Source organism: Telopea speciosissima, chromosome 1 (assembly GCF_018873765.1).
Source record: "Telopea speciosissima isolate NSW1024214 ecotype Mountain lineage chromosome 1, Tspe_v1, whole genome shotgun sequence".
Taxonomy (NCBI): domain Eukaryota; kingdom Viridiplantae; phylum Streptophyta; class Magnoliopsida; order Proteales; family Proteaceae; genus Telopea; species Telopea speciosissima.
The window spans coordinates 1,876,707-1,947,931 of NC_057916.1; the positions used below are offsets into that span (position 1 = coordinate 1,876,707).

Consider the following 71,225-nt stretch of genomic DNA (forward strand, 5'->3'; position numbering starts at 1 on the left):
GAACAGCTTCCATCAATGTGAGTTCCTATAATTTACAATTTAGAATGGATGTTCTGAGTTCCTGACACTCGCTACTTTTGAATATTGAGCTCAAATGACAGTTTCTCCTCTTCTGTTTTATTTTATTTTATTTTTTTTCGGGAGAGGGGGGGGGGGGCGGGGTGTCTTCATCACATCTAAATGATGTTTGGTCATGTCAAAGAAATATTCCTGCGATTAGATACTGATGAGTATAAAACATAAAGAGAAAGAGGGGGGAGGGAGGCCTTGGTTATGAGAGTGGTTATTGACCTACATTTTAATTAAAGTGAGAGTCATTCCAGCATCATGCATTATCATGCTGGTTTAATGGGAGGGAATGTACCTACTATACTCTCTTTTTCTTCTTCTTCTTCTTTTAATGATATTCTCTCTCTTCCCCCCCCCCCCCCTAAAAAGCAAACCATACGAGATTTATTATGCTAGAAGATTTTCACATTTTGTTGTGGTTTGAGGTCGAGGTATTTGTCAATCTTTACGGGCTAATGCTAGAATATACACATATATGGATTTTTCTTGTGAATATTTGGTGTTAGATTCGACTGATGAGCCATACTATGAAATTATGGGAGAGAGTAACTGAAACCCACTTGAGACAAGAAACTAAAATTTTGGATAACTAATTTGGTTTATGCCAAGAAGGCAGGAAGATCAACCACAATAGCTATTTATTTGCTTGGGAGACTATTGGAAAGATTTAAAGGATGTAAGGACTTTTATTGACTTAGAAAAAGCTTATGATAGAGTCTAGAGTAAATTTGGCAAATTTAGAGAAGAAAAATATTTCGAGTAAATATGTGGACATAGTTAAAAAATGAATAATGGTGTATTGACAGTGTAAGAACTGTGGGAGGGAGGGAGAGCAGTAAATTCCCAATTACAGTTGGATTACATCAAGGATCAGCTTTAAGCCCAATTTGTTTGTGCTAATTATAGAGGAGTTAATTAGAGACATTCAAGATCAGATCCCTTGGTGTATGCTTCTTTGTTGATGATATTATTTTGATGGATGAAACAAAAGCAGGGATAAATGCAAAGTTGGAATTATGGAAATCAACCATGGAATCAAAAGGATTTAAGATAAGTAGAACAAAAGCAGAATAAATGGTGTGTAGCTTTAGTAACAATAGGACTGGAAGTGAGGTGGTGAAAATTGATGATAGGAGAAACCATAAAGTGAAAATTTTAGGTACCTAAGTTCAATCATAAATCAAGAAGGAAAAATAGAGAATGCTGTTGTACAAAGAATTAGAATAGGGTGGATGAAGTGGAGGGAGAGTGTTCGGAGTGTTGTGTGATCGACATATTCCTTTAAAACTTGAAGGAAAACTTTATAAGATAGTTATACTACCAGCAAATGAAGTATGAAGCTGAATGTTGGGCAGTGAAGAAACAACATATAGATAAACTTAGGGTATGGCTGAAATGAGGATGTTGAGATTGTTGAGTGGTAAAACTAGAAAAGATAAAATAAGGAAAGAACAAATAGAATTAATTTAGGAGTCGTAGCTCCGATACATGAAAAGTTGCGAGAAAGTCATTTGAGGTGGCATGGACATGTGCAACTGAGGCCTTTGAATGCTTTAGTATGGATGGGTGATTTGATTCAAATTGAAGGAGCTAAAAGATCCAAGGGTAGGCCTAAATGGACCCTAGAAGAAGTGATGAGGGAAGACATGCATAGCTTATGATTAGTAACAAATATGGCTTTGAATATAGCTGATTGGAGAAAAAGGATCCATGTAGCTGTAGGTACAATGACCTAATGCGCGTGTGCGCTCATTGCATGTGGTGTGGTGTGGTGTGGGTCCCCATTGATTGTCAATTGCTTACTAACTAATAGTCAATACAATTCTCCTTCCTCGAATGATGAGGGGAAAAGGGGAGTCGCAACCTAGGGTAACAACCTGGGACCTATAAAAGAGGGATCATTCCCGGTTGACTCCAAATTCAAGGGTCTGGTCAGAGATGGTAAGGATCAGGTTATAGAGGTGGGAAGGTGTAAGGCACCCACTTCGCCCAGTAAAACCAGTCTTTGTGCTAGACACTGAAATATAGAGCATTCTCTCAAGATGTATGTCCTAAGCCACATGCATCACTATTTTAACCCTGCCAATGTACACTAAAAGAATCAAGGAGTATTTCATATTAATCCTACACACATATTACATCTAATTAAACATATGCTGATTAAATGGTACTTTAACCTAATCAAGATTTAACTAATTTAAACTACTCTAATTAAAACTATTTAATTGATTAATTAAAGTAGTCATGCAAACTAATTAACTCATTTAATTACACTACTTTAATCTAATTACACCGCACTACTTTATGCTATACTATAGACACTACACCACTCTACACTATATTACTCTATACTGCACCACTCTACACAACATTACTCTACACTACAATACTCTATACTACACCACTCTACACCACACAACACTGCACAACACTACACCACACTACTCTATACTATACTACACTACACTACACTACCCTACAGAAATTAAGGAAAAAGAAATTACCTTACTTGGAACCTTGATTAGGGTCGAAAGGGTAGGGACCCTTCGCTCCAAAACACAAACCCACAGATTGTCGAAACCTCCGGCTCAGGGGGAGGTGCTACTCTCTCTCTTAGGAAAATACCAACTTATGAGAGAAAAACTCCCTGTTCCTCTTTTTCCAGTTTAGAGCCTCCTAATGGATTCCCGAAGAGGAATTTTTGGAACTACTCTAAAATGGCAAGGAAGGGGGCTGTTTAGGGATTTCCATAAGGGGAATGGGCAAATTCTGCCCAATGTGGGACTATTCCTCTCCACACACTGCAGATCCGCAGCACGGCCAGCCAAACGGCTGATGGGAGTGTGGGATTGGGAATCAGGGATTAGTGGAGGTGTCAAGGTGGGAAGCAGTTTTTCTCTAGTACGTTGGTATTTCCCTTGAAAGGGGGATTGGGAGTGCAGCCTCCCAAGGTCATCATCGTGGGGGGTGACAAATGGGGTGTCTACAGTGGCCGACCCCATTTAGTTGGAATAAGGCTGAGTTAAGTATATTTGACTCGTGTGTGCTTTGTGACTATTCTTTTATCTTTTGGTCTTTTAATTGACTTGCATTTGCTTTTTATTCTTGTCATAATGATCAGAGAAGTAGAACAAACTAATAAACAATCAACTTTTTAATCCTAGAAATTTTTCCCAGCTTCATGTAATTCTGTTGTGACAAAGGATTGTCTCATAGATGCCATTCTGCTCCTGTTGTGGTGTGTTGAATAGGTTGAGCAAGACAGGAGTACTTCGATTTGAAATCTCAACCTATTTGAAAGATGTGCGGGAGAGGGGGAGACTAATCCACACTTGGGAGGAGTTCCAAATGGCAGAGCTTTAAGGGTGAGTTACGTCTGGCAGGTTGATGTATGATCATATAAATTCAATTTCTTCCCTTTGTTCTCTTTATAGCTATGGCTCTGTCATTTGTAGAATGCTTTCCCTTTTTTTCTTTCCGTGCTTCTACTCATATTGATGGAAATACACTTTTTTGCCCATCTGAAAAGAAGAAAAAACACACATGATCAATGACATATTGGGCTTGCCATTACCAGGAATATCAGGGTGTTCAATAGATCTAATTTTCCTGAGATCGGAGATGCACTGGGTATTTGAAAGATCCTAATGATACAAGGATGGTTTTGAGCATGAGAGGTATGGACTCTGCCTGTTTCTCCAGCTCACATAAAAATTAGCATCTTCTCTAATTAATGTAGCCTGCTGCTTTTGCTAGTTCAGGTGGCTTATCAGAAAGTGAAGAGGTTTAGATTAGGTGAGACACCATGGTGGGTTGGTTTACCTTTTGTGCCATGTAGGAATATATTCATGGAGAAGAATGTTGCTTCATATAGAGAACAATCTGTAGGTGGGCCCCTGACTAGTTGATTTGTTTTTGTTGCGTCTCCTTGCTGGTGGTCCAGATCCAACAATTGATCTAGATCATTTTATCATGTAAGAGCTGCCAATAGTGGAGCTCTGTCTCTTCTATGAGTCATATCCCCCAAAATTCCACCGCTTTCTATATCCTCCGAAATTGAGATATTGGTTTAAGATAAATCTCCAATACATAGAAAAGAAGAAATCCTATTAAAAGAATAGATCATAAAGTTGAGGATTTTCCCCTCTCTAGACCCTGCAGTGGCGGGAGCCTTGTGCACTAGGTACACCATTTTTTATTAAAGTTGGGGATGTTCAATATCCTGGACCTTTTGGGGTTTGGACAGTAGCACCCAACGCAATCCTATGATGCATCATTTTGCTATAAAGGATTCTTATTACCCTCCCCTTTCCTTTGTGGAGGTAAGTGATAAATGTACAAGGAAAACGGTTTCCTCCACTCTTCTTTACAAAGGTTTTTTCTAAACCAGTGGTCATTTCCATTATGTGAAGGGTTAATTTGATCATTTAATGTTGCTTTTATCGTTCTAATCATTGGATATGTCAGGTATAGGTGGCTACTTGTCAAATTTAGAGGCCAATCATACCTATCCATACTACGTCTTAAAGAAATAGGATGAGTATGAGGCTATACTGTCTTTAATGTTATTTAAGATTTATCTCCCTTTTGCCATGACATGCAAACAATCTCCAAGCATCTGTTTCTAATATTGCCTTTGCTTAGATTCAGTTGCCAGGTAAGATAAAGCCCATCCGGCAATTCTCGATCCTCTGCTTCTTGAGATCTTATGGATAGAATTCATATCCTTATTGCTGCAATGCAGATACCAGAAGATGATCATTCTGTGAAACAAAAACTCCCATTTGGAATGCTTATTATAGACTGCATCAGCGTTAATCTTGTACTATCCCAGATGATCTGGGGCAGTCATTTAGCATGATTAATAACAAAACATCATTTGGTTGGATAGGTTTGCTTTCATTTTTAATTTTCACCCTACAAGTATTATTTGGGGTTTGTTATTTTACATTTTCATCACATTTTGTTCCAAACAAAGGGAATCAAGTTCTATTGTGACTGAAGTACTGAACCAGATCTAATCTAACAAGGTAGCAATGGTTTGGCATGAATCAGGATTATGATCTATTAACAACATCAAGTTTTGCAGCCACCATTTCCACTTAGAATAGATCATATCTGATTTGTATTGCAAATAGGAGACCTCTGGAAACTGCGCATTCAAAAATGGGAAAAAGAACTCTGTCCGGGCAGAGCGCCTGCGCCCAGACATAGGGTGGGGCAAAATGACTTATGAAATTAAATCTCACCCCTATTGATGCTTCAGCACGTATTCCCATTGACCCCCATGCTGGCTTAGGGGCCACACTCCCGGACAGAAAATTCTTCCCCTTTGATAATCAAAATATAGTGATCCACAGTTTTAGCTTGAGATTATAGAACATTCTTAATTCTCTGTATGAATGATGGAATCAATTTGAATCCTATGGGAAGGTTATCATGGGTCTGTTTTTGTAGGAGATATTTCTTGGTGATAATGAAAGGTTCTAGGAAGTGAACCAGTGCGGTTAATGGTTTAAAAATTGATGTGGTTGATGCTGAAGGATTTGGTGATAAGATTAAGCAAAAGGGGAATAAAACCGGGATGGGGACAAAAGCCCCATCCAAAAACCAAACCACCTCTTTTTTATGAATTGTCGATGAGAGAGAATCTCTCATGCATGAATCCATTCCCAATAAGATTATATCCATGAAGTTAGTATCGGAGAAAGAGGTTGTCAATATTATTAGTGTTTACACACCCACGTAGGATTGGATGAAAGTTATAAGATACAATTTTGGGAATACATGGATGCATTAGTGTAAGGTTTTATTGTTTTAGTTAGAGAGAAAATTATTATAGAGGGAGATCTAAACTGACATGTTGGGAGGAAACGAAAAGGTTGTGACGGAGTACATGGAGGATATGGTTTTGGAAAGAAGAGTAAGGAAGGGACTTCAGTTTTAGATCTTATTGTGGCTTATGATTTATTCATAGTAAACACATACTTTGTAAGATGATCATTTAATTACCTTAAAAAATTGGTATCATAGTGGCCAAATAGATTTCTTTCTAACTAGAAAGATCGATAGGTTCTTATTTAAGGATTGTAAGGTTATACCAACGGAGAACCTGACATACAATATAAATAGGAGAGCATTTGGCCCCTTTTTTTTTTCTTTTTCATAAGCATGTTACAAACTCGACGTATGGTTAGTTCTCTAAATAGGAGTGTAGCTCTCTAAATAAGGGTGCATCTTGTATGCATAATTTCTAATTTTGGATTATTTTTAATCAAATCTAACATTTCATGCATAAAAATAAGGAAAAAAGTTGTGTACAATGCTAGTTCAAAAATGAAATTGTAAACCCGCGCACATATCAATGCTCATGTTAAGAGGGTGATATGCCATAAAGCCCCGCCCCTTTTGTTGGATTTCAAAGAGGGTTCATTTATTCACCCAAAATTGCACTCAGAAAGTGTAGGGAACCCCTCTACCTAAAAATAATAATGCTCTTAAAATTCTTAAAAATCTACCTCATGAGATGCTTTTAACAGGTGATGGCTTGGGAGCATTACTCACTTATTTCTATCACACGTCTGTTCATCTAAAACTCAAATTTGATAACATTAGGCATTTTTCATCATTCACTATTTGCTAGTAAAATTTCAGTCAAATCCAAATTTTGCACATGGAGCAAAAGAGGATCAAAGTTTAACTCAAAACCCATTTCCCTCTTTAAGCATATTTTAAAGAGGTTCTAGGTGGTTTTCTATTTTTTGGTATATTTATTTTTAATATAATTTACTTATCAAAAAAAAAAAAAAAGTTTAACTCAAAAAGTCAAAGTTATGGACAAAAATTGGGCCATTGCTACTACAAAAATCGTTTTTGTTTTCTCTTCCTTTGACTACTAAGGTCTGATTTGGTATGATTTTTATTGCAATTTCATGGGATAATTTTTGTGTAGGAAGTTTTTTGATTTGATTTTTGCATCTTATTTCAGTGAAATAAAAATTTGTTGACTATTTTTAAGGATTGAACAGCCACTAGCTCAGTTGGTTGGTGGCTTGCCAGTTGAGTGTTTGCCTCCTAGAAAATCAACAGATCGACTCTCCTAGATTGCATATTGTGCCAGAAAGGCATTAGCCAAGTAGGCATGGAGCTAGTGAAAATATCAATACCTATTTTTCTTTTCCTATTTTGTCATTCTGGAAGATGCAATAATTTTTTCATCCACGGTTATTTGAAACTATGATTTTAAGAATAATTAGTTTCATCATTAAATCTCACCTTTAGCTCCATTTGGATGCAAGGAAAATTAAAAAGAAGGGAAGTGAAATTTTCAATCCAAATAAAGAAAAATTATAATCATTACCCCCACATGGTTATGTAACTAACGCCAAATCATTTCATATTTAGTAATTAAATTTTCATTTTACTTTGCATCTAATCGCATAAGTTTTTCTATCCAAAACAAAAAAAATCGCATAGATTTGCAAGGTAAAATAAACGTTACATCTAAAAAGTTTATTACTAAATATGATAAATAATTTAAATAGTTTATATAATCATGTTGCGCAATGATTTCAAAAGTTTCATTTTTATATTTGAAAATTTTCACTTCCCTTTTCTTTAATTTTCCTTACAATCAAACAAAGCCTATCGACAAAGGTCCAAAATACTTTTCCTCGTAACTTACTGGTGGATGACACTCGTTTTCCACTTCGAAAGAAAGAGACAAAACCTGGATGATCCATTTCCTTATTTGAAGAGCGAAAAATAAATTCCTTTCGTTGTAATTCTGAAACATTGTATACAACAATAATCTGTTTGTTGGACCGAATGGAAAAAAAAAAAAAAAAGAAAGAAAAGGGATTGGGTTTATCAGAGAAGTTGGGGATTATCCTCTGCTCTTTCCAATATGAACATATTGCCTTTATCATCTCTCCCAATCCTCATGGATTCGTCCACATATCTAAGAACCTTGAATTAAAGAACACAGATAACCCCCTTCAATACTAAATTAACAGATTGAAACCAAATTAAGGATACGAGATCTCCAGCCAACCCTCTGGATTGAAGATACTGAGCAGAAGGTCATAGTTCTTGCGGAAAATGCTCATCAACTGTTTTGGGTATGCACACAACAACTTCGGTCAGCAACAGGTTTAAAGTTATAGAGTGATTTCCTATACCAGCAACAGATGGTAATGTAGTGTAATAACATTTTGACTCAAGTCTCTGTTTGGTATGCATTCTAGAAATGGATTCTGGAAGCGAGAAAATAGAGAAGAACTGAGTTTCAAGATGTGTTTTAGACCCAAAAACTATTCCAAGAATGCATACCAAAGACAACCTAAATAAATCCTCAACCTACCTGATCTGGAGTGATGATCGAATTCTCGTACTTAATATCAACTTTCTGTGTGAAATCAATTACAAAACAATAGACAGATTATACAGAAATGAAAAGAGTTGATTGAAAGAGTTACGCATTAGTTGTTAAATCTTTGAGAAAGAAGCTAGGAGGGGAGTCCAAACTGTTTTTGATGTAACTTTGAAGGAAGCTTCAATAGCTAATTGTCCCTTAAGCACATTTAATCCCCGAAGGCTGAATTCAACAATGTTAACTGCTTTGCCCTGCATTTTGGAAAAGTAAAGGGTGAGTTTGTAACAGTGGCTGTGATGGAAGCCGTTTGCATTGTCGTGCTATGCCAATTAGCTTATTTATTTATGGGTAAGCCCAAAATTTGGTTTTTGGTGGCAGTTATTCATGATCAGAAAGTGAAAAACTCAAGGAACGGAAAGAGTGAGCAGTAGCAAAACTGTTGTGTTGCTAGGTTTGGCAGCACAGACCACTTATATCTGTCATGTGGCTGCTCATCTAAAGCTCAAATTTGTACATAGGTAGGTTTCACCATTGTCTACTTACTAATCTATATTTTACACATGTTGAAAAAGAGGGTTAAAGTTTAGCTAAAAAATTCAAAGATAAGAACAAAATAGTGATGCAGGAATGATGGCTAGGAGTTGCTAGTTTTACTTTTCTTTTAATTCTGGTCCGATTTGTGGTTTGATTCAGTAATTGGGTCTGTTTAAGTGGTCCTGTGACAACTTAAGTGGTCATGTAGCTATTTAATTGGTTATGTTAGATTTCCAATGTCGGATAGAGTTTGCTGCTATTTTTTCGGTTTAATTGTCCCATGTTAGAGATAAACTTCCATGCGTGGGAAGAGTTAGATTCTGTTTTAGAATCCTGGTTTCATGTAATGACTTGTTTATGTTCTCTGTGTCTGCTACTGGATGAAGCTTTGGCTATCCAACTAGTTCTCCCTCTTCCTCCCTCTCTCTTCGAATCAGGTCTGAACACTCTTCTTCTTTCTTCTATTCTCCTCTCTAGTTCTCTTCTTAAAGTATTGATCCTTACTGTCACTGGAATTTCTGCCATCAAAGTTTGGGTCAATCTTCAGTTTAATCATTGCTAGTTACTGATCGGAATCGAGTTCTGATTTCAGCATCTATGAATCGATTTTGTTTTCTTAAGATTCTGTTCTCAATCTGAAATCTGGCTGTTCATAGTAATCCTACTCCTACTAGGATTGCCTGATTTACATAGCTTTGTGATGTTGATTTCAATTATGTTCACAGATTCATTCAATTGGAATTTTTCTCTTTCATAATCAGTGATCAATTTCAGGTTTTGAAATTTAATCAATAGACTCCTATTTCAATTAGGAGTTATTTATGAGTTTAATTGTTGAACTCGATACCTCGTCTTTACTGGTCTGATTTGCTTAACATTGATATCATAATAACAGTTCTGTTTGGGTATTATAATTCTGCTGTTTGATTGGTATGCTGAGTTGTGAATTGACTGACATACCCCTATCCTCGTCTAACTAGGATTCAACTATTTGATCTTGCTGAAACTTCCAGAAAGGTTCTCATTCAATATCGGGAGAACTCGATTTGAATATCAAGTCCATCCATTGGTCTGATTTTGTCCTATGATATTCTGTTCAAAACCTGCTTGCTTATCTCTCTGTTTCGGTCCAATAGGTTGGTTGTTAAAAATACCCAAGGAACAATTCAATACAATTGGGCCATATGATGGAGTTCGACCACCAAATTAGGCTGACTTCTATTTTGCTCACTGCTACTACGGAAATCGTTTTTGAAATTTTTTTTTTTTCATTTGATACTAAGATGTTTCGGTTTCCAAGTTGTCTTTTGTTTATCCATGGATTCAGCAACAGTTCGAAAGGTTGACCCATTTAGGAATCTCCAAATCTATGCTAATTTTCAAGTCCCTCAAAACATTTCGTCACATGAATAATCCAAAGTGGACTAGTACATTTATACGGTTGGAACTTTCTGAATCATGTGCCACATATGGCACAAATAATGTGGACCATGATGCATGGTCTTCCTACTACCACCTTTTTCACTATAGGGTTGCAACTACTTATAAAAAGGATCAAAAGGATAAAGAGTCAGGGTCACATGAAGTGGTAATTACAATTTGCAAGAAGGCATTCTGGTCACTTGGAGAGAGAATGTGGGTGTACAGGCTCATGTGAGGAAGATAAGCTTCAATCAGGAAAAAAAGTTCAAATTAACCAAGTAGTTATGGAGCTATTGAAGATATAATTCCATTTTTTTCTGTTTTTCTGGATGAAAAGGGAATCTCTTCATCCACGATGATTTGACGCTATGATTGGATTCTTAGAATAGTGAGCCTCAACATTAAATTTCAGCTCGTTGATGAAGGTCCGAAATACTTTTCATAGGTCGAATCAGAGGGTCAGATCTCGTGGCTGAATAGATTCTCTTTTCATCATTGGTGAAGGAAAACTTGGTCCTTGTAACTAAAGACATAATCAAGGGACAAGAACTCACTCGGACCCACCTCAGCAGGATAAATGGTCTGGAAGAAATCCCCCAAACTGATGAAGTCCCTCAAGCCTAGCTTGGTTCTCTTGGAACCCAGGATAGAAATTGTACTGTAGACAAGCTTCCAGCATCCACCCACCTTCCAACAACTCAAAAAGAACAATTACCACACAACTCCACTTACCCATTACAGCACCAGAAACACTGTTTACCTTGTCCAGATCTTGAGTAGGATTACGAGTTGGATTCTGAGACTCAAGCAGCTCCACCAGAGCTGAAATCTCAGATTTCTTTGCAGACGGGACTCCAAAGATGCCTCTGTTGATGCCTTCAGACATGTTTATTCAATCCATTTCAACTCAAGCCCCACTCACTGTTCATAAAAATTGAGTATGATTTGAAATTTTCAGATTGGAAAAGTAAAGGTACATACCCTGTATTGCTTGCTTCAGATCGGCTTTGATCTGGGAAACCGTCTTGTAAGCTCCTGATGTTTCTCGTGTCCCCTGGTCTTCACTAACTAAACCAGAACCTTGTTCTGCAGATTTAATGGTGTGGGAGGGTCTGAACCCAGAAGGGAACTCTCCAAATCCGGAGCTCTTGGTCCTTAAATGAGTGGCTGGGACTGCTCTGTTAGTTTGGATCATCTTAATGCTAGTGGGTATTGCAGGCAGAACGTGGCAACCCGGTGTTGGTGGTTGCACTACCTTCGCAGCCATGAATCCCTTAACAGACATGGTAGTGCTGGTGATCAGGAAGAGGTAGGGTGTGAATTGGTCCGGTTCTGGCCAATCGGTCCGGTTCCTTAATGGTTCCAGTCCGAATGGGTCAGGACCAGAACCGGGGTAATAAGCTAATCAGTTCCAAACTTGAGATCCAGGACCATTAACAAAAGGGTGGGCTGGTTCAGCTTCCTAATTGGTTCCAGGCACTATTTTATTGTTTAGAATTTAAAAAGAAAACCCTCATGCAACAGTGCAACACTACAACAGAAAGAAGAACATGAAAATATAGGACATTTTCCTTCATATATAACACACATCATGCAACATTGTAACAGAAAACATAATATAGCAATGAGTGTTGTCTGCGTAAGCAGCGCTAAACAGAGGAAAATAGATTTCCTGAAATACCTCTCCACAGCTGAAACTTGAAAGCTGAAGGCAAGCCTTGGTCCAACGGTAATGTTGCTCCATTGTGATCAAGTGGCCACAAGTTCGAGTTTGGAAACAGCCTCTCTGCAAAAGCAGGGGCAAGGCTGTGTACATTACGACCCTCCCCAGACCCCGCAGTGGCAGGAGCCTCGTGCACGGGGTACACCCTTTTTAGCTGAAACTTGAAAGCAGCTGTGATTTCTACAGCAGGTCCTGCAAAGCATGAAAAACGTATATCACACACATACATTCAGTCATTCGCAACCCATTAATCAGGGAGTTCCAATGCTTCTAAAACCAAAACCCAGAATTAGTCACCTTGTCATACTTGCTGAGAAAACTGTATTTAGCAGATGGAGAAGAACAGATTATCATACAAAAAGAAGCAATGGAACATCCTATTCCCATGATGGAACAGATTTTACAATGGTCACACACATTCTACAATTGCAGTAAACATTCCAATCACGCAAATGCAGTAAGAAAAACCTTAAACAATCTTAACCATCTATCTACATAAACTCCTAATTAAAAGCAACATTAATAAAATCCTACACCTACTTTACTATGAACCTGATAAAACAACTCATGACAAAGATCCAACCATTAGGTAAATCCTGCTCAAACAAGAGAGAGGGATTTCAACATTGGATGGTATGTTTTCTTGGTATTCCAATGAAAAATCTCTTCTTTCCTGTATTATTAGTCTATGATCCAACAAAAACTTAATTAAATTAGAAAAAGATAGGGTAACTGCTATGATGCCAAGTTTCATCTAGGCCACAAGAAATTGTAAAATTATCTTTCAGAAAACCATTCCAAACCCACCCATATTATTAAACAGAATTCATGGCATATGGGCATCACTTCATTTAATTCATCAAATGGAACCTTGTGTCAATCCAACTCTACATCACCCCCTTGAATTATCAATACCAAGATGGAAATTAAACTAAATGATTCAAACTCATTCCAGAAGAGAAGGAATCCAAATTACCTCCATTCTTTCCTGTCATGGAGCATTTTGACAAGAAAACAAGTGAAACTGCTATTGGTTGGATACTTGAAAATCCTAATAATCTGAAACTCTCAGAAGGATGTAGCTACGTCAGCCATGGAGCTATCAATATTGTTGAATCTCATCCCACCCCTAATATATACCCTTATGAGTCATGTAATTTATCCAGAAGAAGTGCGCCATTCCCTTGTATGATCAGAAATAGTTTAATTTATAAATTGCTATTTTCATAAAATGAAATCAGACTAACCCAACATGATTCCTAGTAGGGACAGGGCTTGGACACCTTTAGCCTCTAGGGTTATCAAGAAGAAAGCATTACAAGGAAAGAACAATGAGGGCAAGGGTTAATGTTTGAAGGACAACAACAGAATCAAATTGACATTACATCAAGTACTTTAAATACCTTCCGTGCACTTGGACCAGTAGGATTACAAATTGCAATGTAGGGGTAAAATAATTGTGTTACTGAAACCATTTTATGTTTAATAACATGAATAGAATGTTAAGGAAAAAAAAAACCTCTGAATCACTCTGATGCATGCTGTATACTGGAAACCCAAGAAGCAAGCTCAACTTGCCAGACAAAAACATCGTCTTTCAAAAAAGTGAACTCTGTTCAGCACATGATCTAGCTCAGATTCTAGTACATAGGTTTTACTATTGAAGGTGCTGTTATCATTGCTTATATATATATATATATATATATATATATAGATCTCTGAGGTGGTCACTTTGATAACAGATAATTTCAAGTGGCTGGATGGGTTGACTTGCATCAATCCAGCACTATAATGATCTGGATAACCTCAGAGATCAATCTATAAAGGGGATTTTACCATCTGATATGGGACCAAAATGCTATTCTTGAAACACTACTACGCTCTCTTGAGATGAGTTAGCATTTCTCCACCTCAAGATCCCGGCATTGTATACTTGACCAACATGGAGGAAAAAGTTCCATTGTAGATAATACAAATATCTAAACATTTATCTATGTTTTCTTGATCAATTAAAGTTCAGATATCCCAATAGGATCTTAGTGTAGAAACAAAAATATAGAATAACATGGTATTCTTAATCTAGAACCTGGACTCTTTATTTTAATGGCATTGAAGAAACTCAGAAAAGCCTAACAGCCCACATACGAATGCAAGGACTATATCATATAATATAACTTAATTTATTGAATCAAACAAAAGATATCATGTAAGATAAGAGAAATAAAAAAGAAGGGGAAACTTTCTGCATTAACCCATTTCTGCCTTCTCCTTAACTTCTCTTTCTATTCTTACAACACTGACAAATCCTCCCATCATTAAAATTTGAAATCTGAAATCCCAAACAACCCTTTATCACTCTATATCATGATCCAATCTCTCTGCACAAAAAGGAATTCAATTGAATCCTCCTATCAGTTCATATTTATCTGGTGGGCACCCCCAGAGTTTATATATTAACTATTTCAGATCATACAAGGGAATGGTGCCCTTCTTCTGGATAAATTACATGACTCCATCTCAAAATAAACTCTTGTTTATGTTTTTATGGTGGGCACCCCCAGAGTTTATACTTGCAATTCTCATCTCAAAATAAACTGTCCAAAGTCCCCCACATGGAGACCCCTCGCTTTATAACACAAGCACCCAATAGACCAACACAGCTAGCTAGCAGTCTAATGTGACTCAATAGATTTCGATATCTCAAGAGGATATTATTGTAGAAAAGAAAAAATCTATACATAGAATACCATGCCAAAAGAAACTCAGAAAAGCCTAACAGCCCAACAAAGCCATCAACCCTGCCAAAAGAATCTCCTGCTGTCAATGATAGAGTACTTGCATGTATCAAAGGTAAGAGCAAGAACATGTGGTGCTTACATCCAGTATCAACTCCTCCTAGGTTAATTTGGATGAGGAACCAAAAAACAAAAGAAGCCAATTTGGGGATTATAGGGTTTGGGGTTGGAAATTCTCAGACAAGAGATCAATTTGCCGGTACCGAAGAAGAAAGAGATCCATTTGCCTACACAGTTAGCGATAGAACAGAGAGAGACAGAATGAGTTACCTGGTTTCTTGCGTCGAGCATAAACAGTCCAGCGAGAGCGAGAGAGGTTCGTTGGGGGGGGGGGTGTTTGGGAAAATTTTCCAGTAGTTGCACACAAACTGGATGATTAGAATTTGAGCTTCACGGTACTCAGGACTCTGGTAGGACCACAGGAGACTCTGGTTGGAGACCTTTTTGTTTTTTTTTTCTCAAGAGTTCTCAAAAATAATCCGCTCCCAAATTGATTCTAAAGAGCAAAAATCAACAAACTTACTCCAGCGAAGTGCAACCTAAGGCCTCAGGTTCTATTTGATTACCATCCTACTCCTACCCCGTTGGTTCTTTGGTAACGATTCTGAAACAGAATACAAAAAATAAAAATCAACGTTTGTTATGAACCTGACAGAGTCAATTTTGTTTCTACATCTTAAATTACAAAAATATCTTGTACAAATTTAAATACTATTCTTCAATCTTACACTTTCTCTAATTGCCATTAATTAATTCTACCCAAAAAAACAATAATTTGCCATTAATTAATTTGATTTTATTTATGAAAATGTTATTATCAACTTCTTAAACTATTCTGTCCACATGGGATTTAAGTCGAATTTTCGAAGTACGTCGCAAAATTAATGCTAAGCCAACTATGTCAGTCACGTGGTACAATAAATAGACAATGCCATCTTTAACCAATAATCTATTTTCTCCTACATATTAAGTATTAATTACTCCTTCAATGCAATGTAAATAACACTGCCAGACAAGTTGAGAAGCCATATGCGAAGCAAGAGACTTTATTCATCTGTATTCAACTATGCCAGTCACGTATTGTTTTGGTTTGGGTTCTCCCCTGGATTGGGGTTCTCTATTATTTTTTAAAAACAATTTGGGTCCTCTATAGCGTGACAATGTGTAGCGCACCATCCGACGTTCCTATGTGCTCAGGCATGCAGCCCAACACACAAGCAGGGTGTTGGTGTTACGATTGGAAGAACTCACCCTCATAAACCGGTCTACAAGGGGAGGGAACCCAATATCATATATGCCCACATCCAATCCCTTATGGGACCGGTTACGATTGAAAGAACTCACCCTCATAAACCGGTCTACAAGGGGAGGGAACCCAATATCATATATGCCCACATCCAATCCCTTATGGGACCGATGTGGGACTATTGCACATAACAGTTGGGCTACGTGCCTGAGCACACAGGGCCTTTGGATATGCGCTACACATTGTGTCGCTCAACAGAGGAGCCCAACGCGTTCTCCCCCCCACCCCTCTCTTCCTCCAAGAAAAAAAAATCAATTTGTTTTAGGATCAAGTTGAGAAGCCATAAGCAAAGCAAGAGACTTTATTCATCTCCTCCAAGAAAAAAAAACATTTTGTTTAAGGATCGAGTTTCCCTTCATCTAGAGTGAAAGAGAACCTCTTCATTCTTATTCCAATAGCTTCAGTATGGGATTTCAAAGGTTTGGGAAAGGATGGGATATGATGATTATTTAGCCCTTTCGGGCTTCAAGCTAACCATACACCACCTATGGAAACTATTTGGCGTATTTGAAGGTGGGTAGAAAAAGAGAAAGGCTATTCAGCCCACTCAACTTGTACGACCAGATATGGGATTCTTGGACTATGAAACTCAACTACTCCTCATGACGGGAGTGACTATTTCAGATAACTTTACCTTCCGATTGGACTAAGAAAAGGCACCCAAAAAGAAGAAGGGAGAAACATTAACACCCTTGGATGGCATTCTCTTCATCCAAGGTGATTTGATGCTATGAATTGACTCCTATAATAATGTGATCATTAACTCATGTCCCTTATTTACGAAGTTCTAATTGGAGTAAGATCTCATGGATTAAGAAGTTCTCTTTTCACCATGGATGAAGGGCAACTCAACATAAAGAAACAGGTTTGTTTTAATTGAAGTTTCAAAAAAAAAAAAAAAAAAAATTTATGAGACGGGGGCGAGAAACAAGCCATTATGTCTCTTGAATGACACTCTCTTCATCCAAGGTGCACCTTGATGTGGAGCGGGGATTTAAACAAAATATTGTACAGTCGTTATCTTTTATTTATTTTTCCATTAAAAAAAAAAAAAAAAAAGGTGCACCTTGATGTTATGGTTAGACTTATAGAATAATGAATGCCACTGATACAATAGTTGGACTCATAGAATGCCATTATTAACTCATGTCCGTTATCTATGAAGCCCAATGGGAGGGTCAAATCCTATAGATTAAAGAACATTTTTTTTAAAAATAATTGTGGGTGATGGGAAATTCGGTCTCATTTTATTGTTTTCTTGAAAGAGAGAGCCATCCAAATATTTAATTAAGAGAAAACCCGTTTTAGTTGATAAAAGATTCGGGGAGTTGAAAAATGGGAGTCGTCAAGATTGTGAAGATGGGGTCTTGTTTTGTCATGGAGGATGGACATACAATTGATGCTATAAATGACTGATCGACCATAAACTCTGGCTAGAAACAGAGGAGGGGTGAAACAGATTCACAATTCAATTTAGTTTGGATAGTTTTCAATGTATCACGATATCCAGGGTTCTCACATCAATTGTATTGGATCAACATGGCCGACTTCTCTCCCAACCAGGGTTCGACGTATTGGCATTAGTATTGTCGGATTCCGATACTGAAGATACAGATTGTTTGTATCGGCCAAAAAATAGATTTTTAAGTTGAAAAATAGTTTTTTTTTATCTAGAATTAGTACGACACAGCCAGTCCATACCGATATCAATAGTGACTGATACAACACCTTCCTTCCTAATAGTTGCTAAGATTTTCGATGAAATTCATCAAAGTCAAAATTAAATTTACTCTTAAAAGGAAGCTTACACTCCAGATAATCATTTACTTCCTAAACCAAGAAACACCATAAATTAGTATAGGAATTACCCCCAAAAATAAATAAATTAGTATAGGAATTTATAATCTTTTTATTAGAACTCTGGTGTATATCATTGTGAGCCATTCATAGAAGTTGGAGATTCCCAGGGTGGATAAGTTGGGATTTGGCTGGAAAGCCTGAAACCTCCTCCAACTTCCAAAATTTGATCAATATAGCATAGAATTGGTTCTTCTTCTAAAAATAAAGATTGAAATATCAATTATTATAAGCAAGTTTAACCAACACTTCTACAGGACGATGCATGGTTCTTCCTTTGTTTGTTATTGCATCAGAATTCAGAAGAGGCATTTAATTAGCTTATTTATTTATTTATTAATTATGGGATAAGCCCAAAATTTAGCTTTTCTTTTTCACCACTACGCATGATCAGAAGTGAAAAACTGAGGAACGGAACGAGTGAGCGATAGCAAAAGTGCGGTGTTGCTAGGTTTGGCAGCGCAAATTGGTACATGTGTAGGTTTCACCTATCTCTATTTACCAATAAAATTTCAGTGCAATCCAAATTTTACACACGGAGAAAAAAAGAGGTTTTAGGAGGGGTTTGTGAACCCTAGGATGGTGGGTGAAACCTCTTCTACGAGTGGAGGGAAACTTTGATACACCTATCTATTAGTTATGTTTAATCTCAACCATAGGCTTATAGGGGAGTTGGGATTGGGTTAAGCGATTTTCTTCTTGTAATGGCTATGATAAAGAGCCCATGTTGAGAATGAATAAAACAGTTTTGGAGTTGAATAAAAAAAAGAGAGATTTATCTCCCACATCAAAACCTTGAAGAATTCTATACCCCGTAACCCTGGAAAGTTACGTTGCATCTTTGAAGAATTGCAATCTTCCCGTGTCCTTGAAGAGGCACGTTAAACTCGTTACAATGTCTTTCTTCTTGTGTTCGTATGTTTGACTCTCCCGATCCGTATCTTCCAGTGATGTTGCATTAAACTTAGTCCTTTTCTTTTATAAAAAAAAAAAAAAATAGTTAAAGTTTAGCTAAAAAAATTCAAAGATATGAACAAAATAGGCTGGTTGTTAAAAACTAATCTTACTATTCCGTGTAAAGACCCTAGAACATAGCTTGGGGGAGCATTAGCCATTGCATTTTCCACTCCCTCTCAATCTAAATTGAGGAAATGGCAAAAAAATATTTGCTCTCTCCTTACCAATTGGCAACTCCCAAAGTCCAATACCTAATAGGGAAACATAAAGACTTCAATGACATGAAGAGAAAAAGAAAAAGGAATGGATATAGAAGACTCATTGGAAAGGAATTGCCACTTTCTTATCCATAGTATGTAAAATTACAAAGAAAACAACGAAAACTTAAATCTACTTAGCACATAACTTCATCTTGAAAAAATGCTAAGATTATTAGACCAAAAAAGAAGAAGAAAGAAATGTAATTGGGATTATACCTGATATATAATCTTTTGGGTGAATGAAAAATATACTAAAGCAAAAGAGCAAAGTACAACGTCAAAGCCATTACATGCAAGCCTAAGGGGGACCTGCTACAAAAGATCAAAACAAGAAACCAAAGATGATACAGAAAAAACCAGGGTGGGGAAAAACAACCATAAAATGATGATACACCAAAAACAGGGGAGGGAAAAAACATCAATAAAGTGTGAATCACATATTGGATTTCTCTAACAAGGTACATCAAGAAGTTGGGGTGGAGGGAGAGATAAGGAGGTCCTAACTTGTGGCCATATGCCTATTTCTCAAAGCATTAATTAATCACATATTAGATTTCTCTACCAAGATAGACGAGCTTGCATCTACCTGAGTATTCTTCCTCCATGCAAGAATTCTCATAATGTGAATATGTGAAATGACTCAATAGAAAATGGCTTGTGAGATGATAGCTCCTCAGACACATGTTTCATGGTTGGCCGAGATTGGGGATTAACATTCAAGCATGTAAATGCCATTTTTACAATAGAAACCTCTGCTCCATAAACTTCAGCTGTAGGAGGAGAGAGTCGTTGGTCTAAAACATTTTTCAAGATCAAGATAATGCCATGCTGTCCAAGATCCCTTCGCATGACGAAATCAAAACAGCTATTTTTGATTTGGACCCATCTAGCGCACCAAGACCAGATGGTTACCCAGGTACCTTCTTTAGGGCGTGTTGGAATATCATTAGCAGAGACGTCTGTCGTGGCATTCAGAGCTTCTTCAGGGAAGGCATTGCCACTAAAGGGGTGAATTGTAATTTTCTCTGCCTGATTCCAAAGGTTGAGAACGCCAAAAAGGTGGGGCAGTTTCACCCTCTTTGCCTGGGGAATTTCCTTTTTAAAATCATCCCTAAAATAATGGCGATCAGATTGTCTTCCATTCTACACAAGCTAATTTCTTCAGAGCAAGGGGCTTTCCAGAAAGGCAGAGTTATTTTTGAAAATATTGGAGTGGCCTCAGAACTTACAAATCTGCTGGATGTTAAATGTAGAGGAGGTGGCATGAGTATGAAACTAGACATTCAAAAGGCGTTTGACACGCTAGAGTGGAGCTTCCTGTTTGATGTTCTTAGTGCCTTTGGTTTTTCTCAACTGTGGATTAATTGGGTGCATCAAATTCTAAAATCTACTCGGATATCAATTTTGATTAATGGAGGGCCTGCCGGTTTTTTTGGGATGGAAAGAGGGTTGAGACAAGGCGATCGACTATCCCCACTCCTCTTTATTCTATCTGAAGAGGTGCTATGCAGAGGGTTATCTGATCTGCGAAATAGAGGATGGATTAATGCCCTTGCAGGACCACGCCAGGTGAGAACACCCTCCCATCTATTGTATGCTGATGACCTTTTTATTTTTATGAAGGCAAAGCTGGCTAATATTAGGCGTGTCAAGCGATTCCTGGAGGCCTATGGAGAGTACTCGGGTCAGGTGATCAACCTTGCTAAAAGCAAAGTCTTCTTTGGTCGTATCCCAGCAAATAGAAGGCAGAGAATTTTATCAGTTCTTTAAATCCCAGTGTGTACCTTCCCAACAAAGTACCTAGGAGTGTTTTTAAAGAAGGGCAGGGTGAAACAAGGCATGATTCAGCCACTTGTTGATCAATTCAAGAGTCGACTGGCGTCTTGGAAGGGGCGCCTTCTCTCAATGGCAGGGCGGGTTGAACTAGTTCGAACTGTGATGGGAAGTATCCCAGTGCACAATTTTTCAGTATATCTTTGGCCGGTGGACACTATCGAGGTTATGGAGAGATGGATTCGCAACTTTATTTGGACCGGTGATGCTGACTGCTCTAAGGCTATCACAGTTCGATGGGATAGTCTATGCAAACCCAAAAAGGAAGGTGGTCTCGGTGTTCGACGGTTACAAGATCTCAATTTGGCTCTTATTGCTAAGCTTGCCTGGACTATATATACAGATCAGTCTACATTTGCAACTTTTTTGAGAGGTCATCTAGTGAAAGCAGATGGGCCCTCAAAACGGCTGTTGGTACCTCCACGCTCCTCCTAGGACTGAGAAGAGTTTGGGATTTTATACGGGCAGCGGAGAGATGGGTGGTGGGTATCGACAATTCAGTTAATTTCTGGTATGATAAGTGGATACATAACCAAAGCATTGAGGACCTAGTCTTACCCCTCCACATTCCACGCAATCTATCAGCAAAGGTGGCGGATTTTTGGGAAGATGGAAGCTGGGTTTTGCCGGCAGTCCAAGAACCAGAAATTCAAAATGTTTTCACAGTGATCCAAGGCAGTGGAATAGCTTGTCACAGTAGACCTGATATGCGCTTTTGGGCTCACTCATCCACAGGCCGATTCACAGTTAAGACTGCTTGGGAGGCTTTGCGCATAAAGGCGGCTACACCTGAGTGGGTTTCAGATATTTGGAACCGAGAAATTCCATGCACTGCAGTATTTGGCTGGAGGCTAGCGCATGGCGTTCTTCCCACTAATCACATGGTATGTCGCAAAGCAGTTCCTCTAGCATCAAGATGTGACCTTTGTTACATGGACTGTGAAACGATCCAACATTTGTTTCTTGAATGCACGTTTTCGCGACAAGTTTGGATGGAGGTGCTATTTGCTTTCAATCAGAGCTGGAGTGGCTTCCCAACCATTGAGCTACTATTTTCTTGGTGGCGCAGGAAGACCAAGGTAGTAGCCCTCCCTAAGGCATGGGGCGAATTACTGATTATAAGCTGCAAAAATTTATGGTGGGAGCGCAACAGACGTCGCCATGAAAACTGCAAGAGAACTCCAGCCGAAGTGGCAAAGCTATGCTTTAAGGAAGTTGGGGATTGCACATGGGCGCAAGGGGTACAAGTAAAAATGGTGCAAGACCTTGCCTTGGCTCGTATGCTAAAAGTCACAATCTCAAAACCAGCTGTTAAAAGAATAGTAGAAGTGCGATGGAAGCAACCACTACAAGGTTGGTGGAAATTGAACATCGATGGCTCTTCCTTGGGCAACCCAAGATCAATTGGAGCAGGGGGAATAATTCGGGATCACTTAGGAGCGGTTTTAAGATGCTTCTCTCAGTACCAAGGAGTGGGCTCAAACTACATGGCTGAGCTGGGGGCCTTTTTTATTGGAGTTGACCATGCTAGAGAAATGGGAGCTGAAAATATTTGGATTGAATGCGACTCGGAGGCGGTCGTCTCTACAATTCTCTCTAGTAAGCTTCCTTGGTATCTAATGAATAAGTGGTGGAAGGCCTCATCTTTTCTGGACACTATCAGGTGGCGAATCACTCATTGCTACAGAGAAGCAAATTCTACAGCTGATGCGCTTGCAACCCATGCAGCGAAAAGGAAATGCACCACTTGTTGGACTAGTCCACCCCATTTTATTATGCAGACTGTCTATTGGGAAGCGCTAGAACGGCCTTTCTATAGATTTACTTAAATTGCATCTTCGGCTAACAGTAAACTAAGGGCTATGCCGAAGGTTTCACGTTAGAACTCAGGATAGCTTTTTAGGAAATCATGAGTCATTCCTTGTACATATTTTCCCATTTCTTATATATATACATTGCTGACCTTTAGCAAAAAAAAAAGTGGCTAGCTAGAGAAACCGTGTGGAGGCATACCTATTTTCTCTCCAAAGATTTGCTAGGGTTTCCTCTTTCTCTAGGCCACGTTTTCCTTATTGAGGATGCACTATTCTTTCTCTAAGCCACGTTACTTCTAAAGCTAAGATTTGTTTCCTATTTAATGGTTTTATTTAGTAGCAATAATAGTTAATTAAGGTTATCTATTAGTCATGTTTAATCTCAACCATAGGAATATAGGGGAGTTGGGATTGAGTTAAGGGATTTTCTTCTTGTAATGGCTATGATAAACAGCCCACGTTGAGGATGAATAAAGCAGTTTTGGAGTTGAATAAAAAAAAAGAGATTTATCTCCCACATCAAAACCTTGAAGAATTCTATATTTCCGTAACCCTGGAAAGTTACGTTGTGTCCTTGAAGAGTTGCAATCTTCCTGTGTCCTTGAAGAAGCACGTTAAACCCGTTGCAATGTCTTTCTTCTTGTGTTCGTGTGTTTGACTCCCCCGATCCGTATCTTCCAGTGAGGCTGCATCAAACTTAATCGTTTTCTTTTATGAAAAAAAAAGAAGAAGATCACTAAAGTTTAGCTAAAAAAATTCAAAGACATGAACAAAATAGGCTGATTGTTAAAAACTAATCTTACTATTCCTTCTAAAGACCCTAGAACATAGCTTGGGAAGCATTAGCCATTGCATTTTCCACTCCCTCTCAATCTAAATTGAGGAAATGACAAAAATTATTTGCTCTCTCCTTACCAATTGGCAACTCCCAAAGTCCAATATCTAATAGGGAAACATAAAGACTTCAATGACATGAAGAGAGAAAAAGAAAAAGAAATGGATATAGAAGACTCAATGGGAAGGAATTGCCACTTTCTTATCAGTAGTATATAAAATTACAAAGAAAACAACAAAAACTTAAATCTAGTTAGCACATAACTTCATCTTGAAAAAATGCTAAGATTATTAGACCAAAAAAACCAAAAAACAAAAAGAAATGTAATTGGGATTATACCTGATATATAATCTTTTGGGTGAATGGAAAATATATTAAAGCAAAAGAGCAAAGTACAACATCAAAGCCATTACATGCAAGCCTAAGGGGGACCTCCTACAAAATATCAAAACAAGAAACCAAAGATGATACAGAAAAAACCAGGGTGGGGAGAAACAACCATAAAATGATGATACACCAAAAACAGGGGAGGGAAAAAACATCCATAAAGTGTGAATCACATATTGTATTTCTCTAACAAGGTACATCAAGAAGTTGGGGTGGGGGGAGAGATAAGGAGGTCCTAACTTGTGGCCATATGCCTATTTCTCAAAGCATTAATTAATCACATATTAGATTTCTCTAACAAGACAGACAAGCTTGCATCTACTCGAGTACTCTTCCTCCATGCAAGAACTCTCCTAATGTGACTGTGTGAAATGACTGGATAGAAAATGGCTTGTGAGATGATAGTTCCTGAGAGACATGTTTCATGGTTGGCCGAGATTGGGGATTAAGATTCAAGCATGTAAATGCCATTTTTACAATAGAAACCACCGCTCCATTAACTTCATCTATGGGAGGAGGGAGCCGTTGGTCTAAAACATCGTTCAACATCATGGTTTGCACAATTGATGATGATGCCAATGATGATAATGATGATAGTGATAAAGATGAAAGGAGCTCACCAGGGTGCCGTCCCATTAATATTTCTATTATTACCACTCCGAAGCTATACACATCACACTTTTCTGTCACCCTCATTGTATAAGCAAACTCTACAAAAAAGAAAGTTAGTCAATCTTTGTTGTGGATGTTGCATAAACACTATATTTAAATTGTAAAATACAATTTTGGAGAGCTAGTACATTAATTGTTGATGACTTGGAATATTAAATGATTTAACTAGAGTTAGATTCGTTAGACTTGTAATACATCGGTAAACCCTTTGAAACTAAGCTATAAAAATTATGAGATATCTTATATCATTATAACACTTAAAAAGTTTAAAAAAAATTGTATTATAATAAATCAGTGCTACAAATTTTCTGTAAAAAATGTTTGTTCAAGACAAAAAGGTATCAATGATTAAATTTCTTTATAGATACAATTGTATATACCAAAACAAATCAGTATGAAAATAAAAAGGTTTTATAACATGTCAATGCTAAATTTTCTCTATAGAAATATTCACAAACAAAAAAACTAAAATAAAACTCATATTTTTGCAAACTCGATCAAATTATGATAACCTTAATAAAGAAAACTAAGGAATACAACTATAATATTATTAATTAATGAGCCATTATTAAGAAATATAAGATTTTACGTTTTAGGAAAAAGAAAGAAATACATTACCTGGAGCAAGATAGCCATACGTGCCTGCAAGAGAAGTCCAATTACTTGAATCAGGCATTAGAAGCCTTGCAATACCAAAATCTGACACATGAGCATCATACTCTGAATCCAACAAAATATTGCCACCTGATAAATCTCTATGAATTATTGGGGGTGAGCAATCATGGTGCATGTAAGATAGCGCATTGGCCACACCTTTAATTACACTTATTCTCTTCATCCAATCCAACTCCTTTGCCCTCTCCACGTCTCCTAGGATCTTTGCCAAACTTCCCCTTTCCAAATACTCATAAACCAAAAATGAATGTTGCGCATGTGAACAGAAACCATAAAGTTTCACAATATTTTTGTGTCGTATTTCAGTTAATGCACGAATCTCATTTGTAAAATGGTTTTTGTTGACCATGCCAGCTTCTTCTTGTAATGGATGAAGCTTCTTCACAGCTACCACTTGACCAGTTGATAAAGTTGCTTTGTAAACACTTCCATATCCTCCCTTCCCGATGCAATGCTTGTCATCAAAGTTCTCTGTGGCTTCAATGATATTTTCATGCACAATTCTACCATCATAGTTACATATTGTGAATAGATCCCCTTGATCAATTCTTTCTGTTTGTCCCATTTCTATCCTTTTCTTTGCCTTCCTTTGAAAAACCCAAGCAATTCCTATAACTATGGATATTAGAAGCATTGCACTCAAAATAGGAAGGAAAATATAAATGATGAGCATGTGCTTCTTTCCAGTATTCCTCTTTTCTATCATTGAAGAATTGCAAGAGGGCAAACCTTTGGACGCATTGCCACACAATGCTTTATTGTTTGTGAAAGCCTCTCTAGGAGCATCTTCAAAGGCTTTAGTTTTGGGAATCGGACCTTCCAACTCATTGTATGATATGTCGATGGATGTCAAACTCAACATCTCTTCCAACAAGGAGGGGATGGAACCGGAGAGCATATTGTGTGAGAGATTTAAAGTTTCCAGACTGTGCAATTGCCCAATCTGTGATGGTATCTCTCCGAAGAGTTGATTATGACTAAGATCCATTAGAATTTGTAGTGAAACAAGGTTACCCATTTGTTTGGGAATGCTTCCATTAAATTTGTTCTTACCCAGGTGTAGGTAAATCATTTTGAAGCAATCCCCTAGCTGCTCTGGAATAGGTCCAATTAGATTGTTTGCTGACAAGTCAACAATTTCCAAGTCAGACAATTTTCCAATTTCCGATGACAACCTACCTGAAAGCTGATTATGACTCAAATTCAGGCTAAACAAAACTTTCATTTTCCATAAGTCTTTTGGAATCTCTCCAATTAAACGGTTGGAAGAAAGGTCAAGTCGTCCTAGTAGAGATAACTTCCTAAGCTCTGGAGGTATTCTACCAGTAATCTCATTTCTTGACATCCGTAGGGTTGTAAGATTTGAGCACTTTCCCCAATCTGATGAAATCTCACCACAGAATTTGTTATTGCTCAGATCGATATAATCCAAATGGGGATATGAACCAAAAACTTCTGATATATTTCCCTTCAGTTGGTTGTTCTCTAATCGGACTCTCAATAAGCTTGTACAATTTTTCAATCCTGTCGGGATGGTACCCGTAAAACTATTGTTATCTGCAATCAAATATGAAAGTGACCCACCAACGCATAATTGTTGTGGTAAATTACCAGAGAAATTGTTGGCAAAAATTGTTAGGAGAGATAATTGTTTCAGATTTCCTATTTCCTGAGGAATAGAACCCGAAAACTGATTGCCCTCGAGTTTTAAAGACTCCAAATTGCTCAAATTACCTATAGATGTAGGGATGATGCCAACCAATTGATTTTCCGAAAAGTCCACTACTTCCAAGGTGCTCAAATTACCGACAGATGCATGGATGATGCCAGATAATTGATTTTCAGACAAGTCCAACGTCGTCAACTTGCTCAAATGGCCTACAGATGTAGGGATGATGCCGGATAATTGATTTTTACGCAAGCTCAAGTAGGCTAACTCGGTCAAGTTTCCAAAAGTGAATGGAATCGAACCTGTCAGAAGATTTTTAGATAGATCTAGATTTACAAGGGATGCCAAGTTTCCAATTTCTGAAGGAATAGGACTAGAAAGATTATTCTGATACATGAATAATGTGGTCAGCTTGGTTAAGTTCCCAAAAGTGGAGGGGATAGAACTTGTAAAAGAATTTTTATACATTCCTAAGACATTCAGATTTTTGAAATTTCCAATGGATGCCGGGATGATGCCAGATAATTGATTTTCATGCAAGAACAATGCCTCCAACTTGGACAAGTTACCGAAACTGAGTGGAATCCAACCTATTAGGAGATTTGTGGACAGACCTAAATGTAGAAGGGACGCCAAGTTTCCTATTTCTGAAGGAATAGGACCAGAAAGATTATTCTGATACAGATGTAACATGGTCAGCTTGGTTAAATTCCCAAACATGGAAGGGATGGATCCTGTCAAATAATTACTATACATGTACAACTCACTCAGATTTTTCAAATTTCCAATCTGTTCAGGAATGGGACCAGAAAGTGCATTAACAGAGACTGATAAAACAGTAAGATTGTACAACTCACCCAAAGATGCAGGGATTGAACCATTGAGGTTGTTGGAAGCCAAATCCAGTTCTATAAGATGATTTATCTTTCCTATACCTGATGGTATGGAGCCACTGAGAAGATTGTCAACAAGATACAAGATTCGAAGTCTTTTTAGCATACTGATCTCTGATGGAATTTCACCTTTGAGTTGATTGGAAGACAAATCTAGGAATCTAAGTTCGGAAAGGCTACTTAACTGAAAAGGAACGGTGCCAAACAGAGTAAAGTTGGTGAGTTGAAGACGAACAAGGTTAGGGAAAGAAGTGAAGTTGAAGCTTTTGAGTGTACCTTGAAAACCCATATCCCACAGTTGTATGTGGGAGACACTGCCGAACTGATTGCAAACAATACCAACCCAATTACTGCAAAGATGGGAATGGGAATGAGAAGAATTGATGAGTGTCCAAGAAGGTAGAAGAAGAGAATCAAAGTGGGAATAAGTTTGGTTGTGGAGGAGGAGGAAGCTTAGGCTGGCTTTCCACTTCAACAGAGCCTCTGCCTGTTCAGAGGCAGTGATAGTAGTAGGGGTATAAGTGGCAGAAGAAAAGGTATATGCAGTAGTAGAAGTGGACGAAACAGGTGAAATAGCAGGGATCAACAAGACAAATAAGAAGAAGAAAGCAAAGAGTGAGAGGGAGAAGGAAAGGATACTCATGAAGGCCATGGGAGAAAAGCAAGTCATGCTTGCTTCGGGGTTTAAGCAATGGTTTCAATCTATTGGATGGATGTGAGCAAATGAAGGAGGGGTTAGGAATATTTATAATCAAATTCTTGGAAGATAGGCCTGGAAGGAAGGAACAAGGAAGTAGAGAGATGGGATGAGGACTTTTTTTTTTAGCTTTTTGAGTAAAGGCGAAGAGGACGTTTGCGGTGCCCTTCACGACGGTACCATAATTTTCAACATTCCAACGCCCCATGTCCAAAGCCTATCCCATTACTCATTATCAGTCATCAGTGTATGCCATTAAATTAAAGGGGTTAGTGCCCCACTCCCCAAGAGTGATGAAGATGTTTGCATGTTTTTCAAGGCACTATCTTCAAGAGACTCTAATTTCTAAGTCGTCCACTAATTCATAAGTTACATTTACTCTTCCCGCAAGTCGTCCACTTATTCCCAATAAAACACCATCTCCTTTGACAATTAAGAAGAAATGGAGTGGTGCGTTACATTGTCTGAAAGAAAGACTAAAAGTGCCAAAAATATGTTATAACTCAATTACATAAAAAAGAAAAATATCTGATACAAAATTTTAAATTGAATCAAGTTTTTTTTTTTGGTAAAGAGAAATTCGTTGACTGAAAGAGCCAATACAACCAATGGCTTTAGCTTCACAGAGACTTTGAAGCCAAGGAAAGGTAAGAGGCCAAACTTTCGGGGACTCAATCGAAAGGGCCGACCTGGCCAAGGAATTAGCCACAGCATTGGCAGACCTTGGAACAAAGGAGAAAGAATAATCATCAAAAGATTTTTGTAAAAGAACAATATCATGAAAGATGCTGCTAATAGTAATATCCGAACTAGAAGAAGCGATCTGGTTGATTAAACTGGAGTAGTCAGATTCTACCAAAATCTTCTTGAAACCGCCCTTGATAGCCAGCAAGAGACCAGATCGAATGGCTATAGCTTCTCCAATAAAGACAGAGTCACATTGAACTCCAAAGGAATACGCCGAGAGAGGAAGGCCTCTATGATCTCTTATGATACTCCCAATCCCACCTTTATTCGAACCTCTGACCCAGGCAGCATCCACATTCAATTTAACCCAAGGAGCCGAGGGAGGAGTCCAATTAACAGCCAATGAATGAGTAGAAGATGGAGCAGACTCAGTAGGAATAGGAATGATGATGGATGAAAATGAATCTGCTAGAATTCACGAAAAGCTTTATCAGCAACTTGAATAACATCCGATGGCGACCAAGAAGATTTCTTGAAAATGAGATCATTCCTGGCTCTCCATAAGTACCATATAATTGAATCAAGTTGATTCTAATAGAAAGGAGAAGGGCTTAATATGACATACATATTGTTATTATTATTAGGAAAAAAGATCTCTGTCTGAGAGTGTTACGTCAGCACTCCCATGAGTCCATCTCTCTCCTTCTCATGTGAAAAGACATCTTTGCCCCTTTGTTTTAAGGAAGAGAGAGATAGACACATGGGAGTGCTGGCGTAGGCCACACTCCCGTATAGAAAATTGCTTCCCTTATTATTATTATGAGAAATCTCAAGGTGAAACTTCTGTCACTGTCTCAAATTTGTTTTTGAATTCCTTACGAAAAAAATGTTTTCACATCTTTTTCTTTCCCAATAATTATAAATCCCTAAATTACACATATAGTCCCTCCCCTCCTTAAACTACCGGCGTGTGGAACTAAGGAGAGATTGACAATGTTCGTGTATCCTGTGGGTAGGCCCCCCCTAATTCAAGAAGAGATGAAGATGTTTGCGTGCTTTTCACGTGCGTACCACACATTGTCACATACTGAGTGAGAGTCGCAGATTTGAAGCATCCACTTTGATCACAAATTCCCAATGACACAGTTGTAGTTTGTACTTTGTACTACTAATATGTCTTGTGAGACGTGACAGGGCCGTGCACGCAATGGCCGCCTTACCCCTTTTTGGGCAAGGCGCTGGGCAGGGGGTAAGGCGATCATTACACGCGCGGCCTAATCTGCGCTGCACAGCCTGCTACGGGCAGCTGGGCCATAGACGATCTGCATTGCTTTTTTTGCCTATTAATTCTGTCATTCATGGCCGAAACATTTGTCATGGGTGATGGAAAGCTTTCCCTCTTATTCTTTGTGCATGTGTCTCTGAATAGTTTTATTTCATACAAACTCTTACGACCTCTTCCCCAAGGTTCCCCCCAAAGGGAAGAGTACACAATAGTGGTCATTTGGTGCGACCTGTGTCTAGGCATAGGAGTCACATCTCGCACGCGATCAAGTTGTGTTCTTTTCCCCTTGAGACACCCATTTTAGATGGAAAAAGATTCGGGGAATTGAAAAATGGTCGACATCAAGATTATGAAGATCAGGGTCTAGCTTGTCATGGAGAAATTGAAGTGATCCTGGTTCCAAGACATACAATTGATGATAAAAATGACTGATTGACTGTAATCTCGGGCCAGAAACAGAGTAAGGGTGAAACAGAAAAAAAAATTGATGCTATAAATGCCTGATCAACTATAATCTCTGGCTATAAACAGAAGAAGGGTGAAACAGATGCACAATTCAATTTTCTTAGGACTGTTTTCTAGAATGTTCGAGGTTTGAATGATGCAATGAAGCATGCTGAAGTCAGAAATAACATGAAAAAGGAACATTACTGCATTTATGTTTTGCTGGAAACAAAAGTGAAAGAGCAAAGTGCAACTACAATATGAATAAACATTACCTGAAGAGAGAAAAAGAAAGAAAAGAAGGGATATAGAAGACTCATTGGCCGGAAAGGGATTTTCACTTTCTTATCCGTATATATAAAATTACAATGCAAACAATAAGAACTTAAATCCACCTATTTAAGCAAATAACTTCATCTTGAAAAAAAAATACTACGATTGTGAGACAAAAAAGAAAGAAACATAATTGGTATTACATATGTGTTGCGTGTGAAAACCTCCGATGCCCGGTTCGCCCACGGCTGAGCCTGCAAAAACCAAACGATGAGCACAAGAGAGCCGGTGTGGCTCCGGCCTAGGACTCTCCGACGCTCAAGTCAGGTCTCCAATGCAACAACGTAACAGCTAGTAAAAAGCGAGATCCTGAATAGTGCTCCATACCTGGGTATTTATAGAGTGAGGAGGAGATGAGGCGGTTGGGAGAGTCCCAGTATGGTAGGAGTCCTTCTTTCGGAAGGTTCTCCCGCGTAGAGCAGAGTGGAGAGCCATTTTCAGGGTCGGACTCTTATTAAGGTAAGAGTCCATGTAGAGTGCGATTCCGTGTTGCGCTGGGATCGTGGCTTGATCCTTATCCCGTGATTCTCGGGATGTGCTGACGTGGCCAGGAGATCCCCGGTGGAGCGTTATAGCGGCTTCAGAGGAGGAGGACTCGGCCTCGGAGGTCGGCTTAGGAGGGCGGCCTGATGGGTCGGCCTTGGCCGTCACCTCAGCCTGGGAGGTCGGCCTTGGCAGTCACCTCGGCCTAGGAGGTCGGCCCGAGAGGTCTGTCTCGGCAGTAAGCTCGGCCGGGAGTTTATGGTTGTCCTGTATGAGCTGGGCCTCAGCCACCAGATAGCTCGCGCGAGTCTGGCTCTGTCAAGTGACTTATAGTGGAGATGGGGTCGGCCCGATTCCTGCTCAGCCCAACTCGGTTCTCGGGCTGAGGTCAGGTCGGCCCTGTAGCAGCCTCCGATAGGTGGGGTGTTTTATGCCTCATCAATATGACATATTAATCACATGTTAGATTTATCTACCAAGATAGACGAGCTTGCATCTACCTGAGTATTCTTCCTCCATGCAAGAATTCTCATAATGTGACTATGTGAAATGACGTAATAGAAAATGGCATGTGAGATGATAGCTCCTTAGACACATGTTTCATGGTTGGCCGAGATTGGGGATTAACATTCAAGCATGTTAATGCCATTTTTACAATAGAAACCACCGCTCCATAAACTTCAGCTGTAGGAGGAGAGAGTCGTTGGTCTAAAACATCTTTCAATATATTGGTCTGCACAACTGCGGATGATGCCAACGATGACAATGATGATTGTGATAAAGATGAAAGGAGCTCACCAGGGTGTCTTCCCATTAATGTTTCTATTGTTAACACACCAAAGCTATACACATCACACTTTTCTGTCACCCTCATTGTATAAGCAAACTTTGCAAAATAAAAAAGAAAGTCAGTTAATCTTTGTTAGGGATGTTTCTTAAACACTATATTTGAATTGTAAAAGACATTTCTGGAGAGAGAATTAATTGTTGATGACTTGGAATAAATGATTGAACTAGAGTGACAACTATTGAAAATTCATATTTTTGCAAAATCGATCAAATTATGATAACCTTAACAAATAACGAAGTAATCTAACTATAATACTATTAATTGAGTTAGTTGGAAATATTGAAAAAATATAGGATTTTTTGTCTTAGGTAAAAAAAAGAAATATATTACCTGGAGCAAGATAACCATAAGTGCCTGCAAGAGAAGTCCAATTACTTGAATCTGGCATTAGAAGCCTTGCAATGCCAAAGTCTGACACACGAGCCTCGTACTCTGAATCCAACAAAATATTGCTACCTGATATATCTCTATGAATTATAGGTGGTGAGCAATCATGGTGCATGTAAGATAGCGCATTTGCCACACCTTTAATTACATTCATTCTCTTCATCCAATCCAACTCTGTTGCCATCTCCAAATCTCCAAGGATCATCGCCAAACTTCCCCTTTCCAAATACTCATAAACCAAAAATGAATGTCATGCATGTGAACAGAAACCATAAAATTTCACAATGTTACGATGTCGTATTTCAGTTAATGCATGAATCTCATTTGCAAAATGGTCTTTGTTGACCATGTCAACATCTTCTTGTAATGGATGAAGCTTCTTCACAGCTACCACTTGACCAGTTGATAATTGCTTTGTAAACACTTCCATATCCTCCCTTCCCGATGCAGTGCTTGTCATCAAAGTTCTCTGTGGCTTCGATGATATTTTCATGCACAATTCTACCATCATAGTTACATATTGCAAATAGATTTCCTCGATCAATTCTTTCTGTTTGTCCCATTTCTATCATTTTCTTTGCCTTCTTTTGAAAAACCCAAGCAATTCCTATAACTATGGATAGTAGAAGCATTGCACTCAAAATAGGAAGTAAAATATAAATGATGAACTTGTGCTTCTTTCCAGTATTCATCTTTTCTATCATTGAAGAATTGCAAGAGGGCAAACCTTTGGAAGCATTGCCACACAATGCTTTATTGTTTGTGAAAGCCTCTCTAGGAGCATCTTCGAAGGCTTTAGTTTTGGGAATCGGACCTTCCAACTCATTGTATGATATGTCAATAGATGTCAAACTAACCATCTCTTCCAGTGACGAGGGAATGGAACCAAATAGCATATTATGTGAGAGATTTAAAGTTTCCAGATTGTGCAGTTGCCCAATCTCTGATGGTATCTCTCCCGAGAGTTGATTATGACTAAGATCCATTAGAATTTGTAATGAAACCAGGTCACCCGTTTGTTTGGGAATGCTTCCATTGAATCTATTCTTACCCAAGTGTAGGTAAATCAGTTTGAAACAATGCCCTAGGTGCTCAGGAATAGGTCCAGTTAGATTGTTGGCTGACAAGTCAAGATCTTCTAAGTTAAACAACTTTCCAATTTCTGATGGCAACCTACCTGAAAGCTGGTTATGGCTCAAATTTAGACTTAACAAATCCTTCATCTTCCCTAATTCCTTTGGAATCTCTCCAATTAAATTGTTGGAAGAAAGGTCAAGTCTATGTAGTTGAGATGACTTCCCCACAAGCTCTGGAGGTATCCTACCAGTAATCTCATTCCTTGACATCCGCAAGCTTGTAAGATTTGGGCACTTTCCCCAATTTGATGAAATCTCGCCATAGAATTGGTTATTGCTTAGATCAATGTAATTCAACAGTGGATACAAACCAAAAACTTCTGATATATTTCCCTTTAGTTGGTTGTTTTCTAGTCGAACTCTCAATAAGCTTGTGCAATTTCCCATGCTTTTCGAGATGGGACCCGTGAAACTATTATCAAATGCAATTAAACATGAAAGTGATCCACCAATGCATAATTGTTGCGGTAGGCTGCCAGAGAAATTGTTTTCAAAGATTTGTAGTTCAACTAAAGTTCTCAGATTTCCTATTGATGCAGGTATGATGCTGGATAATTGATTTTCATACAAGTACAATGCCTCCAACTTGGACAAGTTTCCTATTTCTAAAGGAATGGGACCTGTCAGAAGATTTATACCCAGTTCTAAATCTACAAGGGATGTCAAGTTTCCTATTTCTAAAGGAATCGGACCAGAAAGACTACTGTTGTACAGATATAACGTGGTGAGCTTGGTTAACTTCCCTAACGTGGAGGGGATGGATCCTGACAGGAGATTTATACCCAGTTCTAAATCTACAAGGGATGTCAAGTTTCCTATTTCTAAAGGTATCGGACCAGAAAGATTATTTGTGTGCAGATATAACGTGGTGAGCTTGGTTAACTTCCCTAACGTAGAGGGGATGGATCCTGACAGGAGATTCATAGCCAGTTCTAAATCTACAAGGGATGTCAAGTTTCCTATTTCTAAAGGAATCGGACCAGAAAGACTGTTGTTGTACAGATATAACGTGGTGAGCTTGGTTAACTTCCCTAACATGGAGGGGATGGATCCTGACAGGAGATTTATATCTAGTTCTAAATCTACAAGGGATGTCAAGTTTCCTATTTCTAAAGGAATCGGACCAGAAAGATTATTTGTGTGCAGATATAACGTGGTGAGCTTGGTTAACTTCCCTAACGTGGAGGGGATGGATCCTGATAGGAGATTCATAGCCAGTTCTAAATCTACAAGGGATGTCAAGTTTCCTATTTCTAAAGGAATCGGACTAGAAAGACTATTGTTGTACAGATATAACGTGGTGAGCTTGGTTAACTTCCCTAACGTGGAGGGGATGGATCCTGATAGGAGATTCATAGCCAATTCTAAATCTACAAGGGATGTCAAGTTTCCTATTTCTAAAGGAATCGGACCAGAAAGACTATTGTTGTACAGAAACAACGTGGTGAGCTTGGTTAACTTCCCTAACGTGGAGGGGATGGATCCTGACAGGAGATTCATAGCCAGTTCTAAATCTACAAGGGATGTCAAGTTTCCTATTTCTAAAGGAATCGGACCAGAAAGACTATTGTTGTATAGATATAACGTGGTGAGCTTGGTTAACTTCCCTAACATGGAGGGGATGGATCCTGACAGGAGATTTATACCCAGTTCTAAATCTACAAAGGATGTTGTAAGTACCGTGGTCCTCGGGACGAGGGTTCCTCAGCCTCTTGGCGACAAGGATTAGGTTCAATGAATAATGGTGTATCGTTCCGATATATCATCATGGGGATTGGGATCATGTTTTATAATGAAATGGAGTCGCCACCTAGGGTTAGGGACTAGGACCCAATAGGTATAGCCCCATCCGGGGTTAGCGGAAAGGGCTACGTGATTCCATATGGTCTGGTAAGAGATTCAGGGTAAGTAGTCAGGTTACGAGTGTGGGAAGGTGTTAGGCAACCACCTCGCCCGGATAAATCGGTCTTTCTACTAGATGCTGGTTTTTGAATATCCTTCCTTGATAATATATCTTATACTAACATGTAAGGCTAAGTTATGATACACTAATCTTGACAAAGAAAGAGAAAATCATTTATTATGCACACTAAACGAGTTGCTTTAATTGTCTATATTATGCCAAAAATAATGAGAGGGAAAGAGACAGATACCTGTCTAGAAATATAAGAAATAAATGAAAGCGCACCGAGGGCAAAATATGTGATGTCCCACGGCTCAGGTGGAGACGGACGGTCTGCTTGTCCTCTCTCTTATCGGACAGAATGAGGCTATACGAGATGAGTTTTGTCACTCAGACTTCGGGCAGAGTAACGGCTATATAAGAGATTCTCGTTATCTGTATACAGACAGAATAACGGCTGTGAAGGGGGTTTTTCGTTATCCGTACACTGACGGGATAACAATACCCAAGAGCAGAATCGCTCTATGCTTGGATGGGTAACTGAAGGATCTACCCACACCGAAGAACTCCACTCACTCACATACTCACGAGGGAAAGACGGAGGAAAAGAGGGTGAAAAGGGGGCAAAACAAGCCCTGGAGGGTCTCCTTATCCGAGAAAAGCTTCTCTTTGGGGTAGGGGGACCCTCCTATTTATAGGGAGGGGTCCCCTCTCTCTCCTGGCCAGATAAGTCCTCCACGGAGCCGTGGAGATGTCCACAGCGCCGTGGGTGATGTCAGCAAGCTGATGTCACACCCCTTCGTGACGCCATAGAAATCAGGTACAGATCCCCACGGTGCCGTGGAAATGAGCCCACGGCGCCGTGGGGGCACCGTGGTGGGAGAGGGTGAGCAGTACCTCCTTCAACATTTGATAAAAGGGTCTTATAAGTCATTTTAGGGATGTTAGGGTGATTTGGTTTAGATGTAGGGACAATAGTCTTTCTTGAGAGAGATACCGATGTCTGTCCGTGTCCTGTTGTCATCATCGCCGGGGGGTGACAAAATTCAGTGTCTACAGATGTCAAGTTTCCTATTTCTAAAGGAATCGGACCAGAAAGATTATTTGTGTGCAGATATAACATGGCGAGCTTGGTTAACTTCCCTAATGTGGAGGGGATGGATCCTGACAGGAGATTTATACCCAGTTCTAAATCTACAAGGGATGTCAAGTTTCCTATTTCTAAAGGAATCGGACCAGAAAGATTATTGTTGTATAGATATAACGTGATGAGCTTGGTTAACTTCCCTAACGTGGAGGAGATGGATCCTGTTAAAGAATTGCTGGACATCCCTAAGAAAGTCAGATTTTTCAAGTTTCCTATTCCCATAGGAATAGAACCAGAAAGTGCATTACCAGAGAGTGATAAATAAGTAAGACTGTACAAATCACACAAAGATGCAGGGATTGGACTAGTGAGTTGATTGTAAGATAGAGCTAGGAATCTAAGTTTGGAAAATCTACTTATCTGAAAAGGAATGGTTCCAAAGAGAGTAAAGTTGGTGAGTCAAAGATGAACCAAGGTCGGGGAAAGAAGTGAAGTTGAAGCTTTTAAGCGTACCTTGCAAACCCATATCCCGTAGTTGTATGTGGGAGACACTGCCAAGCTGGTTGCAAACAATACCAACCCAGTTAATGCAAGGGTGGGAATGGGAAGGAGAAGAATTGGTGAGTGTCCAAGAAGGTAGAAGAGGATCAGAGTGGGAAGTTTGGTTGTGGACGAGGAGGCTTAGGCTGGCTTTCCACTTCAACAGAGCCTCTGTTTGTTCAGCAACAGTGATGGTAGTAGTAGGTGTATAAGTGGTAGAAGCAGAGGCATATGCAGTAGTAGTAGAAGTGGAAAGAGGTGAAATAGAGACGAACAAGACAATCAAGAAGAAAAGGGTTCTCATGATGAAGGCAACGGGAGAAGGGCAAGTCAACCGTTAATTTGGGCTGGGTTTATGCATGCAATGCAATGGTTTCTCTTCTATTAATGGGTAGCTGTGAGCAAATGAAGAAGAGGGTTAGGGATATTTATACTAAATTCCCTCCCATGTACCTACGGTAGGGCAGATTTTTTCTTTTTCTTTTTCTTTTTCTTTGAGAACTCACATTTGTTAGGTACTTGACCAATACGCCAAAAGCTCCGAAGCTGATGGAACGCATTAAATCAAGCCCTTTAACCTATCCCATAATAGGCTGGCCCAATCTAGTGCCCATACACTATAGTGGGCCCCATTAGACACATAACAACATTCCACTCAAAAATAATTCTCCATTCGAATCCTGGATGACAAAGACATTCACCTACCTACACACATGCACCACCATGCATGAAAGATAGAAAGAGAGAGAGAGGACAAATAAGTGTACATGTTTATCAGTTCTCCAATGGTGGATTATGGATTTTATAATAATTAGCAACTGAAACTATGGGAAAGACCATCCAAACCCCGGATTTTGGAGCAACAGATCAAATATTGCAGCGGTCCGTCCATCCGTTGGGATTCGTCCTTCTGTCACCTTCCCGTTTGACATTCCATTCCCGATTTAATTGGGATTTTATCTCTCATAGTAGTCCCCCTCCCATCTTTAAACTACTAACTACCAGTGCGGCACTAAAGAAAGTGAGATGGCTGTGTTCGTGCGTGCTTAGACCCCGGCCCTATCGGTGTGTGGCATTCTTCAATTAGAGTCAGGGAGAGATGACGACGTTTTGTGTGCCCTTCACGACCATATTTTCACAATTCCAATGCCCAAGCAACCCATCTCAGTCATGGCTTTAGGTATCAATATTCGACTGATGAATGTATTGGACGGCTTTGGCCGTATCGGATAGTTTTGCCCTCAACGATATCAATACCACACTGTATTTTTATAATTTTACTCTATCCATATCGTGCTCTGATTTTTTATTAGTCACTGCCAGGTATTGATTATCAGTGTCATCCGTTACTGATACGAACCGGCCGAATCGATAACCTAAAACCATGCTTTCAAATCCAGAGTGCATTCTCATAAAAAAGATTTTAAAAAAATCCTGTGTCTGCAAATTTTTTTTTTGTGGCAAGAGTGTCTGCAATTAAAGAGTGCTTGTTTTTTTGGGTGCTTTTCATGGCATTAAATTCAAAACTCCAACTTTCAAGTCCAAACCCCGTGCTTTTCACGGCCTTATACTCCAACGCCCAAAAGTCCATACCCTACCCCACGACCAAGGCCCTCGTCCATATGATTTCATATCTCTCTCTCTCTCTCTCTCTCTCTCTCTCTCTCTCTCATACCCTACCCCATGACCAAGGCCCTCAACGATGTTTCATAACTCTCTCTCTAATAGTCCAACGCCAAAGTCCTTGCCCTACCCTATGACTAAGACCCTAACCAAATAAGAAGTTTTTTTATTTTACGTGTCCCTAATCTCTTTCTCTCTCTACCGAATACAAACCTGGGTTCAAATCATCTCTAATGACATTTAAACACCACAGTCGATCTCACTACATTCATGGGGTGTTGGGATTGGAGAGGAATTATTCTCGTTCAAACCCTACCCCATGACTAAGGCCCCTACGATATTTCATAACATTCCTCTCTCTCTCCCTCTCTCTAAACCAAGTCCAAACCCAGGTTCAGATCATCACTAATGACAATTAACCACTAGAGTTGATCTCACAACATTCATGGTGTGTGGGGATTAGGGAGGACTTATTCTTGTTCAAACGCTACCCCATGACTAAGGCCCCTACCATATTTCATAACATTCTCTCTCTCTCTCTCCCAAGTCCAAACCTGGGTTCAGATCATCTCTAATGCCGTCTAACCACTAGAGTCGATCTCACAACATTCATGGGGTGTGGGGATTGGAGAGGAATTATTCCCATTCAAACCCTACCCCATGACTGAGGCCCCTACCATATTTCATAACATTCCTCTCTCTCTCTCGACCAAGTCCAAACCTGGGTTCAAACCTGGGTTCAGATCATCTCTAATGACGTTTAACCACCAGAGTCGATCTCACAACATTCATGGGGTGTGGGGACTGGAGAGGAATTATTCTCATTCAAACGCTACCCCATGACTAAGGCCCCTACCATATTTCATAACATTCTCTCTCTCTCTCTCTCTCCCAAGTCCAAACCTGGGTTCAGATAATCTCTAATGACGTTTAACCACCAGAGTCGATCTCACAACATTCATGGAGTGTGGGGATTGGAGAGGAATTATTCTTGTTCAAACCCTACCCCATGACTAAGGCCCCTACCATATTTCATAACATTCATCTCTCTCTCTCTCCCAAGTCCAAACCTAGGTTCAGATCATCTCTAATGACGTTTAACCACCAGAGTCGATCTCACAACATTCATGGGGTGTGAGGATTAGAGAGGAATTATTCTCGTTCAAACCCTACCCCACTATGGCCCCTACCATATTTCATAACCCTCTCTCTCTCTCTCTCTCATACCTAATTCTTTATCCAACTAAGCTGTTATTGATCGCACTGGAAATAATTATCCAAATCATACATGATATTACATGTAAATAAGGTGGGGGGATAAAGTAATTATCTGAACTGCACACAAAAAGAATCGCTCGTGCTGATAATAAACACCAAATATGGTATCACGAATCTAGAAAACCATGAAAAAACTTAAGAAATCAGTGGGACTAGGTCGTGACAAAAGTCACTCTCCTTAAGATTATAGAATCCTCCTATGATGCAAACCAGATCCTTGCGAATTAGCCTCCAAGATAAAACAGCACCCCAAACATGAGACTATCTATTAACAATGCACTTTACTTACTAGGCCACTAAGGCACGAAGAATTGAGCTCAATTGAATATTAACAATAAAAAGAAAAAAGCTAAAACAAAGATGTTGTAAAATTGTTAATATTTTGGGCTAAAACCTTCTCTCTATATATAGGAGATAAAGAGACATTAACAAGGGGTATCTCCAAAAGACATGCCTATAACACCAAGTCTTTTCCTACATAACGGTTATTAAGTCATTCATCCAGATCTACGGATATAAGACAAAAGATGCATAAACAACATCGTTGTGCGCACGTCCCACTACCATTCACCTTTATTATTATTATTATTAAACGATAAATCTCAAGGTGATTTCTGTCACTATTTCAAATATGTTTTTGGATTTCTTACAAAAAAAAATAAATTTTCACATCTTTTTCTTTCCCAATAATTCGAAATCCCTATATTACACATCGTCCCCTCCCCTCCTGAAACTACCGGTGTTTGGAACTAAGGAAAGATTGACAATGTTCTTGTGTGCTTAGGCACCCTACCTAGTGTGTGGTCTTATTCATGATCATCGGCTGTATATGGCCTTCTTTGTAGTATGGACGTACCACTACTGAGTGAGAGTCGGAGATTTAGAGGATCCACTTTGATCACAAATTCCCAACGACACAGTTATAGTTTGTACTACTAATATGTCTGTTCTTAGCAGATACGTAGGGAACAAGAAGCTAAACTATCTTCTTTCCTCCATCTTCATTACCTCCAAAAATATATTTGGTATTCACCTTTTTAGAACCTTATCAACTCCTCTCTTGTGCATCCGTGCTTGGTTATTATGCCACCAATTTACTTCCTTTCTAAGAAGTGTGGCAGCTGTAACCCTGTTCTCCAATTTTTTAAGGTCAAGCTTGGACAATATCAATTTTGCCCCTATTAATTCTTTGATTCATGGGTGAACCATTTGTCGTGGGTGTAGAATAGCTTTCCCCTTATTATTTGTCCATGTGTCTCTGAATAGTTTTCTTTCGTACAAACTCTTACAACCTCTTCCCCAATACCAACGGTAAGAGTGCACAATAATGGTCATTTCGTGTGACACTACGTCTAGGCGGAGGAGCCGCATCCCACACGTGACTAAGTTGCGTTCTTTTTCCCTTAAGACAACCCCATTTTAGGTTGAAAAATGGTCATCAAGATTGTGAAGATCAGGGTCTATCTTGTTATGGAGAAATTGAAGTGATCCTGGTTCCAAGACATAAATTGATGATAAAAATGACTGATTGACTATAATCTCTGGCCAGACACAGAGTAAGGGTGAAACATATAAAAAAAATTGATGCTATAGATGCCTGATCAACTATAAATGCCTAGTCATGCTATTATCGTTACAGATGGAAGCTTTCTACAATCAACAAATGAGGCAGACTGGGCGGCATGTTTTTTTTTTTTTTTTTTTTGATAAAAAGAAAATTTTATTTACTTAAAGAGAGCAAAACGTTTATACATCATAAATAAAGAAAAGGTGAGATAAACGTTCTATTAGTAAGTGAGAACGTAGCGGGCGACATGTTGTTTTGTTTTTGCTAAAAATAATTCTGTTTCATATGACTATGGCAAACTAAGTTCAGCTGAACTTAGAAGCCGAAGCAAAAGCCATTGAACAAGGTATCAAGGATGTGGTCTCAAAAGGCATCAAGCATTTAGAAGTTTGGACAGATTTTTCTAGCTTGGTGTTGTGGTTATCAACAAAACACAAAGATGTTTGGCCTTGGATTCTTTTTGTTTGTCTTAATGACATTTTGTGTTCATTGGATACATGTAAATCTTTTGTCTTAATGACATTTTATGTTCATTGGCCACTTGGGCTTGCTATTATGCTTCACAATCTCAGTGATGGAACGATCGCTGGAGCTCGATCGTTCGATGAGAGATTTCAAAGTGTCGCGTAAGAAACCGACTGATTCATCGTTACAACATCGATCTCCTTCTCCGATGACGAGAAGAACGTTTTAAATTCTTCCACCTAAAGTCGCCATTTCTGCTCTCAGAGTCTTTAAGTGAAGCATTTTCAATGTCTGGATCGATTCAGGTAAGAGATTGGATTGATCTTCGTAGCAGACTGGTGCCTTCAGAATTGACCTCCCGTAGAAATCACTGGAAAACACAGCGACCTCGTCGGTTTCAGAAGGGAACAGCTCGAGCTCTCTGATATCTGAGGTTTGCTGCTTAACTCCTTGACGTGTTGACGAAGTGATAAGATGCTCGTAACCAGGGTTAGGAGTGAGGCCGTGAGGGTAGCAGGTTTCCCAGGTTAGCGTCCTTGGATAGAGGGTTACCGCGGTTAACACTCATGGTATAATAACGTTTCAAATTTTGACCGTCGGATCTTTCTAATCCACGTGTCAAGCATTTAGGGGGTACTGTTAAGGAAGTTGTAGACTGGGAACTGGAGGATAAAAATCCCACATCATACACACACCATGTATCAGAGAGAGGAGAGAGGACATTGAGTACATTTTTATCAGTTTTCCAATGGTGGATTATGGATGTTAGCCACTGAAACAATGGCAAAGACCATCCAGACTTCGGATTTTGGGCCAACAGATCAAATATTGTAGTGGTCCATCCATTGGGTGGAGCTTACTCCTTGTACCCTTAATTCTCAAGGACGAGAGGTAAGAGACTCTAAAATCTTTACTGTCGGTAGAATCCAGTTTATAGGAAGCTTTTTTTCAAATTCCTTTTTGGATCTGGGCTGCTGTTTTTCGCTTCAAAAATTCCCGGAGACCAATTGCTAAAGTTGGTCCAGGCTTCACTGACCCAGCCAATGAACCAATTGAGTTGGGCTGACAAGAGCTCTCTCTCTCTCCTCCAAGTTTACTCATTCATTCACAGCTGAGATTGACTAATCTGGGTTTAAGGCATGGTTCAAGATTTCGCAAAATATCGCCAATATATTGGGATATTTCAAAAATCTCGACAGTACCGAGACGAAATGGCAAGGTGAAATGGAAAAAGTTCATATTTCGGTGATATTTCAGGATATTTCATGATTTTTCAAGATATTTCGTGGTTTTTTGGATATTTCGGCGATATTTCATGATATTTCTTGTGAGTCTTGCACTCTTGTGAGTTGTGAACTTGTGACTTTGTGTATTGACTATTGAGTAACAAGTATTGACTATTGAGTATTGAACTATTGACTATTATGGAGTTTATAAGTTATGAGTTATTTTTGTTTCATTACTTTGTTTAAATTTCTTATATGTCTTTTAGTATCTAATCAATGTGTATTTTATTATTTATACATCAGGGTCGACGACTGTATACTATCTATCAAAGGTGCAAACTCAAAACACCACTATGAGTTCATTTTTTTTTTTTTTTTTTGCAATATGAAGGTTAAATATGTTTATGTAGCTTACATAAGAGTGTACATGAAGTATTAGGCCTTAATATGGCCAAAAACCCACCGAGATGGAATGTCGAAATATGATAGAAAAAATACCATATTTCAGCGATATTTCGGTATATTTTGGCCATCTCGACCAGCCCGAGATACCGAGATATCGCGAGATTTTAAACTTTGGTTTAAGGGTTTTGGTAACACATGATACAGCAAGGCCTCAGCAATTCTTTCCAAAGCTTATGGTGGCTAGTATATATAGTTTTGCCACGATGCGAGTGTTGGGAGGAATCTAAATACCAAACCAATGGTGATGTAAAGAACGGATCATCCACATGGGACTCACATGATCAAAGTATGAGAGACAAAATAATAAAAGACTTCATGTTACAGGGAAATAGTACCTTGGTATCCTCATAGCTTAAAATCCAAATTAGATACAAAATATTTGGTCTTATGTTGAACGGGAAAAAATGCAAGTGGAGGACGACACTTGAAAGGTAGAAAAACCATAAAATTTGTATAGTCAGCCCATGGGAGGATGAAGATTTACTCACTTGACCATGCCTGTATTCAGGGAACTGAATAAGTTTGCATTCCCAACAGTTTGGGTAATTGGCTGCCATTTTCTGTTCTTGTGACTGCCATGTTAGGGCGTACCCAATGCACAAGGCTCCCGCCATTGCGGGGTCTGGGGAGGGGTAAGCAGCCTTACCCCTGTTTGGACAGAGAAGCTGTTTCCATATTCAAACCTGTGACCACTTGGTCACAATGGAGCAATTTTACCGTTGCACCAAGGCCTACCCTCTTTACATGACTGCCATGTTGAGTCCAATAAAAATCTAGAGTGATTATCTACTGTTCTCTTACACTAATTTAAGTCTTTTTATCAGTGTAACAGACTGATGTGGGAAATAACAGAATCAAGAAACTGAAACCATTCAATATCTGTTCCTAGCACATAAGAATCCCATTATAAGTTAGTTAATCGAGAAAAGAAAAAAAAAAAAAACATTTGGGGACAAAAAAATAAAAGAAAATTTAAACCATAAACAGCATTGGCTTATCAGTTGACCAACGTGAGATACAGATAATAAATCATTAAATCCTGACATATCTTTCAGAATGGCTTCATAACATAAAGACTCGATTACAAGATCAATCTTCGAAGGCTAATTGATTGAATTACAATTCTATCCACAAGCTAACATTGAACCTTGTTTCTTTTTAGATGGTTTAATACTAAGAATTACTCTTCCCTTGGAGTGAAGTCTTATTCTAATTTCTCTAATTAAGCAGTTTTCATAATCTGAAACAAAAACAAGTAAAAAAAAAACTATTTTATGGTACTAACATTTTCTGTTTAGTTTCGGTTTTTTTTTTTTTTTCTCACGATAATGGAATCAATCAAAATCTAGAATGTTCGATGTTTGAATGATGCAATGAAGCATGCTGAAGTCAGAAATATCATGAAAAAGGAACATCACTGCATTTATGTTTTGCTACAATATGAATAAACATTATGTGAAGAGAGAAAAAGAAAGAAAAGAAGGGATATAGAAGACTCATTGGAAAGGGATTTTCACTTTCTTATCAGTATATATAAAATTACAATGCAAACAATAAGAACTTAAATCCACTAAGAAAATAACTTCATCTTGAAAAAAAAAATGCTAAGATTGTGAGACAAAAAAGAAAGAAACATAATTGGTATTATATATGATATATTAACCACATATTAGATTTCTCTACCAAGATGGACGAGCATGCATCTACCTGAGTATTCTTCGTCCATGCAAGAATTCTCATAATGTGACTATGTGAAATGACTCAATAGAAAATGGCTTGTGAGATGATAGCTCCTCAGACACATGTTTCATGGTTGGCCGAGATTGGGGATTAACATTCAAGCATGTTAATGCTATTTTTACAATAGAAACCACCGCTCCATAAACTTCAACTGTAGGAGGAGAGAGTCGTTGGTCTAAAACATCTTTCAGTATATTGGTCTGCACAACTGCGGATGATGCCAACGATGACAACGATGATTGTGATAAAGATGAAAGGAGCTCATCAGGGTGTCCTCCCATTAATGTTTCTATTGTTAACACACCAAAGCTATACACATCACACTTTTCTGTCACCCTCATTGTATAAGCAAACTCTGCAAAAAAAAAAAAAGAAAGTCAGTCAATCTTTGTTGGGGGGATGTTTCTTAAACACTATATTGAATTGTAAAATACATTTTTGGAGAGTAAATTAATTGTTGATGACTTAGAATAAATGATTGAACTAGAGTGACAACTATTGAAAAGTCAAACTTTTGCAAAATCAATCAAATTATGATAACCTTAATAAATAGCGAAGTAATCCAACTATAATGCTATTAATTGAGTTAGTTGGAAATATTGAAAAATATAGGATTTTTTGTCTTAGGTAAAAGAAAGAAATATATTACCTGGAGCAAAATAGCCATAAGTGCCTGCAACAGAAGTCCAATTAGTTGAATCGGGCATTAGAAGCCTTGCAATGCCAAAGTCTGACACACGAGCCTCATTCTTTGAATCCAACAAAATATTGCTACCTGATATATCTCTATGAATTATTGGTGGTGAGCAATCATGGTGCATGTAAGAAAGCGCATTGGCCACACCTTTAATTACATTTATTCTCTTTATCCAATCCAACTCTGTTGCCATCTCCAAATCTCCAAGGATCTTCGCCAAACTTCCCATTTCCAAATACTCATAAACCAAAAATGAATGTCGTGCATGTGAACAGAAACCATAAAATTTCACAATGTTACGATGTCGTATTTCAGTTAATGCACGAATCTCATTTGTAAAATGGTTTTCGTTGAACATGTCAGCATCTTCTTGTAATGGATGAAGCTTCTTCACAGCTACCACTTGACCAGTTGATAAAGTTGCTTTGTAAACACTTCCATATCCTCCCTTCCCGATGCAATGCTTGTCATCAAAGTTCTCTGTGGCTTCGATGATATTTTCATGCACAATTCTACCATCATAGTTACATATTGCGAATAGATCTCCTTGATCAATTCTTTCTGTTTTTCCCACTTCTATCTTTTTGTTTGCCTTCCTTTGAAAAACCCAAGCAATTCCTATAACTATGGATAGTAGAAGCATTGCACTCAAAATAGGAAGTACAATATAAATGATGAACTTGTGCTTCTTTCCAGTATTCCTCTTTTCTATCATTGAAGAATTGCAAGAGGGCAAACCTTTGGAAGCATTGCCACACAATGCTTTATTGTTTGCGAAAGCCTCTCTAGGAGCATCTTCGAAGGCTTTAGTTTTGAGAATCGGACCTTCCAACTCATTGTATGAGATGTCAATGGATGTCAAACTCAACATCTCTTCCAATGACGAGGGAATGGAACCAAAGAGCATGTTGTGTGAGAGATTTAAAGTTTCTAGATTAAGCAATTGCTCAATCTCTGATGGAATCTCCCCCAAGAGTTGATTATGACTAAGATCCATTAGGATTTGTAGTGAAATCAGGTTGCCCATTTGTTTTGGAATGCTTCCATTGAATCTGTTCTTACCCAAGTGTAGGTAAATCATTTTGAAGCAATCCCCCAGCTGCTCAGGAATAGGTCCAGTAAGATCGTTGGCTGACAAGTCAAGGTCTTCTAAGTTAGACAACTTTCCAATTCCTAATGGCAACCTACCTGAAAGCTGGTTATGGGTCAGATTCAAGCTTGACAAAGCCTTCATTTCCCATAATTCCTTTGGAATCTCGCCAGTTAAATGGTTGCAAGAAAGATCAAGTCTTTGTAGGACAGTTGACTTCCCAAGCTCTGGAGGTATCCTACCAGTAATCTCATTTTTTGACATCCTCAAGCTTGCAAGATTTGGGCACTTTCCCCAACTTGATGAAATCTCCCCATAGAATTTGTTATTCCTCAGATCGATGTAATACAAATGTGGATACGAACCAAAAGCTTCTGTTATATTTCCCTTGAGTTGGTTGTTGTCTAGTCGGAGTCTCAATAAGCTTGTGCAATTCCTCATGCCTTTTGGGATGGGACCCATGAAACTATTGTTATTTGCAGAGAAATATGAAAGTGATCCACCAAGGCATAATTGTTGCGGTAAATTACCAGAGAAATTGTTGTCACTGATTTGTAGGTAACTCAGATTTCCTATAGATGCAAGGATTCCGGATAATTGATTTTCATTCAAGTACAAATAGGCTAACTTGGTCAAGTTAGCGAAAGTGACTGGAATAGAACCGGTCAGGAGATTTGTAGTTAATTCTAAATCTACGAGGGAAGCCAAGTTTCCTATTTCTGAAGGAATAGAACCAGAAAGTCTATTATCAAACATATATAATGTGGTCAGCTTGGTTAAGTTACCAAACGTGGAAGGGATGGATCCTGTCAGGAGATTTGTAGATAGTTCTAAATCTACAAGGGATGCCAAGTTTCCTATTTCTGAAGGAATAGGACCAGAAAGACTATTCTCATACAGATATAACGTGGTCAGTTTGGTTAAGTTCCCAAATGTGGAGGGGATGGATCCTGTTAGAGAATTACTGTACATATACAACTCAGTCAGGTTTTTCATGTTTCCTATTTCTACGGGAATAGAACCAGAAAGTGCATTAGCAGAGAGTGGTAAAATAGAAAGATTGTACAAATCACCGAAAGATGCTGGGATTGAACCACTGAGATTGTTGTAACTCAAATCTAGTTCTATAAGATGATTTATCTTTCCCATATCCGATGGTATGGAGCCATTGAGTTGATTATCACCAAGATACAAGAATTGAAGACTTGTTAGCGAAGTGATATCTAATGGAATTTCACCATATAGTTGATTGAAAAAAAGATCTAAGGATATAAGTTTGGAAAGTCTACTTATCTGAAACGGAATGGTGCCAAAGAGAGTAAAGTTGGTGAGTCGAAGATGAACAAGGTCGGGGAAGGAAGTGAAGTTGAAGCTTTTGAGTGTACCTTGCAAACTCATATTCCATAGTTGTATGTTGGAGACACTGCCGAGCTGGTTGCAAACAACACCAACCCAATTGCAAGGGTTGGAATGGGAATGGGAAGAAGAAGAATTACTGAGTGTCCAAGAAGGGAGAATAAGATCATGAGAGTGGGTGGTTTGGTTGTGGATGAGGAGGCTTAGGCTGGCTTTCCACTTCAACAGAGCCTCTGCTTGTTCAGCTGCAGTGATGGTAGGAGTAAAGGCATATGCAGTAGTAATAGTAGAAGTGGAAAGAGTTGAAATAGCAGGGAGCAACAAGACAAGTAAGAAGAAGAAAGCAAAGAGTGAGAGGGAGAAGAAAAGGGTTCTCATGATGAAGGCAAAAGGAGAAGAGCAAGTAATCATGCTTTGGGGTTTATGCAATGGTTTCTATTGGGCGGATGTGAGAAAATGAAGAAGGGGGTTAGGGATATTTATAATAAATTTCTCTAGGAAGATGGGGAAAGGAATCCTTATTTTCGCAGTATTTTGGTTTGTGGTTGTTGTTGTTGTCGTCGTCGTGTAGATAGAAACTACTTGGCAAAGGGTAATTAATCGCCTTCTTCTTGTGAAGGAATTTGATGAGAAAATCGAGATGATTAGATATGATAATATGATATATTGAAAACAATGCATTCAACAGACCTTCTTTCTTTCATTCATCATCGGAAACGGGTTTCCGTCTTTGACCGAATCTCCTAGCATCGCTCTCTCTCTTTCAACAACACAAATACGCATCTGAGATCAGAAGTTTGTCATAAACAAAGAAAGAAAGAAATGTAAAAGACATAGTCAGAGATGACGATGTTCGTGCGTGCGTGCTTAGGACCTTACCACTTACCAGTGTGTGTTACTCATTTAGAGCCAAGCAGAGATGACGACGTCTGCGTTTTTTTCCAACGCTCAAACGCCCAAGTCCAAAGTCCAAAGTCCAAACACTATCCCATGGCTAAATGTCAATGCCTAAACATCAAAGTCCTTACTATTGTGTGCCATTAAATTAGGAGTCCACTGACGAAGACGTTAGCGTGCTTCTCACGGCAATATCTTCAAGACTCCAACGCCTAACTCCAAAGTCCAAACTCCAACCCCTGTGCTTTTCGCGGCCTCGTACTCATGGTTTGTGGTATCCGTATCTGTATCTGTATCACCTGTGTATATATATCAGTTTTACAAATGACTGATCTCGATATCGTGCCTATATCGTATTGATAACACAGTATGGACAGTGAGTAAAATGATCAAATACCTCATTTTTAAAGAAAAATTAGAAGTAAATTTGTTCGATACGATGGATCCATATTGATATCAATCCGATATCTTTTCAGTTTTTAAATTGATTGATACATGTTTTGATACCGTACACTAAAACCATGCCCTAGCTAAGCCTCAACCATATTTCATCTCCCCCTCTCATATTGTAAAAAAATAGTGGCTTGAATTATGAAGCCACTTTAACCAACAAAAGATTTATGAAGCCACACACAAGTCAATGATAAATGTCGATATCTTTTTTTTTTTCAATGAAAACCTGAGGTGGAGTGGGGTGCGTTTATTTAGTCATCATTGCAAAGAAAATGAGCTAAAAGGCGGCTGGGAGCTAGCTCTCCTCCAATCGTGGCGGAAGTAAGAAGATCCAGTACAACAAAAACAGAGGGGTTTAATCATTTCATAGAGGATCCACCTGTGAGATGACCCAAACCCCTTTTCTTTAATTGGGGCTGAATCTTTCAACTCCTGCCCCAGCCGAGCAGGGGGAGGGGGGTTGGGCGGAACTTCCAAACACCCAGTAGATTGAGACTATGAAATAGTCCATTTGAAAATGGAATGGGCGCATTCATTTGAATGATCAAGTAACATGTGAATGGAAGGAGAAAAAAAAGGAGCCTCCTTTGTTTTTTAAATGCTATGTAATAAGGGGAGGGGGGAAAAACTCTCTATGAACTTTGAAAATATGGAAGGAGAATCTCTTTTGGTTTTTTAAAGGCTATGTAAGGAATATTATCTCCTCCAGTCCTGCCCAGCCTAGTACCCCATTTCCTCTAATAGGGGGTGGTGGACTTCATTTAGGCAGAGTGTTTGGACAGGGGGTAGGATGATCATTTCAGCCTCCCTTATTAGAAGGAACTAGGGAATTGGGCCGGGGCAAAGAACTAGAGGGGATAAAGATGTGCTATGTAATGAGTATGGAGACATAGAAAGTCCCCATTTTTCTTTTCTGCTTAGAAAGTATCCATTTATTTAAATAGGGGGAGGAGATAATGAAGGGCGCAGCTCATTTGATTTCAACAGTGGAAAATTGGAAACTAGGAAAAAATGAAAAATTTTATTTCCCCTCATAAATGCCTTCCTAGGTTTTAGCATTTTCTAAAATACCCTTTAAGATCCCATTTCCTTGGTTGTCAGCCTTGCAACAGGAACATTCCTGCTACAAATGTGGCTGCGGGTCTTATTCTTCTAAATACTACCATGCTGGCAGAGGTACGTGGGTGTGTAAATAAGGAAGTGAGACCCACTTGTGGAAAAAAAGGCCACTCGATCACACACCGCCCTTGCGCTCAGACACAAGGGCATGTGAAATGACCACCACATCCGTGGACATTTCCGTCTTTCCAAGGGGGTGCGGCAGTCATTTTGCACACCCCTATGTTTGGGTTTAGGGGCGGCATGCGTTGTGTTACCAAGTGGTTTATTATCCCTATAATTTATTAGTACACTGTAATATTAATACATTATAATATTACTAATTTTAGTATTAGATTTTATAATACTATTATATTATATTATAATATGTATACAATATAAATTGAGTACAATAATCAGAACCGAACCATGTAGGAAGTAGGAATCAATTAAGATCTGTACAAGTACCGCTTTTCAAAATTGAGGCGGGATTTGGTCCAATTTTAGATCACACCAACACTCTGTAAAACCGAACCAAATACCTGGTTCTAAACCAATTTACACCCTTACTCAATTCATCAACAACTTTTTGTTTTTTTTGGTGAAACAATTCATCAACAACTACACATCAATTTTGAAAAAAATAAGGGATCCTTATTCACTTATCTATCACATAATTTAAATTTCCTTTTTTACAATAAATATTTCTTAGGCATGGTTATTGGGAAGAGTTTTTACATCCATGAATGCATATTTATTACTTTTTGACAATTTTTGTGTTATATTCTTCATTCATCCTGTCTATAAAAAGGCGTGTGGTACTTCCGTTTCGTTTTTTACTCTATGACCAAACCCCCCTCAAAATAAAAAGTTTCTTAAACAAATCTGACTCTCTCAACGTACTAAACCCTGTGCCTCCTCACGAGTTCAGAACTGCTACCCACATGGGAAAGGGTGGGGATAGATCTGAACCTTCGGGATGTGGAACCCTCCTCACAACCATCGATAGAGCACCGTCACCCCCAACTCCTCGCTTATCCGCTGCCCATATCGGTTTGGGTTCATCCACCTCTCTTCGTCCTGGACTCCACTGTATTCGCAGGTTCGTTCTTTTCTCTTTCTGTGGTTTTGGTTTTGATTTTGGTGTTGCTTTTGAAGTAAAGCTTCGGTACTGTTTTGTTTGTGGTTTTTTCGATCTTTCTGGGTAAATAGCAATGGCTGGTAGTTCATTCTACGGCTAAAGATAAAGAATTAGGTTTTTCTTACGGTGGTAGGAGTGGCGTCTGCCATACTAGGCGTAGGGTTAGTGTGCAATCAAGAGCTTAGTAGTCTTTCAATCATTGTTTCCTTGTATGCAGACGCTAGTCCTTATTATTCATGTAGCATAACACCACCTCTATATTTGAAGCAGATATCGTTTTGGATCATTCTTTTCTTGGCTAATCACTTATCTAGATTACTAAATGATACTTTACCATTCTCTATGGTACTAAGATGATCTGAAACTCAGTTAAGGAAGTATCACATTTTCCTCCATATTGTTGGCAATTGACATATGTTAATGCAAGCACCAAGAAACATGGAGAAAACAAAAACAGAGCAAGGATGACTCAAGGATTTAACATGGTTCACACACTAATATGAAGTGCTACATCCACAGGCGAAGCTGAAGATGATTCACTATGCAATGGAAGAAAATATCACGGAGATCACTCAAGAACACCAAAAGAATTCTCCCCAAAAAATCCTTAACTCGAAAATCCTCAAATCTCATTTTTTTTTTACTTGCTTGCGCAACAAGACGGAAAAAACATATAAATACTCCTCCAAGTTGGGTCGTACTGTACTGCGGGGGCTTCGCCCCTGCACCCCCCAAACGAGATCGGTGATGAGCTTCGGGCTTGGGCTTCTAGACCTCACAAAAATTCCCATTCAGGTCGCCACAAAAATGTCAGAGCAGGGCAAACTTCAAAACAGGTAAAAGAATTCGAGACACACATAACAACATATGCACTCTATATATAAGAAGCAGTTAATATACTTGACGACAAAGTCCTTATCAATTTAATTTTAACACCCTTTCAGTGACCCAATTTGCCAGCCATCAAGTTTCTTTTTCAGTCTATTGAACACAGGTGCCTAAATGTTGATCCTCTTGTAAGTTTTCCCTAGTGGCATGCCAAGGTAAATGGAGGGAAAGCGGGCCAAGCAAGGCCTCTAAATAGCTGGTTTTTGTTACATTCTACCTGACTATCACACCCTGCAGCTGTCAGTGCTGGAGTTCCACATTGGTATCCAAGTGGCCTCTCAATATGTGCCCCCTCCATGACTTGACCAAAATGTGATGGTGGCTCCACTACTAATTGCTATGAGCTTGATCAATCAGCATGCATAAATCTAGGACCTTCACTATTAAGGGTTGTGATGTGGGCTGAATAAATAGCCCAAACAGAGCAAACCAACACTGTTGTTAATCTGCATTTCCCCCTTTGTCATTGGTCGTAATTTTCAAGAGATAAGCACAGGGACATGTTTTTTAAGATTATGAAGCAATGTTTGAAGACAGCCAGAAGATTGCAACTTGGCTATTCATCTTACCAAAGTGAATGATAATGATATAGAGCTTGCCGATTGGTGATAACAACAAACATAAGCAATCAGTCAAAAAAGGATAGTATACTTATTTTGGACTGTAGAGGTTGTACTTCTGAGTTATTTAGAATCGTAGTAGTATGGTGGCTGGTGGTTGGATTCAGGTTTAGCATCGTTGCTACTAATCCAAATTAGATGTCCGATGTTTGTTTTGTTTTCATGTTTCGTGTGTCTGCTCTTACCTTCCCCCCCCTTCAATTTTGTTTGGTTATTAGATATTGTATTCATGCGAAAAGAAAGCAAACCATTGCATCTTCTGCTTTTCTTGAGGAATTGAAGGTACAATGGATCTCACTTCTTTCAAGCTAGATATTGATGAGCTTATACATGATTTCTCGGAGGTACAATTCTGGTTTCAGTATTTGTCTTTCATTTTTACTCTTTTTACACTTTTTTTTTTCAGAATGTAATTTTTTTTTGGCAGGGACTGAAGATGTTGGTTCTTGTAGCATGCTTCTGATTGTTTATACTTATTTGAACTACAGAGTAATTCAAAAACCTTGCATGATATGAAGAAGATATGGTTATCTCGGAAGTTCTCCTACATTTATGAGGCTAAGCCTACTGCAAACCTTGGCTTCTTCATGCAATCGCTGTATGCCCATTCGATTGGTATTTTCGTGTCTGACTTTGACATGTTTGTAATCATTATTTTGTAATTAATTTGTTGCATTGGTAAGTCATAACTCGTAATAGTAATTCACATTAATAACTTGGAGATTTATTCATTGTCGAAGGCAGTCTTGTCCTTCCCATGTATATGACTGCCCACTCTTGGGAGAGAAAGTATCCTCTGTTAATGTCACTTTCCTGCTCATGTTTTGTTAATGCATTCAAAAGGCAAGAAAAGGCATCTCATGGATACACTCTTTGTGGAGATTTAATTTCACAATCCTAGTCTTGCTTGATGCCTTTCTATGCCTTTTTGGGGCAGTAGCAAACCACTGGGAGGTGGGGGAGCAACATCCAAGTGGATCTTCCTTCTTCTTGGGACCACTGGTGAATATAGACGTCTGTAATTTTATTCTTGTGAACATGTCACCAAAGCCTAGTATACATGCCCTTTTCTTTTGGTGGTGTTTTATTGGGGTGGGGGTGGTTTAAATGCATGGTCTTCAGGATTATATTCTGGGTCTTATGTCAAATGAAAGCTGCCTCTTTCTACTTTATGTCACGAAAGATCTAGTTTGTGTCATGGTAATTGACTCTCAATGAAATGATTACACAGAGATTGTAGTCCTTATAAACCAGATAAAAAGGATGTACCCAGTGCATGAGAATCCCGGTACTGTGCCCACTGCATGAGAATCCCAGCACTGTGCCCAGTACATGAGAATCCCGGCACTGCTGGGTCTGGGGAGGGTCATAATGTATGCAGTCTTATCCCCACTTCGTAGAGAGGCTGTTTCCCAACTTGAACCTGCGACCACCATGTCGCAATGGAGCAATCTTACCATTGCGCTGAGGTCCGCCCTCTTTTATAAACCAGACTGATATTGATATTTTCAATGAATGTTTTCTTGGGATTTCAACTACGCTAAACAATTCAAACCGGTATTCTATCTTCATGGAGGGAATCCGATGGCAATTTACACAATTGATTGTTATTCAGCCCATTTCACTTGAGGTCCTTCTAATTAGGGTCCCCTCTCAACCTGTAAAACACATGTGCCTTATGTGGGGGCTAGAGAACTGCTTATTCAATTTATGATTTAGTTGAACATTTCAACTTGATGCTGACTGCATATGGTGGTTCAGGGACTAGTATTTAATATTTCTAATTAGTGAATATTCCTAGACCTAGATATAAAATATGGAATGTTTTCATTTGAATTTAGCTTCTGCTATTATGCTGGCAACAGGGTTTTCCATGATGGTTTAGATGGGAGATCTGTGACCGGAATTTATGGGGATTTGTCTTCTCATTTCATAAAATGTCATATTTGTAGGATCACAAGTGCTTTCAGGTCATATTGTTTCTCTGTTACTCTGTTCTTCCATTATTCTTACATATCTTTTTGAGACTATCATTTGTTAGATATTATCTCCTTTCAATTTTCCTTCTTTTTAACTTTTGCCAGATTTTCTTGGTTGGAGATATTATGATCTACTGAGCCTGCTAAATTTTAAAATGTTGATTTCTAAGGTCAGAAAGATTACGTATGCTAGATTCCATTTCTCGTTTTTCTGGTAGCTCTGTAGTCTAGGAGGTATTTTTCATATGGACGCTTTTTTTTTAAAAAAAAAATTATATTGCTAAATATTCTTTCCTTCCATGTGCATCTGTAGGATGGTCCTTTTCCATAACTGTTTTTCACAAAAGCACATGAATTACAATATTTCTGTTGTGCAATAATGAACAGAGGATTTAGTTGCTTGAATTTTTGTATTTTTATTCTATAATGAATACACACATCTATTAGTTCAATGTGGAGGACTGACTATCCCTTATATGCAGGCCATATGGTTTCAGAAGATTCTTTATCATGTAGACTAGGGGGCCTCTATTGCCTGTATTGTCTTTACGAGACTCAGCTATTTAAGCCTCCTTTCAAGATATATTTGTCCCTTGGTATGATTCATCTCCTCCTTGTAAAACTAACTGTCAAATTGGCCTAGTATTGATATTATTGATTATCTTTGTTGTTTACAAATTCCTTTCTTCAATTTATAAACATTTCTATCAATTTGCACTATAATACCAAATGCTTATGGCTAACTCCCTTACGTCCCAATTTCAAAAGATACTTGTGTTCATTCACTATGTATTGATCAACAATTTTACAGACCAAATGGATTACATACATGCCGCAAGATTCTCTCAAGTGATGGAAGATAAGAAAAGAGTGATAACGTGCCCAAGAACTAGATAGTGGATTTCAAAGAAAAGTTGGTCTTATTGAGAGATAAATTGACGAAGAGATGATACTGGAAAGAAAACTATTAATGCTATATGAAATGTAATTAATGTTGTTCTAGGTCACCTAACAGTTAGGTTTCAGAAACCAACAGAAAACTGGAATTACAGACTAGAAAAAATTTCTAGATTCAAGAGAAATCCAATGTCAAGATAAAAAAGTCAGATATGATCCAAATTCTGGTCAAAAGACTATTAATTAGGGGGAAGCTGTATATTAAAATTTAAGAATGATCCAAGGGTCAGATTCTGAGATCTGAAAAAATCCTACTGAGGGTAGGACACTCGAGAACAAAAGTCTAAAGAAATGTTCTCGAGTGTTGATACACACCAAAGGATGGAAGAAGTTTATGGTAGGGACACTTAAAGAAACTTTCACACTATTAGAAGACACACAAAGAAGAACAATCACTAAACAAGAAAACTATTACAGAAGAACCATTATAAGTAGGTAGAAGAGAGAGATTGTAACTAGGTGAAAAGGACGACTGGGGGGAGAATGACGATAGATTTGGGATGCTTCCTGGGCTTCCTGGCGGTGCAACAGGTGTCTCAGGAAGTGATTAAGCAGCCTAAAACCTACGCGGCGGTGGTTAAACCACATCTACCGGAGATTGACAGCCTGCCGTCACCAGTTAGGGATGGAACTTTGACGAGAATTAGGATCCTGCAAGCGGCCTACGAAGCGCAGTTGGAGAAATTACAGCACTCACTGTTGGGAAGGCTAAACTTCAGGTTCACGACCATGGAGAAGCTACGGGAGGCGACGCTGGCTTGGATGTTACGTGAAGGGGTCTCACTGAAATCCATTGGAAAAGGGTTTGTTATTTTCAGTTTCAACAACGCGGAGGACATGACAACCATTTGGAAGAGAAGCCCTATTCGAGTTGATAACCAGCTTTTGAGATTCCAACAATGGCGTAAAGATTTTAGGGTTCATGAACAAGCCATTACCCATAGGCTGACATGGATCAGGTTTCCAAATCTGCCATTGGAATATTGGCAGGAGTCTATTCTATTGTCAATGGCCAAAGCCGTGGGAAGGCCCATTGCCATTGATAGGCGAACTAAGGGCTCGCATTATGGCCTTTATGCACGAGTATGCATTGATATTGATGACACTGCTACACGAGTGGAAGAAGTATATGTCGAGAGAGAACATGCCGGAACGTCTGAGATGTTTGTGTTCAAACAAGCTGTAGTTTTCGAAGAGCCCCCAACTCGATGCCCAGGCTGCAATGGTTTCTGCCACAGGCCGGAGGTTTGCCCCAAGCGACTTGAGGGGGATCCAATGGCAGTTGATGGCGGCCCTGGGGTGATGTTAGGTGCAAGGAAGGAGTGGCGCCGGAGGGTTGCGCCGGCGACAGAGGTACAGATGTAGGGACACAACGAGGGAGGGGAAAGAAACGTACCCAGGTTGGATACGTTGCATCGCGTGGAACCTGTTTTGGTTCCATCTTTTTCGGCTAACAACCAGGGATCACTGGGAGTTTTGAATCAGGGAGACGAGTCCTCATCGCACTCAATCTCTAGAGTAAGTGACTCGCTGGCCCATCGCACCATGGACCTGCCAAGTGGCAACACCGATATGGAACAGGTTGGTTTGCATGGGAATGGGGTAGCACCGGCACTATTGGCAGGAATGGGAGAGAAAACACGAGAATCAACTTCAGGCCATGACTCAGTACAAGGAGAACAAAATCAATCTCTTGATGAAGATGAAGCGTCTTCCCCGGTCTCGGTGATGTGCTGTGATAATGGCAGGATGGCTGTGGTGCATCATGAAGCTTTAACACCGGGGAATGAGGACGAAAATTGCAAGGAGACCCCTTTCATCAAGGTGGTGAAGAGGAGGCAGAATCGTGAGAAGCATATTTTGAAGTCTAATATTCTCTCCGCTTCAAGGCGTGGATGTCAAGGAGTGAGTGAACAAAGCCGGGTGGACCATGATCTGCAAGATGCACATAGAGGGGATGCAACAGCTGAGCGTCGCCACAACTCTCTACCCAGTTTGCAATGAAGTGCCTCTGCTGGAATATCAGGGGGGTGGGGAACCAGCGTTCGTGTGCTCACCTGCGTGGGATAATGAAGGAGAATTCGCCTGATTTCCTGTGTTTAGTTGAGCCAAAAGTGGGGGTAGTGAAGTGCCCATTAAGTTATGTTACAGCCATCAGCATGACTGCAGATATTATTGCTAATAATCGTTTGGATGGTACGCCGAACATTTGGTTTCTCTGGAGGCTAGGGCTGCCGCGACCTCGTGTAATCATGGATTCTGATCAACACCTCACTCTTCAGGTAGAGGTACAGGGCGTTAGAAGCTTCATCACAGTGGTCCATGCAAGTTGCTTCAGAACCATTCGATGTAATCTCTGGTGTGACTTGGTTTCCCTGGCTGGTGCAGCGTGCCCATGGTTAGTAATAGGAGATTTCAATTCCTATCTATTCGCATCAGACAAGAGAGGTTCAACATGGGCTCCGCAGAAGAGTTCGCAGCAATGATTGACTCAGCATCCCTGTCGCTGATCCCTTCTACAGGTAATAGATTTACTTGGTCCAACAATCGACGTGTGGGGAATGTGCGGGCAGTATTGGATCGAAGTATGTGCAATGATGCTTGGTGGCAGTGCTATCCTAACAGTGCACAGAGAGTTCTGGTTAGGGGGACTTCTGATCACTCCCCAATTTTGGTTACCTGTGAGATGGTGCAACGTCCTTCTAATATTCCATTCCGGCTCCAACGATTCTGGATTGAGCATGAGAATTTTAAAAATTTTGTTAAAGCATCATGGGCTGAACCGGTGCGGGGTACACCTCTTTTTGTGGTGGCGCATAAGCTGAAATGGCTAAAGGGCCCTTTAAAGGAGTGGGCTAGAGGGGTTTTTCCCCATGTGGATCAGGAAATCACTCGTACTAAAGCGGGCCGAGAATCTGTGATGGCTGCAATAGAGGAGGAAGGATTCACAGAGAGTCTTTTTGACAGGGAGACATAGGCACGTAGGGAATACGATTATGCTGTGATGTTGCAGGAAAAGCTATGGAAGGAAAAATCAAGAGATAAATGGATAAAATATGGCGACAGATGCACCAAATTTTTTCTTCTCTCCACCAAGATCAGGCGTGCGCGGAACACCATTCGCGAACTCAAAATGGAAGATGGCACAATCCTATCAGAAGGAAAGGAGATTGGTGATTGTCTGGTTGCTCACTATGAAAATTTTTTCAAGAAGGGGAATTCGACAAAAAAGGCTGGTTTGCTAGATGTAATTCCCTCCTTAGTGTTTGCTGAAGATAATGAAATGCTAGTAAAAATTCCTTCCCATGAGGAGATCAAAGCTGCAGTTTTTGATCTTGATCCCAACAGCGCGCCAGGGCTGGACAGGTACCCAGGAGCTTTTTTCAGAGTGTGTTGGAATGAAGTAGGCAGTGACGTTTGCAAGGGAATTCAAAACTTCTTTAGGGAAGGTGTGGTGACGAAAGGACTTAACAGTAATTTCTTATGTCTTGTTCCTAAGGTGGAGAATGCAAATAAGGTGGGCCAATTTCGACCGATCTGTATGGGGAATTTCTTCTTCAAGCTGATCCCAAAGCTATTGGCAACTCGTCTCTCAGCCATACTTCATAAATTGACGAGCAGGGTGCTTTCCAGCATGGCAAGGTTATTTTCGAGAATATTGGTGTAGCCTCGGAATTAACAAATTTAATGAATGTTAAATGCAGGGGAGGTGGTTTAGCCATGAAACTGGACATTCAGAAGGCCTTCGACACCTTAGAATGGGATTTCTTATTTGATGTCCTTCACAAGTTTGGTTTCTCGGCCCTATGGATCTCATGGATACATCAGATTATGCTCTCGACAAGAATCTCTGTACTGATAAATGGGGGTCCAATGGGGTTCTTTGGAATGGAAAGAGGACTAAAGCAAGGAGATCCACTCTCACCTTTATTATTTATTTTAGCAGAGGAAGTTTTATACCGTGGTCTCACTGCCCTTCGCAATATGGGAGGGATGAAAGCTCTTCCAAGACCCCGACAGGTAATTACACCCGCCCACCTTCTTTATGGTGATGATCTCTTCATCTTTATGAAAGCAGAAATGTGGGCGGTGAAAAGGGTAATGCATTTCCTAAAGGAGTATGGCGAATATTCAGGGCAAAAGATTAATTTGGAGAAGAGCAAGGCCTTCCTGGGAAGGATCTCTGAGACACGCAGGCTGCGTCTGAAAGCCGAGTTGAGAATCCCAATCTGTCACTTCCCAAAAGATTTTTTCCTACCTTTGATCGATCACTTCAAGAAAAGGCTCTCGGCATGCAAGGGACGACTGCTCTCTATGGCAGGGCGGGTAGAGCTGGTTCGATCTGTCATGTGCAGCATCCCAATTCACAACTTCTCAATCTACCTATGGCCAACTACGGCGATTGAGATCTTGGAGAGGTGGGTTCACAATTTCATTTGGTCAGGAGAATCAGAGAAGACAAAGGCCATCACAGTCCGTTGGGATAGCCTGTGCAAGCCCAAGCGAGAAGGAGGGCTTGGTATCCGGCATATGCGTGATGTAAATTTGGCCTTGATTGCAAAGCTTGCGTGGGATATCAAGACGGCGAAATCAGAGCTTGCTGTTTTTTTAAGAGGACGGCTGGTGAACATGGATGGTTCTCTTAAAAAACATGTGGGATCTTCATCGATCATGCCAGGTCTGCGGAAAGTGTGGAACTTTATTAATAATGCTGAAAGGTGGGTGGTAGGAGATGGCGCGACAATACGGTTCTGGTATGACTGCTGGGCTGGGGACCAAAGCATTGAGACACTCCTGCAACCAAAACAAATTCCAACAAATTTAACAGCAATGGTTTCAGACTTTTTAGAAAGGAACAAATGGACTTTTCCACAAGTGGAGCATCCGGCCCTTAAAAGTATAATAGCAGGTATTCAGGACCTGGGAATTACAAGCTCCAACCGTGAGGATGCTAGGTTGTGGATGCACTAAAAAAATGGCATGTTCACGGTGAAATCAGTGTGGAAAGCGTTGAGATTGAAGGTGGCTCCACCACATTGGGTTTGAGCAGTGTGGCAGCGACAGCTGCACCCTCGCACTTATCTCTTCAGATGGCGTTTGGTGCATAAGGCATTACCAACAGATGACAAAGTATGCCGCTGTGCGGTTCCCTTAGCATCCAGGTGCGAGCTTTGTCGATCGGATTCTGAATCAGGTCAGCACATTTTTTTAGAATATAATTTTACATGTCAAGTGTGGGCAGAAATACTATCCTTCTTTAAGGAAAGTTGGAGTGGTTTCCCAGAGCTGGAACTGTTCTTCTCTTGGTGGCGAAAGAAAGCTAAAGTGGTTTCAATACCTGAAGTCTGGAAGGCCCTAATTATTATAACGTGCCAACAAGTTTGGATGGAGAGAAATCAGAGAAGGTTTGAGAACACTACCAGCACACCACGGCAGTTTGTGTTGAAGTGTATAAAAGGGGTGGAGGACTGTACTCGATCCAATGGGTTACAAATCAGATCTGTCCAGGATCTGATTCTGGCAAGGATTTTTCGCTCCACAACTGGAAAGCCTAAACCCAAGAGAATCATAGAAGTGAAATGGAGGGCGCCTCCACCGGGCTGGTTCAAACTGAATATTGATGGAGCCTAATGGGGAACCCAGGGTCCTCTGGGGCGGGTGGAATATTCAGAAATAATCTTGGTACAATGATCAGTTGTTTTGCTACATATCAAGGAGTTGAAACAAACTACAACGCAGAGATGGCAGCTTTATTTCTTGGCATCAAAGAAGCGCAAAGATTAAAAATTGAAAAGCTATGGATGGAATGTGACTCCGCTTCTGTAGTCACTAGTCACTGCAATACTCACATCCAAGGTTCCATGGACGTTCCTTCAGGCATGGTGGTCAGCAACAAACTTTCTTCAAGCCATCCAATGGCAAATCACTCACTGCTTCAGAGAAGGGAACACGTCAGCTGATGCCTTAGCAAAAAGGGCTGCTGTTTCAAAATTATCGTGGAATTGGAGCTCTACACCAGGTTTCATTTCGCAATCGGTCACATGGGAAGCAATAGGGCGAACATTTTATAGATTTGAGTGATGCTTTGAGTGGTAGCCTCTGGCTGCGCTTTTATGTAATGTAACTCCCTTTATTAATTTTCATACATCAATACATTGCTGACCTTTAGCAAAAGAAATAAGTAGGTAGAAGAGAGAACTTTGCTAAGGAGATATTAGAAGAGAGATCTTTACTTCAACTTTTGTCATTTTGATTCAAAGCTTGAAGGTGTGGAGCTTGAGGGAGAGCTTCCCTATATATAAGCTTGAGATGGAGAGTCACATGCTTGCTTTTTATAGAAGTAGTGGATGGCCTTGACTCAAAGTTTCTCTTTTTGTGAGTGGAGAGACAAATGTCACGTGGTTGGAGAAGAAATCTTTCATTTGAGAAAGTGGATGTTGATTTCAGTGATGTCATGTGCAAGTGTGTATATTCCTCTGTCTCTCTTAAAAAAAATTTACAAGTCTACTTTATTTATCTTCAGAATCACGACTTTAAAGCATAGAAAATACAACGATATCGTCATTATCAGGGTCTTGAGAATATCTAGGCTCCATATATTGTCTTCATCGTCAGCTATAAGATCCTGAGAATCAAGACTTTTAGATATTTATCGTAGCTGCTTGTTAATCCTTGGAGGAGTCCAATCAAGATGGTCCTTTTGGATTACTTAATAGACATTATCAGTGACAAATGCATAATAATTGAGAGAAGTCTTTGGATTCTTTTGTGAAGGAGACAATGGTCAAAAAATTGATGAAGAATGTGGGAATAATGATATTGGACCCAGCACCAAGTGTAAAGTTACCGACTGATCAATGGAGGAAATTCATTTTTGATTTTATGAAATTTCCATTGCATGATCCAAGGAACATAATGACCAGAGCAAAATTTTATGAGAGCAATAGATATTTTTAATAAACAAATTTGCTGCTGAAATTGGTGAACACAACTTAGAGATCTTTAGGGAAATTTTTTTGGGAAGGGCAAAAAATTGTCCACTAATCATAGAACCATGCTAGGAACTGATTCAAGGCCATGATTTTGAAAATAAATAAAGTTATATTATAATTAAAAAAAAATACAAAAACAGCCTAATGACTTGATTGAACTAATGTTTCAGCCAAAGATAATTTGGAATGGGTGAACATGGTTTAATTGAACAAATGTTTGAGCGCTCAAGAAACCTCCATTATTTTTTGTGGTTATACATGACATCACTAGTAATATAATCTTGCAATCCATGAATAAATTAATGTTTCATTAATTTTCAGTTATCAGATTTCCTTTTCAATGGTATGATTTGAATTTCGGACTCTCCAACCTTGTTTCTAGTCAATTTTGCGTTGTGATTGAGGGTTTATTTCTCGGAAAGGGAGAATGTAAGTTTCATACTATAACATAAAGAGATGATAGAGTTTATTTTAATAAAGGTAGAATACACCTATTGGCTTAGCAAAATAGATAATCATTGACTGAAGTAGGTATCTTGTAACCTGAGTTAAATTCCTGTTCTCCATCTGAAATGTGCACAAATAGACCCTTGCAGACAAAATTTACCTGTGTATTCAATCTTAGTTTTTAACATTTACTGAATTAAAGTTGTGTTTATAAAGTTTACTCATTCCATATGAGATATACACAAATAATTTTTATTAAGAATTTGTTAAAAAAATGATACCCATTTTATTTTAGGCTACTCTATTTTGTTTTTTGAATAATTTGCTTAGTTAATGAAATGACACCCTGGTAGAAAGATAGCCTATATTCTGACTGACATCATGGTCTTTCTATTTCATTTTCACCTCTCTAATCCCAACAGGGGAGCTGAAGAAACTTAAAAGCCTTGTTGTTGATGCGAAGAAGGAGAGCTTAAAAGTAGTACCTGCTTTGGTCAAAAGGATGCTAGCAAAAAACATGTTCTTATTTGGCTTCGTGGACATAAATGAAGCCTCTGCAACAGATAGGGTTAATGAAATAAATAAACTACAGGATGCCCGCATGCAAATAGCATATGAGAAGTAACTTGTGACACCTATAGTTTCATCTCTTCAATTCTTGCTTTATGTTTTAGTCGGTTATAAGCTCTTAACTTTTTCATTGCCACTCCCTGGCATGTAGGTTGTTTGCAAATACTCGGATTGATCATTTCCTTCACATGGACTTGGTAAGTAACACGACACTTAATGTGGACAACTTTGAAACAGAAACTTTAGTTACCCCTCCCCTCCAACCAGCATGGTTTGGAAAAGTGCCTACCGCACTATGATATACACAATGAATATAGAATGGTTTGGAACCCTTCTTAACTGAACTCATTTTGAATCTCTCTAGTGATGAAAAATTAGTTAGATGATCTTTCAAGTATCAGATACATTGGCATTTTAGATTGTTTACCATATGCTTTTCCTTGGCATAGAAAGGACTTTGATGACAGCGAGTTTTCAAATTGCTCATTTGTCAGGGGATGGAACTTGACCTGAAAATGCTCAACAAAATGTCAACAGAATATGCAAGGGCAAAAGAACTAGCCATCAATGGTAATGCTCCCCTCCCATTGCTATTAAATTACATTCACTGAGATTTTTTTTTAATTTTCTGGTTGTTGTATCATTGGTGGTAGATCTTTGAGGTTATAAGATGTATAACCATTACCTTTTCATTTCCCCCCACCCACTAATTCTCTTTTCTTTTCAATGGTTTGTTGTAAAAGAGGCTGGCAAGCTGGTGGATATCCAAAACATAAAACATATTGTGGAAAATAACAAGCTGTTTGGAGATGTTGTGGATAAGATTGCCAAGGACTGGAGCGTACAGAAGGAGATGTTCTATCAACAAACTGGACTTAACCATCATCAGAAGGTACAAGAAGAGAACAATGATGTAGACTTTGATCAGGAGCTGGTAGACTTCTTATCTCAATAGCAGATACGTGAATTAATCAATGGTCTCTGTGATTCATTCAGCCTTCTCCAACTGACAAGGGGCCTGACCTCAACTGGGGTCAGATGTAGATTGATTAGCTTACCTTGTTTAACCAGAAGCATCTCCTAGTGTGAATTGTAAATTTTTTGTTGCAATGTCGAGTCCATATGATTCTACTCTCCAAGTGATATGGGATATATAAATTCTAATCTCCACAGGTGAAAGAATTGCAAATCTGTAAATGTTTTACCCTCTGTATTTGATTGGCAAATCAGAGACTTGCAGAATAGCAAAGGTTAAATTCAGTTGTAGGTCAAGGTGAAAAGAATGAGAGATGCTGAATGGTCAACATGCTGGAGAAAAATTCCATCAGTCCCTTGAAGAGTTCTAATATCGTAGAAACATCTCCCAATCTCGGCAAATTTGAGGATGGATGAAATTCTTGCTTTCCTCCTAGCATTGATAAGCTCTTCTTTCGTATTTTCCTGCAACAGATTCTACTCAGATTCTAGACCTATCCTATTGTTTTTCCAGATTGTTTGTACATCTTACTTGGAGACATTGAACACTATAATCTCTCTTTCCTTGGCCCTCTTCTAGATCCCAAGCTCAAAGGTACTCCTTGTCGCATGACTTCACAATCACCGTTACGATGACTCTTCACATTGAAGCCAGTTATCATAATTACTATCAAATTCTTATTCTCAGATCAGGCCAAGAATACAAAGGTTTTAATTCTTTGTATACTTTCTATTTGTAGCATAACGGGATAAATTTGAATATGGAATTATCCTTCTTTTTTTCTCATGTCGTTTTAGGCTTAATGATGAACTATACTTCGAGTACTGATCTTTCTTGTTTAGATCGTCGTTTGCATTATCATATAAGGAATATAGCATTAACTCAACTCACTCTGCCTCATGCCAAACCTGGATCAGAATTTCTGTTTTATTTTTCCATTTCTTGAAACAGAATGAAGGAAAAAAGAAAAAGAATATGTCAAAAATTAGTCTAAAGAGTACATTCACCAGCTTCTCCTTCCTGTGCCTTTTTTTTTTTTTTTTTAAGGAGAACCAAAATGGAAGATGCCCAACCAGCTTCTTTTAATTTTTCTTTTTTAAATTGAAGTTCCCAATTGTGATGCCAGATTGTAAGTGAGCTCTTATAATATGTCCATTATAAACAGATGCCCAATCAGCTTCCCTTAGTTCTTTTATTGAGGCTCCCAATTGTGATGATTAGGAACTAATCAGTGTTCGGAAGTGAATTAAAGCACATTTGAGAATTCTTCCAAGGCCAAAAGCAGATAAATATCAACCAAATGATCAGTAAAACACATTCTAGACTTCCAAAAGCTTAAGTCATTTGCCCAGTGATGGATAAGCTGAATGATTCTTGTTGGATTTGGTTTCTTTTGCTGAAAAACTGCTTCTGTTCCTAGTCTGCCAGATGAAGTAACAGGTGATGCCAATGGTATCGATGATAGATTGCTTCTTAGAGAGAGAGGGAGAGAGAGAACTAAGGGAACGAATGTATGAAGTATGGGCTAGTTTGAGTTTGATTCCAGTCCCTCAGCTCACTGACAGTCCTTCTCTTTTGTAATATTCTGCAGATTGGGCGGTGCAACAGCCGTTGCTCCCATCGTAGCCGATATGTACTCAGATATAAGTTCCACGCCACCTCGTATTGCAAGTCTAGATGCCGGAGCCAAACCGCCAGACTGTTTATAGACAAGTGTCAAAAGATCGCTCAAGATTGCAAGCCACGTAATTCCAGGGCCTGATTTCCTACATCTACCTGGTCACAAGCAATCCTCTCTCACTTAATCAATGCTTGGGGTGCCCCACCCTGGTCTCCAGAACTCGAGCACCCCTCGCTGCTCTAAAGGTTCAAAAACTTCCCCTTTGACGTAGGAGGGTAGCCTTTTTTCTGTCAGGCAGTAACCGCAGAATATCATTGGAAAGCCACTAAGCCTTGAGCTTGATTATTATACCTCCAACCGAATAGCCAGACCTCAGAGACGGGGCATATCTCTCCTAAGTGCACTTTTGTTTGCTGCACATGTAAGTACGAGCGTGTCAAAAACGCAATAACGACTGCATCTTGAGAGGGGGGGGGGGGGATTGGTGAGAATACTTTAACCTGCCCCAGCCACAACTCTTGGGAGTACTAAATGTAGAAAAGCTGAAGCGGCCGAGTTAGCCTTGCTGCTAAACCAAACAATCAATTGGCTTGGTGGACTTACCGAACCTGAGAGGTCCAAAGTCCAAACACTATACTTGAAGACCATTGCACGTGGTCCTCGGCCCAACCTAATTGGATCTTGGTGCCATCACTCGGCCCAACAGGTTAATTTTGGTCATTTAAGATTATGGACTTGTTAGTCATTTCACAGAATCAAATGACCATTGCACGTCCTCTAGCATTTGCATACCAGACTTCCTTCTAGAGTAACCACCATTGGTTGGTTCGAATTTTTCCCTCCAAAAGCTGCAGACTTCATTCTTCGCTTAATCAAAACTCAGTTCCTTGTTTTTTTCCCTTTTTTATTTCCCGGCCAAAAGCACAAATGAAAATCTTGAAATCTTGCCGGATCCCCGAGCAAGCCACCCTGGAGGCCTGGATCATGTTCTCATATACTCGAAGAAATTGAAGCTTCGGTAACCGAAACCCAACGTCTATCGCCTGAAAACTAATCTGCTCAGGATAAGCTCAGCTCTAAGATCTGGAAGAGTCTCTCTAGATTGAACCCTGCTTCTCTGTTGTCCAAATACGATAAACTTCAGCTATGGAAGCTCAGTTATCGTATGTGGAATGCCTGCATTGAAGAAAATCCGTGCACATACAGAATCACCAAAGTACCCTTATATGCAAAACTAACCTAATATGCAAGACAAAATATTTTGATGAAATGACTATCAAAACATAATGGGAAACAGTATAAAACATCAGTAAATCATCATCAAAAGCTTTGGGAAATAAATTCAAATAACAAAACAAAACAACATAAAAACAATCCACAAAACATGAAAATTAAAGAAAAAATGCTAAAAGTAAATGGGAAATCCTGAAAAGTCACGAATTAAAGATGATGAAATCTATTATCTTATAGTACAAAAATTCCAATTGGAAACTATATAGACATCATCTTCCAATTCATGACATGTTGTTACTACTCTATTGTGGGAGTAGCAACGTAATCCTAGTGTTTGAAAGATATCTCACAACATAGTGAATGAACAAAGTAACAAGGAAAAGAAAGAAGACTTTTAACTAGCTTTAAAACTCGTGAAGAGTATAGGGACGTTGGAGTAAAATAAGCTCAGGTTCGGAGAAGCTCAAATCTACACAACTACAAGAGACTTGCACAGAAAGAAGGAACTCGATCAGTATCTGTTTCTCTCTTAAAGACTCTAGTAGGGACTAAAAGATGGTTCTTTCAACCTCTAAGGACCATTTAGTTATAGCCTAGTATATTCCTTCCATCTAAGGTAGTTTTTAGTTAAGAATGGAAATAGACTCCATCAAGCAACCAAGATTAAGGATGTAGTGGATTCTAATTCAAATAGTCATCTTCATCACACCCCTTGGACGTTTTGGAAAAATCTAGATAAGTTCCTTGGTCGGCAATGACAAGATAAGGTTAATGTGTGGATTGGAAACCTTAAGAGTAAAGAGTCCAAGTTGCTAAAACAACCTAAAATCTGGCATCAAATAGGGATCTTCCGACACCCAAAATGTTGATCTTGGAAATAGTTTTATTTTTTCACATAAAGAACCATCGACATATTGAGAGAAGAAAGACGGTTTGACCTAAGCATCCATTTCAACTTACATTGGATCAATGTATACAGGCGTACCATCATCTCATTCACATCTTCTTCCTCAGCATCTCCACAAATTCATTGAAGTGGATGAAATAATTGCTGCTCCTAATTCTTTCGAGCCCTAGGTCTCCTAACGGCCTTTTAGAATTAACCCATTTATGCAGATGACGAAATACAAGACAATCGTATTTCTAGATAGAAAACATTTTCTTTATATTTATATAAATAACTGGGCTGGGCTCAGATTGAGACCTTAGTCAAGACAAGAAAATCTCAAACCTGACCCAGCCCACGGATTGAAAATTTTCAGCTTAGGAAAGGGTTCGAGCTCAGGAAGGGCTCGCGCTTACCTAGCCAAACTTGCAGCCCTACTGGAGAGTAAAACTATACTGTAATTTGGAAGCACAGGTCGAAGTGGAAGCAGTTGAGAGTTGAGACCGGTATCAACATTCACGTGCCCTCACGTAAACGGCCGGTCGTCAAGCTCAGCTCTATTTTACTTTCAGTGGTTAAACAGACCTTAATTTTGTTCTTATGCCCTTTTTAAGTCATTTCCTTTCTCTCCCGGGCCCAAGGATTTGGTCATTCATTGCATCTGGCAACTTGCTAAACAAGGCGCACCCCAACTCCCCAAGAACAAACTGCTTTAATTTAATTTTTCTAACCATCCATCAGTTTCTCCCTACTGTGAAGCTACACCATGGGGACATGGGGATGTCCGACGTGACCCCGGACCTGAATTAGCGGCGCAAATGAAGTGGATTCTTTTGATATCGAAATGGGGTTTAGCTTAAATGCAGATATTCGGCTTATGTACGCTGATCCAGATAAGTTGATTTGCTCTGCTTGTTCATGTAATTTGAGTTGGCGGGTCTCTTTGATTTTTGTGCTTTAGTTCCCTGTGCTTAGGTTAGTTTTTGCAATTTGCTTTTCTTTGTTTGTGGCTGGCTATTTGTGACTGGTTTTGAAGGCGGGAGAAAGATTTCT

General features: G+C 39.2%; 5 protein-coding genes and 1 pseudogene across 9 annotated transcripts in view; 2 read left to right on the plus strand and 4 right to left on the minus strand.

The window, feature by feature from the left end:
- Positions 1-7,920: 7,920 nt before the first annotated feature.
- Positions 7,921-12,684, minus strand: LOC122648837 (fibrillin protein 5 homolog). 3 transcript variants are annotated; one of them, XM_043842101.1, is made up of 9 exons: positions 12,443-12,684; positions 12,268-12,405; positions 11,381-11,672; positions 11,160-11,275; positions 10,964-11,086; positions 8,596-8,694; positions 8,432-8,476; positions 8,107-8,180; positions 7,921-8,029 (listed from the first exon to the last, which is right to left on the minus strand). In XM_043842101.1, exons 2-9 carry the CDS (start codon positions 12,349-12,351, stop codon positions 7,939-7,941), a joined length of 924 nt encoding a protein of 307 aa, XP_043698036.1. In that variant the 5' UTR covers positions 12,352-12,405; positions 12,443-12,684; the 3' UTR covers positions 7,921-7,938. The 3 variants fall into 3 exon arrangements, with proteins under 3 accessions (XP_043698036.1, XP_043698037.1, XP_043698035.1); XM_043842102.1 differs by adding an exon at positions 12,182-12,190 and having other exon boundaries at positions 12,276-12,684; XM_043842100.1 differs by having other exon boundaries at positions 12,268-12,684.
- Positions 12,685-19,833: 7,149 nt separating this feature from the next.
- LOC122662524 (probable leucine-rich repeat receptor-like protein kinase At1g35710) lies at positions 19,834-49,688 on the minus strand. 3 transcript variants are annotated; one of them, XM_043858190.1, is made up of 4 exons: positions 48,721-49,687; positions 25,457-27,916; positions 24,653-24,876; positions 19,834-20,047 (listed from the first exon to the last, which is right to left on the minus strand). In XM_043858190.1, exons 1-4 carry the CDS (start codon positions 49,454-49,456, stop codon positions 19,913-19,915), a joined length of 3,555 nt encoding a protein of 1,184 aa, XP_043714125.1. In that variant the 5' UTR covers positions 49,457-49,687; the 3' UTR covers positions 19,834-19,912. The 3 variants fall into 3 exon arrangements, with proteins under 3 accessions (XP_043714125.1, XP_043714119.1, XP_043714132.1); XM_043858184.1 differs by lacking the exon at positions 19,834-20,047 and having other exon boundaries at positions 24,439-24,876; positions 48,721-49,688; XM_043858197.1 differs by lacking the exons at positions 19,834-20,047; positions 48,721-49,687 and adding an exon at positions 34,998-35,975 and having other exon boundaries at positions 24,439-24,876.
- Positions 32,449-34,968, minus strand: LOC122662548 (annotated as a pseudogene).
- On the minus strand, positions 46,127-47,908 carry LOC122662563 (MDIS1-interacting receptor like kinase 2-like). Its single transcript, XM_043858233.1, has 2 exons — positions 46,921-47,908; positions 46,127-46,626 (listed from the first exon to the last, which is right to left on the minus strand). The coding sequence occupies exons 1-2, from the start codon at positions 47,873-47,875 to the stop codon at positions 46,268-46,270; spliced, it is 1,314 nt and encodes a 437-aa protein (XP_043714168.1). The 5' UTR covers positions 47,876-47,908; the 3' UTR covers positions 46,127-46,267.
- Positions 49,689-54,670: 4,982 nt separating the features above from the next.
- Positions 54,671-66,507, plus strand: LOC122662574. Its single transcript, XM_043858243.1, has 7 exons — positions 54,671-54,855; positions 55,000-55,126; positions 56,973-57,086; positions 65,309-65,507; positions 65,608-65,653; positions 65,951-66,026; positions 66,200-66,507. The coding sequence occupies exons 1-7, from the start codon at positions 54,799-54,801 to the stop codon at positions 66,409-66,411; spliced, it is 831 nt and encodes a 276-aa protein (XP_043714178.1). The 5' UTR covers positions 54,671-54,798; the 3' UTR covers positions 66,412-66,507.
- Positions 66,508-70,904: 4,397 nt separating this feature from the next.
- LOC122662557 overlaps positions 70,905-71,225 on the plus strand; it is a 2,290-nt gene continuing 1,969 nt past the window's right edge. Inside the window, exon 1 of the mRNA XM_043858220.1 lies at positions 70,905-71,225. This exon is cut by the window's right edge and continues 1,969 nt beyond it. The gene's annotated coding sequence lies outside the window, so the exon portion shown is untranslated.

What these genes read in the sequence shown, in the direction of transcription:
- LOC122662563 (XM_043858233.1), bottom strand. Translation starts at nt 47,875, where the DNA reads ATGCTCTTTGGTTCCATTCCCTCGTCATTGGAAGAGATGTTGAGTTTG. An exon ending in TTATGGCTATTTTGCTCCAG is followed by an intron (nt 46,627 to 46,920) that starts GTAATATATTTC and finishes TTTTTTTTGCAG; the next exon opens with AGTTTGCTTATACAATGAGG.
- LOC122662524 (XM_043858197.1), bottom strand. Translation starts at nt 35,877, where the DNA reads ATGAATCTCCTGTCAGGATCCATCCCCTCCACGTTAGGGAAGTTAACC. An exon ending in GGGTATAAATCTTCTGACAG is followed by an intron (nt 27,917 to 34,997) that starts GTCCCATTCCTT and finishes ATTATTTGACAG; the next exon opens with GATCCATCCCTTCCATGTTT. An exon ending in GTATGGCTATCTTGCTCCAG is followed by an intron (nt 24,877 to 25,456) that starts GTAATGTATTTC and finishes TCTTTTTTGTAG; the next exon opens with AGTTTGCTTATACAATGAGG.
- LOC122662574 (XM_043858243.1), top strand. Translation starts at nt 54,799, where the DNA reads ATGGATCTCACTTCTTTCAAGCTAGATATTGATGAGCTTATACATGAT. An exon ending in GCTGTATGCCCATTCGATTG is followed by an intron (nt 55,127 to 56,972) that starts GTATTTTCGTGT and finishes CCTTATATGCAG; the next exon opens with GCCATATGGTTTCAGAAGAT. An exon ending in ATGCAAATAGCATATGAGAA is followed by an intron (nt 65,508 to 65,607) that starts GTAACTTGTGAC and finishes CCTGGCATGTAG; the next exon opens with GTTGTTTGCAAATACTCGGA.
- LOC122648837 (XM_043842101.1), bottom strand. Translation starts at nt 12,351, where the DNA reads ATGTATGTGTGTGATATACGTTTTTCATGCTTTGCAGGACCTGCTGTA. An exon ending in AGACCATTTATCCTGCTGAG is followed by an intron (nt 8,695 to 10,963) that starts GTGGGTCCGAGT and finishes TCCAAAATGCAG; the next exon opens with GGCAAAGCAGTTAACATTGT. An exon ending in TCAAAGTTACATCAAAAACA is followed by an intron (nt 8,477 to 8,595) that starts GTTTGGACTCCC and finishes GATTTCACACAG; the next exon opens with AAAGTTGATATTAAGTACGA.